The 72,089-nt window shown below is 37.4% G+C and overlaps 2 long non-coding RNA genes across 6 annotated transcripts; both read right to left on the bottom strand.

The window, feature by feature from the left end:
* Positions 1-37,419: 37,419 nt before the first annotated feature.
* On the bottom strand, positions 37,420-53,093 carry LOC131627453 (uncharacterized). 2 transcript variants are annotated; one of them, XR_009291481.1, is made up of 6 exons: positions 52,614-53,093; positions 40,750-44,251; positions 40,557-40,657; positions 40,232-40,317; positions 40,020-40,092; positions 37,420-39,831 (listed from the first exon to the last, which is right to left on the bottom strand). It is a non-coding gene; the product is annotated as an uncharacterized LOC131627453 (long non-coding RNA). The 2 variants fall into 2 exon arrangements; XR_009291478.1 differs by having other exon boundaries at positions 37,420-40,092.
* An 8,158-nt stretch (positions 53,094-61,251) lies between these two features.
* On the bottom strand, positions 61,252-67,116 carry LOC131627439 (uncharacterized). Of its 4 annotated transcripts, none has more exons than XR_009291470.1 (5): positions 65,377-67,116; positions 64,946-64,983; positions 63,217-64,862; positions 62,037-63,109; positions 61,252-61,955 (listed from the first exon to the last, which is right to left on the bottom strand). It is a non-coding gene; the product is annotated as an uncharacterized LOC131627439 (long non-coding RNA). The 4 variants fall into 4 exon arrangements; XR_009291476.1 differs by having other exon boundaries at positions 62,037-64,862; positions 65,377-66,083; positions 66,189-67,116; XR_009291473.1 differs by having other exon boundaries at positions 62,037-64,862; positions 65,377-66,270; positions 66,366-67,116.
* Between the last annotated feature and the right edge of the window lie 4,973 nt (positions 67,117-72,089).

Genomic DNA, 72,089 nt, shown 5'->3' with positions numbered 1-72,089 from the left:
TGGCTAGAGGAAAATAAATCCTCTTGCCCCTTGATAGGTACTGAGTCTCCAAATTGGAAGGCACGTGGCCAGAGGAAAATAAATCCTCTTGCCCCTAGATAGGTATTCAGTCCTTGATAAAGGCACCTGAAATTGTGCTTCCTAAATTCCTAATATCCTTGAAAGGGTTAGTTAATCATGTTATGCTTATGATGTCATGATGTCATGATGTTATGCGAATGCAGTTCATTAGACATAGTGTGAGATAGTAAGGGTAAACCCGTCCTTTAACAAAACCTGCAAGGAAACAACAGTTAGTATGTTATGTGAATGCAGCTCATTAGGCACAACATAGAATAGTGAGGGCAAACAAGTCTTTTAACAAAACCTGCAAGAAAACAAAGGTTAGTAGCAAACACAGACGAGTCACACAAGTGTCCTTAGGTTTAAAGGCTCGCGTGAAGTTCGTAGGTAAGTACCCTCCCCACTGAAGTTTAGTTGGTTCAACCTATCCTAGATAAAGATCGGGTTCTATGGTGCTCATATCCCTGATCTTTCTCGTGGGCATTGTCTCAACATAGCGCACAATCGGCCAGCCAAAAGCATCCCTTGAGTCCAATCTCAATGAGTGTAGCATCGAGTATCAACCGACTTCAGTCAGGAATCTAAAGCCAGCCATCTCGCTACTTCCTATAGGCCAAAGTCAAGTTCAACTAAGGTTCTAAGGGCGAATTAGTGCTTGTGACACCACGCGGTAGCCAAATGTCTCCTCGATCATATTCAAGGGCCATCAGGACAAACCAAAGCGTCGCACTAACGGTGGCCACCAGTTCAACCATAACGATACATGTCGTACAGCCTCCCTGGTCTCATGCCACATACCTAAGGTACACTAGATCCGGGTGTAGGATCTTTCACACAGCAGAATACCCAAAACAGCCTTTAAAGATAAAGCAAACAAGCCAAACAAATTTAAAGTGATCCTAGCTCTAAGGTAACCCCTCTTTTATTCGAAAGCATCCCCAGCAGAGTCGCCAGTTCTGTAACACGGTGAACTGACTTTATTTGAAAATGTTGCGGTTAAGCAAGAGTCGCCACCGACTTTTATTTTATCCAATTTTAGGAAAGGCTAAAAGAACAGAAAAAGACCTTTTAAAGATTTTGAGTTCGGGGGGTAAGTTATACAAAGGGAAGGTGTAAGGCACCCTTTGTATCCATGGTTATCCATGGGCTCTTAATTGCTTAGCTCACTTTGTCTGTTTGATTTGTTTGAACAGAGCAGTGTGTAAAAAGTAAAAACTTTGTCCAAGGACTTTAGCTTGTAAATAAGCGTAGCCTTGTTTTGAAAGTATTTGAAATTGAGTTGGAAAAGTATTTTTAATTTGAATTTGAAAAGAGCGAGCAATTAGTAGCAACTACCCTAAGTTTGAAAATTCGTTCTTTTAGCTTTTCGAGGCGAAAGGATCTATCCATGCCATAAAGGGCAGGAAGTCTTTCAATTGGATGTTTAAGGGTCATCGAGTAATCGTTCGCCATAAGACTGTCCCATGTCATAAAGAGGACAGGTAGTCTAAGAGAAGGATATAATAGTCATTAATCTTTTTAGGCATCATGCGAGGATACCTTAGCAATTGGGACAATCATCATGTTTTTACCGAGGCAGCTTCGAGGGGCAGAATTGATGATAATGAACTTAGGGCAACATTTTGTTTTACTTTAGGTATCCTCGGAATCGAGGGACTTTGACTATTTAGTACACTTAAAGGCAACAGGCAACAAAGGCAACCAGAGGGATTACCCTAAAGGTGTGTGGGTGCAACAATCACGTGGTTGTATTCGAATATTTTATCTTGTTAGTGATCTAACGCTTGATTAATTAATCTTGTCACTCCCTACATTACTAACCACACAATAATAATATAATAATATAATTTAAGTGCCTTCAAGGCCAAACAATACAACCAGTAAACAGTTACATAATAGTGGGGGAAGGGAATAAGAAACCAGCGGATCCCTTAATAGGGTTTGACATAAGTAATAATAAAAATAAGGTTTAGGGTTACCAACATTCGTAGCTTTGGCAACTTGACAAACCTTTGGCTTTGATTGATGAAGGTTGATGGGCAGAGGTTCGCCTTGAAGTTTTAAGAAGCATTGACCCTGACCTTTAGAGAATTGACAAAAGAATAGAAGGATAAAGTGAGTGCAGGAGAATTCATTAATATTTGAAAGTAAACAATAAAATAAAATTATTATTTAAAATAATAATATTATAGAACTTAGCTTTTTGTCGGGTGAGGCGCGTGGCTGAAAGATTTTTGATTAAATCCTGAAAAGTATTGAACAAAGGAAAGAGAATTTAGTGCATTACAGATTCATAGTTGATCGGTACAAATCCTATTTTAAACCCAAAAGGGTAGACAAAAAAATAAATGATGTTACAGAAAGGTTGATGAAATTGAAATCAAAAGTTAAATTTAAACAAAAGGATTAGAAACTTAGCTTTTGGTTGATGGAGCGTAGTCGGAAGAGTATGATTATTAACCCTGAAAAGGACATAGAAAAATATTTTTTAGCGTAGGGGAAATTCTCGCAAATATTAAATCGGGCAGAAATTAAATAAAGATCGGATTTAATTAATTTTGGAATCGACTAATCCTAATTAACTTATTTTTATGAATCCTAACTTAATTATTCTTAAGTGTAATCCTAATTTGTAAGTTAGATAACCTAGTTTAGTTAACTAAATCTAAACCTAATTTAGATTAAAAATATTAACTAAAACTCTTAATTAAATTAATTCAAATTAATTATATTAAAAAGATCAATAAAAATAATTTTATACAAATTTGTTATTATTTATGTTTTTTAGAGTAAACAAAGGACTATTTTGAGAAAAGAATCATTTTTAAAAAAAGGAATATACATAAAAAACAATTATAACAAAAGAGAAATATAGAAAACTCAGCTCTAATCAAATGTGACAGGCTGAGAGTCCATGGGATGCATCCTTATGATAAGGATCGTTGGATCTGGGGATCCCGTGATCTTATGGTTTGAGCTTGAGGGTGCAGGATAATCCTCCACCTCTGTGCCGCATGTAATCCGAAACAAGAAAATTGTGGAAAAAATGTTGATGGAACTAGGGATCGAACTGGCGCATCCCCGCTCCCAACATGGACGCGTTTTTACCATCCCTACCAACGATTTATGGTGATAATAAATGTATTCCATTAGTATACATTAGCTTAAATGACGTAAATAAAAATTCAAACCAGCAACAACGCGTGCCCTGTTCATCTCCGTCATTGATTTTCTGAAACAGAGTAAGTTTCTAGCCACGGTTTTGCTCTGTGGCTGTAGCCTTTCACCATTAAAACCTGCAATTCAATGCATATGAATACCAAACAACAACCCATATCGGTTGAGTAACGACCCTTGATCACGAAAACGTGATCAATTTGGCTTGATAGAGTCTCCATCGTATGGCCCTAAATCAAACATTCGAAACCCTAACCATGGTAGATCCGTGAAACATCAACAAAAATCAAATTAAATGTCCAGATAGTATCAAAACATCATCAAGATTAAGAATATGTAATCAAATTTCGCAAAGAACGCATGAATCAATGTAGTCGAAACCGAAAACATAAGCGCAAACCGTGAATACGTGGGACGTGATTCTGGATGTTATCCTGTATTGTAAACGGTTAGGATTGATCAGAGGGCATTGATGAACACGTTGGAATACTTCTTTCGGATTTAATTCGCCTGAAACCATGGCTGCACATTGCTTGTTGGACACGAATTTGTGAAGTTATGTTTCGGTTCTTCCGTCCCCTTGTGAGTGAAACAATGTTAGTATATATAACAAAATATTAGGTTAAATGAAAACTAAAATTATGGACCAAATCCAAGCCCAAAGATTAATTTGTTTTAATTCTAATACAAAAAGTAAATCAAAATTATTTGAGATTGACTTGTTCTATGAGAAATGCAAAATGCAAGAAAGGACAAATAAAATTAAAAGTCCTCTCTTTTTTCTTTTTGGGTTTTTAGAATACTCTATGATTTTTTGTGATTTTTAATGTAAATAAAAATAAAATTAAAACTATAGTTAGAAACAAATAAAAGAAAAAAATGTATGAAGTGAGATTCGAACTCGGCATTCTCGCTTTTGTACCTTTTGCGCCCAAATTCTTACCAATTGTGCTATATCACGTATTCGAAATAAAGTGACATTTGCAAATATATGAGGGCAAATTTTGGGGTATGACAGCTGCCCCTGTTCAATCTTCTTATATCTGAAGATGTAGACTGGTTTGTATGTCAGTCGGTACCTGAAGGTGGAAGATGATTGAACACTAGAATACCAAGAAATTTGCCCTAGCTGAAGTAGGGACTTTTGTCGGAGATGGGCTTAAAGATGCCATCCAGGCCTTGAGACTGAAGTTTTTGAGAAGTAGTTGCTTGGGTGTTGATCGTGTCATCACTGTTCGTAGTAAATGAATTAGATCTCTTGTCGTGTCAGCACCGTTCGTAGTAACTGAATTAGACTGAGGCGGATAATTGATTGTTTAAGGAACCGTCTGAGGTATCGACTTAAATCTGAAGTAGGTCGTTAAGGAACCGTCAAAGGTGTCGACTTAACTCTGAAGTAGGTTGTTAAGGAACCGTCCAAGGTGTCGACTTAACTCTGAAGTGGATTATTTAGGAACCGTCAAAGGTATCGACTTTAATCCAAAGGTAGATCATTAAGGAACCGTCAAAGGTATCGACTTAATTCTGAAAGTAGATCATTAAGGAACCGTCAAAGGTATCGACTTAAATATGAGGGTAGATTTTATAAGGAACCGTCAAAGGTATCGACTTATATCTGAAGTAAGTTGTTAAGGAACCGTCAAAGGTGTCGACTTAACTCTGAAGTGGATTATTTAGGAACCGTCAAAGGTATCGACTTTAACCCAAAGGTAGATCATTAAGGAACCGTCAAAGGTATCGACTTAATTCTGAAAGTAGATCATTAAGGAACCGTCAAAGGTATCGACTTAAATATGAGGGTAGATTTTATAAGGAACCGTCAAAGGTATCGACTTATATCTGAAGTAGGTTGTTAAGGAACCGTCAAAGGTGTCGACTTAACTCTGAAGTGGATTATTTAGGAACCGTCAAAGGTATCGACTTTAACCCAAAGGTAGATCATTAAGGAACCGTCAAAGGTATCGACTTAATTCTGAAAGTAGAGACAACAATATCCTGAAAAAGTCAAGGTTAGTTTTCTTATGTCATGATGCATGTGTTATGTAATGAATATCTCAAAATAAATGAGAGACTTTGTATGTTATGAATTTATTATGAGGTAATGCATGCGATGTATGAATATATGATGTATGGTATGTGAATATGATTTGTGTTGTTTTTGATTGAGAAAATAAATCTCTATGTCCTTGTGATTGTATTGTCTGATCTTGTCTTGAAGATTCTCAGCTGGGGATTTATGATTTCTGCTTGGAGATGATCAGTGACTTGATGTTCCCTGATTGGGGACAAAAGTATTAGTAACCCATGTTAGAGAAGAGCAAAGTGTTGGAGAACCAGCAGTGTTGAAGATGTAAACTTTGTTGGGGAGCCATGCCTTTGTCGGGGTAGGAGTGTTGGAAGACATCTTCTTAGGGATTACTCTGTGGGGATATGATCTTGCGAAATCAGCTTTGTGGGAAGACGCGGATGTCTTGAATGTTGCCCCTAGTATTATAGTACCTGTCGTTCCTGGACTTTAATTAGGGCACGCCACTGAATGTTGATCAAGATGTCAAGCTGGACTTGTATAGATTTTCCCCGGTTAGTAGGAACTTTGGAAAGATTCGTCTCGCGAGGACTTTATGAGATATGAACCATGGGCGACATGCCCCTTAGTAACCATTGGTCCAGGACAATGCCCCATATTGATTGGAAATAGCTTAAGATTTATTTGGATGCATGCCCCTGATTGTTTTTGGCATCTTTGAGAGATTCTCGGAATTTTGACTTGATTTCCCCAGATTGACCGGGAAATAGTTTGACTTCCGCTTGGGATGTATGCTTTTGACTTTTTGGCATTTGAGAGATTCTTCGAATCTTGACTTGATTGCCCCAGATTGATTGGGAGAAACGTGTCATGCCCCTTGTATATGTAGGAGACGTTGCCTATCGGGATAACTTTCTAGTCATTAGTTGTACCCTGTGCAAATTCTTTCTGTTGCTAACATTTGAAATTATGTAGTAGAATATGCTTAATAATGGATTCATGAGATGCAATGCGTACGTTTGTCTTGAGTTTTTTTTTTTGAAAAACATTAAAACAAAAAATGTAAAAGCGTGATATTTGTAAAAACATGCTATTTGTAACAATGTGATGTTTGTAAAAACAGGATATCAACTTAACATTTGTAGTAAAACCTTAAGGAGTCGGGATACCTCTTTGGTGACAGTATGCTTTCGAACTAACCATACTTCAGTTAGGACTTTCAAGGGTTGTAACGTGGCTTGGTTCATGGTTTAAGAAACAAAGGATAAAGGCTCAAAATTTGATTGTACCCACCCTTCTTCGTGATGATCTTCAATCCTAAGCTCAGTTAATTCGACTTATGCATTCCGTTTCCAGGAGACTTTTGGATTTGCACCTTTGATAATGATGATGGTTCACAAGCAAAGAGAATTTTTTGAGATGGCAGTCACTTCTTCCTTTTGGTAGTCACAACATTGTGTTGTTCAGGAATTTATTGACTCTTCTTTTTTCATTTTTTATTTTGATATCCCTAACTTTTGCCTGAACTGTCTATTTTGAGATTACAGTCAGCGGGATGCCTTGATTTTTTGCCTAAGTCATCTTTTGATTTTTGACTTAGCAGGCTTTTCTTTGTATATATGTTTTCTCATTTTTTTTTTATTTTTTGAAAGATATTGACTGCCTTGTTTAATGATTGATGAAACCTCTTTGGCCCTTGATTGACATCTCCAACACTTCTTTGATGTGTGCGGATGCACGCTTAGGGTTGAAACCTTTGTTGAAAGGTGTACTGAATGATTTCTCTTAAAATAGAATGCAAAGCCAAATTAACTGAGAACTACCCTGCCCCAGGTTAAAAATGCGGTTTTTTCGTACAAAAAGAAACTTCTACTTCTTAGGCTCAAAGGGGTTGACAAGGGATTATCATCCTTATATCTCCACTGTTTGGGAATTGAAACAATGCCTGTACATCGTCAACATAGTCCGTTCAAAAGCATACTGTATGAGGTTGCGGTATCATTTTCGTCATCCTCCCTTAAAAGGTTCACAGCTTTAGCGAGAGTTAAATATCACAAAACATATGCAAAGTAAAGACACTGCTTAAAATGAGTGATAGCGAAATAATTTATTCAAGACAAACATATGCAATGCACTGATGATGATTATTAAAACAAATAATGTCTATCATGAGTCAAATGTTTAAACAAACAGAAAAGAAACTTGCAAATGAAAGCAGATCTAATGATCCAAAAGTTCGCCCGTCTAGACGTCAGTCATTCTTGTCATGACTAGGAATAGGAGCAGTGATCACCACAGGGGTTTCAGGTGGGTTGAATTTTATTTCCCCGTTATCGATTAGATCTTGAATCTTATTCGTCAATGTTCAGCAATTGTTAGTGTCTTGTCCAGGACTGTTGAAATGGTATGCGCATCTCGCATTGGGTTGATAGCCAGTAGTTGAGGTGTTAGAATTCTTAGGAGCATACCTCAGAGTAATCGATCTAATCTTCGATAGATGTTGTAATGCTTGGGCCAACGTCACATTAATCTTGGTGAATTGACGCTTAGGTGCATCTGGCTTGAATGAGACAAAGCTCGAGAAGAATTGTCTCGTAGAAGATTAACCTGAGAAGCTTCTTAAAAGGGCAAGAGATGTCTTAAAAAAAGATTGGATAAGTGTTTTTTTTTTTTTAAGGTAAGATTACCTAAAAAGAATGAGATACGTCTTAAACAAGATTAGGCTAGAAAGGTATGATATGTCTTAAACAAGAACGACCGAGAAAGGCTCCTAGAAAGGTTATGATACGTCTTAAACAAGACTTCCTAGAAAGGCTCCTAGAAAGGATGGAACATCTTAGAAAAGATTGCCTAGAAAGGTTCCTGGAAAGGATATTACCTAGAAAGGTTCCTAGAAAGGAGGATATATGTCTCAGAAAAGACTACCTAGAAAGGTTCCTGGAAAGGATGTTACCTAGAAAGGTGGATATATGTCTTAGAAAAGACTACCTAGAAAGGTTCCTGGAAAGGATGTTACCTAGAAAGGTTCCTAGAAAGGAGGATATATGTCTTAGAAAAGACTACCTAGAAAGGTTCCTAGAAAGGATATGAAACATCTTAGAAAAGATTACCTAGAAAGGTTCCTAGAAAGGATGGGAAGTTCTTTGATTACTTCTGAATTATCTTTGAAGAAAGACCCGTAATGAAGTGTCAGAATTGTATTTGTCTTGAATGAGTATTGAGATTGAATCGTCGGTACAATTGTATTTGCATCGCACTTGTATGATAATATTCTTTCGACTTCGAAATGACCTGAAAAGGAGAGATTAGTTTTATGAATGCAAATGCAATCTTTTCAAGGATCTTTAAGGAATTTAGTTAGCAACATTAGAAAATGATTTGGTCGCATCTTCGTTTGAAGAACTCTGATTCTTGGATGTTCTTCTATGGGAATCAAGCTCACCATATCCAGTGGGTCCTAGCCTCTGATTCGGGATACTTGTACTTTTGAATTTGAAAGTATATGGCTAGAGGAAAATAAATCCTCTTGCCCCTTGATAGGTACTGAGTCTCCAAATTGGAAGGCACGTGGCCAGAGGAAAATAAATCCTCTTGCCCCTAGATAGGTATTCAGTCCTTGATAAAGGCACCTGAAATTGTGCTTCCTAAATTCCTAATATCCTTGAAAGGGTTAGTTAATCATGTTATGCTTATGATGTCATGATGTCATGATGTTATGCGAATGCAGTTCATTAGACATAGTGTGAGATAGTAAGGGTAAACCCGTCCTTTAACAAAACCTGCAAGGAAACAACAGTTAGTATGTTATGTGAATGCAGCTCATTAGGCACAACATAGAATAGTGAGGGCAAACAAGTCTTTTAACAAAACCTGCAAGAAAACAAAGGTTAGTAGCAAACACAGACGAGTCACACAAGTGTCCTTAGGTTTAAAGGCTCGCGTGAAGTTCGTAGGTAAGTACCCTCCCCACTGAAGTTTAGTTGGTTCAACCTATCCTAGATAAAGATCGGGTTCTATGGTGCTCATATCCCTGATCTTTCTCGTGGGCATTGTCTCAACATAGCGCACAATCGGCCAGCCAAAAGCATCCCTTGAGTCCAATCTCAATGAGTGTAGCATCGAGTATCAACCGACTTCAGTCAGGAATCTAAAGCCAGCCATCTCGCTACTTCCTATAGGCCAAAGTCAAGTTCAACTAAGGTTCTAAGGGCGAATTAGTGCTTGTGACACCACGCGGTAGCCAAATGTCTCCTCGATCATATTCAAGGGCCATCAGGACAAACCAAAGCGTCGCACTAACGGTGGCCACCAGTTCAACCATAACGATACATGTCGTACAGCCTCCCTGGTCTCATGCCACATACCTAAGGTACACTAGATCCGGGTGTAGGATCTTTCACACAGCAGAATACCCAAAACAGCCTTTAAAGATAAAGCAAACAAGCCAAACAAATTTAAAGTGATCCTAGCTCTAAGGTAACCCCTCTTTTATTCGAAAGCATCCCCAGCAGAGTCGCCAGTTCTGTAACACGGTGAACTGACTTTATTTGAAAATGTTGCGGTTAAGCAAGAGTCGCCACCGACTTTTATTTTATCCAATTTTAGGAAAGGCTAAAAGAACAGAAAAAGACCTTTTAAAGATTTTGAGTTCGGGGGGTAAGTTATACAAAGGGAAGGTGTAAGGCACCCTTTGTATCCATGGTTATCCATGGGCTCTTAATTGCTTAGCTCACTTTGTCTGTTTGATTTGTTTGAACAGAGCAGTGTGTAAAAAGTAAAAACTTTGTCCAAGGACTTTAGCTTGTAAATAAGCGTAGCCTTGTTTTGAAAGTATTTGAAATTGAGTTGGAAAAGTATTTTTAATTTGAATTTGAAAAGAGCGAGCAATTAGTAGCAACTACCCTAAGTTTGAAAATTCGTTCTTTTAGCTTTTCGAGGCGAAAGGATCTATCCATGCCATAAAGGGCAGGAAGTCTTTCAATTGGATGTTTAAGGGTCATCGAGTAATCGTTCGCCATAAGACTGTCCCGTGTCATAAAGAGGACAGGTAGTCTAAGAGAAGGATATAATAGTCATTAATCTTTTTAGGCATCATGCGAGGATACCTTAGCAATTGGGACAATCATCATGTTTTTACCGAGGCAGCTTCGAGGGGCAGAATTGATGATAATGAACTTAGGGCAACATTTTGTTTTACTTTAGGTATCCTCGGAATCGAGGGACTTTGACTATTTAGTACACTTAAAGGCAACAAGGCAACAGGCAACAAAGGCAACCAGAGGGATTACCCTAAAGGTGTGTGGGTGCAACAATCACGTGGTTGTATTCGAATATTTTATCTTGTTAGTGATCTAACGCTTGATTAATTAATCTTGTCACTCCCTACATTACTAACCACACAATAATAATATAATAATATAATTTAAGTGCCTTCAAGGCCAAACAATACAACCAGTAAACAGTTACATAATAGTGGGGGAAGGGAATAAGAAACCAGCGGATCCCTTAATAGGGTTTGACATAAGTAATAATAAAAATAAGGTTTAGGGTTACCAACATTCGTAGCTTTGGCAACTTGACAAACCTTTGGCTTTGATTGATGAAGGTTGATGGGCAGAGGTTCGCCTTGAAGTTTTAAGAAGCATTGACCCTGACCTTTAGAGAATTGACAAAAGAATAGAAGGATAAAGTGAGTGCAGGAGAATTCATTAATATTTGAAAGTAAACAATAAAATAAAATTATTATTTAAAATAATAATATTATAGAACTTAGCTTTTTGTCGGGTGAGGCGCGTGGCTGAAAGATTTTTGATTAAATCCTGAAAAGTATTGAACAAAGGAAAGAGAATTTAGTGCATTACAGATTCATAGTTGATCGGTACAAATCCTATTTTAAACCCAAAAGGGTAGACAAAAAAATAAATGATGTTACAGAAAGGTTGATGAAATTGAAATCAAAAGTTAAATTTAAACAAAAGGATTAGAAACTTAGCTTTTGGTTGATGGAGCGTAGTCGGAAGAGTATGATTATTAACCCTGAAAAGGACATAGAAAAATATTTTTTAGCGTAGGGGAAATTCTCGCAAATATTAAATCGGGCAGAAATTAAATAAAGATCGGATTTAATTAATTTTGGAATCGACTAATCCTAATTAACTTATTTTTATGAATCCTAACTTAATTATTCTTAAGTGTAATCCTAATTTGTAAGTTAGATAACCTAGTTTAGTTAACTAAATCTAAACCTAATTTAGATTAAAAATATTAACTAAAACTCTTAATTAAATTAATTCAAATTAATTATATTAAAAAGATCAATAAAAATAATTTTATACAAATTTGTTATTATTTATGTTTTTTAGAGTAAACAAAGGACTATTTTGAGAAAAGAATCATTTTTAAAAAAAGGAATATACATAAAAAACAATTATAACAAAAGAGAAATATAGAAAACTCAGCTCTAATCAAATGTGACAGGCTGAGAGTCCATGGGATGCATCCTTATGATAAGGATCGTTGGATCTGGGGATCCCGTGATCTTATGGTTTGAGCTTGAGGGTGCAGGATAATCCTCCACCTCTGTGCCGCATGTAATCCGAAACAAGAAAATTGTGGAAAAAATGTTGATGGAACTAGGGATCGAACTGGCGCATCCCCGCTCCCAACATGGACGCGTTTTTACCATCCCTACCAACGATTTATGGTGATAATAAATGTATTCCATTAGTATACATTAGCTTAAATGACGTAAATAAAAATTCAAACCAGCAACAACGCGTGCCCTGTTCATCTCCGTCATTGATTTTCTGAAACAGAGTAAGTTTCTAGCCACGGTTTTGCTCTGTGGCTGTAGCCTTTCACCATTAAAACCTGCAATTCAATGCATATGAATACCAAACAACAACCCATATCGGTTGAGTAACGACCCTTGATCACGAAAACGTGATCAATTTGGCTTGATAGAGTCTCCATCGTATGGCCCTAAATCAAACATTCGAAACCCTAACCATGGTAGATCCGTGAAACATCAACAAAAATCAAATTAAATGTCCAGATAGTATCAAAACATCATCAAGATTAAGAATATGTAATCAAATTTCGCAAAGAACGCATGAATCAATGTAGTCGAAACCGAAAACATAAGCGCAAACCGTGAATACGTGGGACGTGATTCTGGATGTTATCCTGTATTGTAAACGGTTAGGATTGATCAGAGGGCATTGATGAACACGTTGGAATACTTCTTTCGGATTTAATTCGCCTGAAACCATGGCTGCACATTGCTTGTTGGACACGAATTTGTGAAGTTATGTTTCGGTTCTTCCGTCCCCTTGTGAGTGAAACAATGTTAGTATATATAACAAAATATTAGGTTAAATGAAAACTAAAATTATGGACCAAATCCAAGCCCAAAGATTAATTTGTTTTAATTCTAATACAAAAAGTAAATCAAAATTATTTGAGATTGACTTGTTCTATGAGAAATGCAAAATGCAAGAAAGGACAAATAAAATTAAAAGTCCTCTCTTTTTTCTTTTTGGGTTTTTAGAATACTCTATGATTTTTTGTGATTTTTAATGTAAATAAAAATAAAATTAAAACTATAGTTAGAAACAAATAAAAGAAAAAAATGTATGAAGTGAGATTCGAACTCGGCATTCTCGCTTTTGTACCTTTTGCGCCCAAATTCTTACCAATTGTGCTATATCACGTATTCGAAATAAAGTGACATTTGCAAATATATGAGGGCAAATTTTGGGGTATGACAGCTGCCCCTGTTCAATCTTCTTATATCTGAAGATGTAGACTGGTTTGTATGTCAGTCGGTACCTGAAGGTGGAAGATGATTGAACACTAGAATACCAAGAAATTTGCCCTAGCTGAAGTAGGGACTTTTGTCGGAGATGGGCTTAAAGATGCCATCCAGGCCTTGAGACTGAAGTTTTTGAGAAGTAGTTGCTTGGGTGTTGATCGTGTCATCACTGTTCGTAGTAAATGAATTAGATCTCTTGTCGTGTCAGCACCGTTCGTAGTAACTGAATTAGACTGAGGCGGATAATTGATTGTTTAAGGAACCGTCTGAGGTATCGACTTAAATCTGAAGTAGGTCGTTAAGGAACCGTCAAAGGTGTCGACTTAACTCTGAAGTAGGTTGTTAAGGAACCGTCCAAGGTGTCGACTTAACTCTGAAGTGGATTATTTAGGAACCGTCAAAGGTATCGACTTTAATCCAAAGGTAGATCATTAAGGAACCGTCAAAGGTATCGACTTAATTCTGAAAGTAGATCATTAAGGAACCGTCAAAGGTATCGACTTAAATATGAGGGTAGATTTTATAAGGAACCGTCAAAGGTATCGACTTATATCTGAAGTAAGTTGTTAAGGAACCGTCAAAGGTGTCGACTTAACTCTGAAGTGGATTATTTAGGAACCGTCAAAGGTATCGACTTTAACCCAAAGGTAGATCATTAAGGAACCGTCAAAGGTATCGACTTAATTCTGAAAGTAGATCATTAAGGAACCGTCAAAGGTATCGACTTAAATATGAGGGTAGATTTTATAAGGAACCGTCAAAGGTATCGACTTATATCTGAAGTAGGTTGTTAAGGAACCGTCAAAGGTGTCGACTTAACTCTGAAGTGGATTATTTAGGAACCGTCAAAGGTATCGACTTTAACCCAAAGGTAGATCATTAAGGAACCGTCAAAGGTATCGACTTAATTCTGAAAGTAGAGACAACAATATCCTGAAAAAGTCAAGGTTAGTTTTCTTATGTCATGATGCATGTGTTATGTAATGAATATCTCAAAATAAATGAGAGACTTTGTATGTTATGAATTTATTATGAGGTAATGCATGCGATGTATGAATATATGATGTATGGTATGTGAATATGATTTGTGTTGTTTTTGATTGAGAAAATAAATCTCTATGTCCTTGTGATTGTATTGTCTGATCTTGTCTTGAAGATTCTCAGCTGGGGATTTATGATTTCTGCTTGGAGATGATCAGTGACTTGATGTTCCCTGATTGGGGACAAAAGTATTAGTAACCCATGTTAGAGAAGAGCAAAGTGTTGGAGAACCAGCAGTGTTGAAGATGTAAACTTTGTTGGGGAGCCATGCCTTTGTCGGGGTAGGAGTGTTGGAAGACATCTTCTTAGGGATTACTCTGTGGGGATATGATCTTGCGAAATCAGCTTTGTGGGAAGACGCGGATGTCTTGAATGTTGCCCCTAGTATTATAGTACCTGTCGTTCCTGGACTTTAATTAGGGCACGCCACTGAATGTTGATCAAGATGTCAAGCTGGACTTGTATAGATTTTCCCCGGTTAGTAGGAACTTTGGAAAGATTCGTCTCGCGAGGACTTTATGAGATATGAACCATGGGCGACATGCCCCTTAGTAACCATTGGTCCAGGACAATGCCCCATATTGATTGGAAATAGCTTAAGATTTATTTGGATGCATGCCCCTGATTGTTTTTGGCATCTTTGAGAGATTCTCGGAATTTTGACTTGATTTCCCCAGATTGACCGGGAAATAGTTTGACTTCCGCTTGGGATGTATGCTTTTGACTTTTTGGCATTTGAGAGATTCTTCGAATCTTGACTTGATTGCCCCAGATTGATTGGGAGAAACGTGTCATGCCCCTTGTATATGTAGGAGACGTTGCCTATCGGGATAACTTTCTAGTCATTAGTTGTACCCTGTGCAAATTCTTTCTGTTGCTAACATTTGAAATTATGTAGTAGAATATGCTTAATAATGGATTCATGAGATGCAATGCGTACGTTTGTCTTGAGTTTTTTTTTTTGAAAAACATTAAAACAAAAAATGTAAAAGCGTGATATTTGTAAAAACATGCTATTTGTAACAATGTGATGTTTGTAAAAACAGGATATCAACTTAACATTTGTAGTAAAACCTTAAGGAGTCGGGATACCTCTTTGGTGACAGTATGCTTTCGAACTAACCATACTTCAGTTAGGACTTTCAAGGGTTGTAACGTGGCTTGGTTCATGGTTTAAGAAACAAAGGATAAAGGCTCAAAATTTGATTGTACCCACCCTTCTTCGTGATGATCTTCAATCCTAAGCTCAGTTAATTCGACTTATGCATTCCGTTTCCAGGAGACTTTTGGATTTGCACCTTTGATAATGATGATGGTTCACAAGCAAAGAGAATTTTTTGAGATGGCAGTCACTTCTTCCTTTTGGTAGTCACAACATTGTGTTGTTCAGGAATTTATTGACTCTTCTTTTTTCATTTTTTATTTTGATATCCCTAACTTTTGCCTGAACTGTCTATTTTGAGATTACAGTCAGCGGGATGCCTTGATTTTTTGCCTAAGTCATCTTTTGATTTTTGACTTAGCAGGCTTTTCTTTGTATATATGTTTTCTCATTTTTTTTTTATTTTTTGAAAGATATTGACTGCCTTGTTTAATGATTGATGAAACCTCTTTGGCCCTTGATTGACATCTCCAACACTTCTTTGATGTGTGCGGATGCACGCTTAGGGTTGAAACCTTTGTTGAAAGGTGTACTGAATGATTTCTCTTAAAATAGAATGCAAAGCCAAATTAACTGAGAACTACCCTGCCCCAGGTTAAAAATGCGGTTTTTTCGTACAAAAAGAAACTTCTACTTCTTAGGCTCAAAGGGGTTGACAAGGGATTATCATCCTTATATCTCCACTGTTTGGGAATTGAAACAATGCCTGTACATCGTCAACATAGTCCGTTCAAAAGCATACTGTATGAGGTTGCGGTATCATTTTCGTCATCCTCCCTTAAAAGGTTCACAGCTTTAACGAGAGTTAAATATCACAAAACATATGCAAAGTAAAGACACTGCTTAAAATGAGTGATAGCGAAATAATTTATTCAAGACAAACATATGCAATGCACTGATGATGATTATTAAAACAAATAATGTCTATCATGAGTCAAATGTTTAAACAAACAGAAAAGAAACTTGCAAATGAAAGCAGATCTAATGATCCAAAAGTTCGCCCGTCTAGACGTCAGTCATTCTTGTCATGACTAGGAATAGGAGCAGTGATCACCACAGGGGTTTCAGGTGGGTTGAATTTTATTTCCCCGTTATCGATTAGATCTTGAATCTTATTCGTCAATGTTCAGCAATTGTTAGTGTCTTGTCCAGGACTGTTGAAATGGTATGCGCATCTCGCATTGGGTTGATAGCCAGTAGTTGAGGTGTTAGAATTCTTAGGAGCATACCTCAGAGTAATCGATCTAATCTTCGATAGATGTTGTAATGCTTGGGCCAACGTCACATTAATCTTGGTGAATTGACGCTTAGGTGCATCTGGCTTGAATGAGACAAAGCTCGAGAAGAATTGTCTCGTAGAAGATTAACCTGAGAAGCTTCTTAAAAGGGCAAGAGATGTCTTAAAAAAAGATTGGATAAGTGTTTTTTTTTTTTAAGGTAAGATTACCTAAAAAGAATGAGATACGTCTTAAACAAGATTAGGCTAGAAAGGTATGATATGTCTTAAACAAGAACGACCGAGAAAGGCTCCTAGAAAGGTTATGATACGTCTTAAACAAGACTTCCTAGAAAGGCTCCTAGAAAGGATGGAACATCTTAGAAAAGATTGCCTAGAAAGGTTCCTGGAAAGGATATTACCTAGAAAGGTTCCTAGAAAGGAGGATATATGTCTCAGAAAAGACTACCTAGAAAGGTTCCTGGAAAGGATGTTACCTAGAAAGGTGGATATATGTCTTAGAAAAGACTACCTAGAAAGGTTCCTGGAAAGGATGTTACCTAGAAAGGTTCCTAGAAAGGAGGATATATGTCTTAGAAAAGACTACCTAGAAAGGTTCCTAGAAAGGATATGAAACATCTTAGAAAAGATTACCTAGAAAGGTTCCTAGAAAGGATGGGAAGTTCTTTGATTACTTCTGAATTATCTTTGAAGAAAGACCCGTAATGAAGTGTCAGAATTGTATTTGTCTTGAATGAGTATTGAGATTGAATCGTCGGTACAATTGTATTTGCATCGCACTTGTATGATAATATTCTTTCGACTTCGAAATGACCTGAAAAGGAGAGATTAGTTTTATGAATGCAAATGCAATCTTTTCAAGGATCTTTAAGGAATTTAGTTAGCAACATTAGAAAATGATTTGGTCGCATCTTCGTTTGAAGAACTCTGATTCTTGGATGTTCTTCTATGGGAATCAAGCTCACCATATCCAGTGGGTCCTAGCCTCTGATTCGGGATACTTGTACTTTTGAATTTGAAAGTATATGGCTAGAGGAAAATAAATCCTCTTGCCCCTTGATAGGTACTGAGTCTCCAAATTGGAAGGCACGTGGCCAGAGGAAAATAAATCCTCTTGCCCCTAGATAGGTATTCAGTCCTTGATAAAGGCACCTGAAATTGTGCTTCCTAAATTCCTAATATCCTTGAAAGGGTTAGTTAATCATGTTATGCTTATGATGTCATGATGTCATGATGTTATGCGAATGCAGTTCATTAGACATAGTGTGAGATAGTAAGGGTAAACCCGTCCTTTAACAAAACCTGCAAGGAAACAACAGTTAGTATGTTATGTGAATGCAGCTCATTAGGCACAACATAGAATAGTGAGGGCAAACAAGTCTTTTAACAAAACCTGCAAGAAAACAAAGGTTAGTAGCAAACACAGACGAGTCACACAAGTGTCCTTAGGTTTAAAGGCTCGCGTGAAGTTCGTAGGTAAGTACCCTCCCCACTGAAGTTTAGTTGGTTCAACCTGTCCTAGATAAAGATCGGGTTCTATGGTGCTCATATCCCTGATCTTTCTCGTGGGCATTGTCTCAACATAGCGCACAATCGGCCAGCCAAAAGCATCCCTTGAGTCCAATCTCAATGAGTGTAGCATCGAGTATCAACCGACTTCAGTCAGGAATCTAAAGCCAGCCATCTCGCTACTTCCTATAGGCCAAAGTCAAGTTCAACTAAGGTTCTAAGGGCGAATTAGTGCTTGTGACACCACGCGGTAGCCAAATGTCTCCTCGATCATATTCAAGGGCCATCAGGACAAACCAAAGCGTCGCACTAACGGTGGCCACCAGTTCAACCATAACGATACATGTCGTACAGCCTCCCTGGTCTCATGCCACATACCTAAGGTACACTAGATCCGGGTGTAGGATCTTTCACACAGCAGAATACCCAAAACAGCCTTTAAAGATAAAGCAAACAAGCCAAACAAATTTAAAGTGATCCTAGCTCTAAGGTAACCCCTCTTTTATTCGAAAGCATCCCCAGCAGAGTCGCCAGTTCTGTAACACGGTGAACTGACTTTATTTGAAAATGTTGCGGTTAAGCAAGAGTCGCCACCGACTTTTATTTTATCCAATTTTAGGAAAGGCTAAAAGAACAGAAAAAGACCTTTTAAAGATTTTGAGTTCGGGGGGTAAGTTATACAAAGGGAAGGTGTAAGGCACCCTTTGTATCCATGGTTATCCATGGGCTCTTAATTGCTTAGCTCACTTTGTCTGTTTGATTTGTTTGAACAGAGCAGTGTGTAAAAAGTAAAAACTTTGTCCAAGGACTTTAGCTTGTAAATAAGCGTAGCCTTGTTTTGAAAGTATTTGAAATTGAGTTGGAAAAGTATTTTTAATTTGAATTTGAAAAGAGCGAGCAATTAGTAGCAACTACCCTAAGTTTGAAAATTCGTTCTTTTAGCTTTTCGAGGCGAAAGGATCTATCCATGCCATAAAGGGCAGGAAGTCTTTCAATTGGATGTTTAAGGGTCATCGAGTAATCGTTCGCCATAAGACTGTCCCATGTCATAAAGAGGACAGGTAGTCTAAGAGAAGGATATAATAGTCATTAATCTTTTTAGGCATCATGCGAGGATACCTTAGCAATTGGGACAATCATCATGTTTTTACCGAGGCAGCTTCGAGGGGCAGAATTGATGATAATGAACTTAGGGCAACATTTTGTTTTACTTTAGGTATCCTCGGAATCGAGGGACTTTGACTATTTAGTACACTTAAAGGCAACAAGGCAACAGGCAACAAAGGCAACCAGAGGGATTACCCTAAAGGTGTGTGGGTGCAACAATCACGTGGTTGTATTCGAATATTTTATCTTGTTAGTGATCTAACGCTTGATTAATTAATCTTGTCACTCCCTACATTACTAACCACACAATAATAATATAATAATATAATTTAAGTGCCTTCAAGGCCAAACAATACAACCAGTAAACAGTTACATAATAGTGGGGGAAGGGAATAAGAAACCAGCGGATCCCTTAATAGGGTTTGACATAAGTAATAATAAAAATAAGGTTTAGGGTTACCAACATTCGTAGCTTTGGCAACTTGACAAACCTTTGGCTTTGATTGATGAAGGTTGATGGGCAGAGGTTCGCCTTGAAGTTTTAAGAAGCATTGACCCTGACCTTTAGAGAATTGACAAAAGAATAGAAGGATAAAGTGAGTGCAGGAGAATTCATTAATATTTGAAAGTAAACAATAAAATAAAATTATTATTTAAAATAATAATATTATAGAACTTAGCTTTTTGTCGGGTGAGGCGCGTGGCTGAAAGATTTTTGATTAAATCCTGAAAAGTATTGAACAAAGGAAAGAGAATTTAGTGCATTACAGATTCATAGTTGATCGGTACAAATCCTATTTTAAACCCAAAAGGGTAGACAAAAAAATAAATGATGTTACAGAAAGGTTGATGAAATTGAAATCAAAAGTTAAATTTAAACAAAAGGATTAGAAACTTAGCTTTTGGTTGATGGAGCGTAGTCGGAAGAGTATGATTATTAACCCTGAAAAGGACATAGAAAAATATTTTTTAGCGTAGGGGAAATTCTCGCAAATATTAAATCGGGCAGAAATTAAATAAAGATCGGATTTAATTAATTTTGGAATCGACTAATCCTAATTAACTTATTTTTATGAATCCTAACTTAATTATTCTTAAGTGTAATCCTAATTTGTAAGTTAGATAACCTAGTTTAGTTAACTAAATCTAAACCTAATTTAGATTAAAAATATTAACTAAAACTCTTAATTAAATTAATTCAAATTAATTATATTAAAAAGATCAATAAAAATAATTTTATACAAATTTGTTATTATTTATGTTTTTTAGAGTAAACAAAGGACTATTTTGAGAAAAGAATCATTTTTAAAAAAAGGAATATACATAAAAAACAATTATAACAAAAGAGAAATATAGAAAACTCAGCTCTAATCAAATGTGACAGGCTGAGAGTCCATGGGATGCATCCTTATGATAAGGATCGTTGGATCTGGGGATCCCGTGATCTTATGGTTTGAGCTTGAGGGTGCAGGATAATCCTCCACCTCTGTGCCGCATGTAATCCGAAACAAGAAAATTGTGGTAAAAATGTTGATGGAACTAGGGATCGAACTGGCGCATCCCCGCTCCCAACATGGACGCGTTTTTACCATCCCTACCAACGATTTATGGTGATAATAAATGTATTCCATTAGTATACATTAGCTTAAATGACGTAAATAAAAATTCAAACCAGCAACAACGCGTGCCCTGTTCATCTCCGTCATTGATTTTCTGAAACAGAGTAAGTTTCTAGCCACGGTTTTGCTCTGTGGCTGTAGCCTTTCACCATTAAAACCTGCAATTCAATGCATATGAATACCAAACAACAACCCATATCGGTTGAGTAACGACCCTTGATCACGAAAACGTGATCAATTTGGCTTGATAGAGTCTCCATCGTATGGCCCTAAATCAAACATTCGAAACCCTAACCATGGTAGATCCGTGAAACATCAACAAAAATCAAATTAAATGTCCAGATAGTATCAAAACATCATCAAGATTAAGAATATGTAATCAAATTTCGCAAAGAACGCATGAATCAATGTAGTCGAAACCGAAAACATAAGCGCAAACCGTGAATACGTGGGACGTGATTCTGGATGTTATCCTGTATTGTAAACGGTTAGGATTGATCAGAGGGCATTGATGAACACGTTGGAATACTTCTTTCGGATTTAATTCGCCTGAAACCATGGCTGCACATTGCTTGTTGGACACGAATTTGTGAAGTTATGTTTCGGTTCTTCCGTCCCCTTGTGAGTGAAACAATGTTAGTATATATAACAAAATATTAGGTTAAATGAAAACTAAAATTATGGACCAAATCCAAGCCCAAAGATTAATTTGTTTTAATTCTAATACAAAAAGTAAATCAAAATTATTTGAGATTGACTTGTTCTATGAGAAATGCAAAATGCAAGAAAGGACAAATAAAATTAAAACTCCTCTCTTTTTTCTTTTTGGGTTTTTAGAATACTCTATGATTTTTTGTGATTTTTAATGTAAATAAAAATAAAATTAAAACTATAGTTAGAAACAAATAAAAGAAAAAAATGTATGAAGTGAGATTCGAACTCGGCATTCTCGCTTTTGTACCTTTTGCGCCCAAATTCTTACCAATTGTGCTATATCACGTATTCGAAATAAAGTGACATTTGCAAATATATGAGGGCAAATTTTGGGGTATGACAGTGTGGTTTTCCGATTCTCCCTGAAATTGAAAAGCAATGGTGGCAGAACCGTAACTCGGGCGGATGTGCAGGGTGTGACCGGAGCAGTCTCGGTTGAAGGCGTCTCACGGTGGTGGCTGCGTTGCGGATCCGGCGAAGAGGTGGTTGATGGAGAGCTTGCGGAGGGAGCGAGGCTGTTGCAATCTGAAACGGCGATGGGGAGGTCTTCTCTCTTTTACCTGTAGTCAAAATTAAAACAGCAATAAGTGTGAAAGAAATAGTAATTACAAGAATCATAAAGCTTTGAGTTTTGATTCAAAGATTTGTTGATGGCGTTGTGCGACTGAGACGCGGAGGGGTTTTCCGGTGCAGTTCCGGCGCATGGTGATGGCGAGTGGGCCGTCGGAGTTCTCGCGGCATCGATCTACGTGGCCAATCGGATGAAGGTCATGGCGTCGGGTTTTCGGTAACGGAGAACACCACACGATGATGTTCATGCTGCGGCTCGAGGATGAGCGTGATTGTGTTGTTGTCATCGCGATTCACGTGAAAGGCCACCGAGTAGGACCGTGAACAAAATCAAATCTTTTTTCTTCTTTCAATTCCAATTTTCCTTTGCTTTATTGTTTGAGCTGCAACTGTGCCAATTTATTTATTCGAAATAAATGACGTTTGTAAATATATGAGGGCAAATTTTAGGGTATGACAATCTAGAAACGCGTTTTCCCTAGAAAAGCGTTTTAATTCTTTTGACCAAGACCTTTGAAACATTCAAGGATCGTTAATTACTAAGAACACATTCCGCTATTTATAGAGGTCGCTTCTCACCTTCTTCATCCTATGAGTGCTAGTTATCTTTTTCAACATGAGAGTTGTTTGCGTATGGTTTTGTGAAGGCCTCTGATCGGCCGCCAATTTCACCTTGTTTCTATGTTCTGATCAATGAAAAAAACACTTCATCCTGTGGTAATTTAAGTTATTTTAGTCTGGTTATTGTTAGCTTTGCTTAGTTTTATGTTTAAGTTGGTTTTGTTATTTCTTCTAGTTTTTGTTGTTTTCCTTTTGCTTTTGATCTTGTTCTGGTAGTGTTTAAGTGTTGCAGGAACAGGGCATGATTCGAGTCAAGAAAAGGCGGTTTTTGGCAAGCCAGAGGTCTGACACGGCCACCCGTGTCCCATGACACGGCCGTGTCAGGTATGCTGAAGGAAGATATCACAAGTTCTTGGATGCTCTAAGTCAGGGGTCTGACACGGCCACCCGTGTCCCATGACACGGCCGTGTCAGGCATGCTGAAGGAAGAAGATGGTCAAAGCTTGGAATCAAGAAGCCAGGGGTCTGACATGGCCACCCGTGTCCCATGACACGGCCGTGTCAGACATGTGCGCAGAAAAATTCTGAATTTTAAATTATGAAAGCTGCCACTTAAGTGAGGGTATTATAGACTTTTTGCATTAGAATATGTGCTGTTAGGTATTTAGTGACTGTTTGGAAGGAAGAAAGAATGACTTTTGACGGTCGGAGAACGTGAAAATAGAGATTGAGAGAACTAGGGCTTGGAGCGAAGAAATCTTCAAGAGCATCCGCGATTGAAGATCAATTCCGATTCAACCAATTGTAATGTTTTCATCTTTAATCATTCTTATCATGATAATTGCCATGAGTAGCTAAACTCTTTACTTGTTAGGATTGATGTCCCTGGATCATGTGATGTAATGAATATTATTTACCGTAGTTTTCGGATTATCTTTATGAAATTCAGTTTATGATTAAAAGTGCTTATTGCTTCTTTATATTGGAAAATATATGTGTTGATTTACGGTTGAGGGTGCGTCGGACAAACTACCTCAACGCCTTTTTAATCATAACGCTATAATTAAGAATCACTTAGGGATAAGGGTTTAAGGTGTAGCGATCAATTCATCCGAACTATGTCTTTTAGAATCTTGAGATAAAATTATCTTGTTAAGGAATTGAAAGAGGGTTTTAATCTCAAGAAAGTTTTTCACTAAGGAATTAGGGAAAATCAATGTTCGGTGTCGATAGTGAGAATTTCTAAAAGCTAATCTGCTAATTGGTAATTATTTCATTACAGAGTGATTCATACATCAATCCTGACTTGTTTCCGCTTATTTTCATTAATCAAACTATTTTAACTCTTTTGTTGCATAAGTTGTTATTTGAATTAAACATAAAAACCAAACACCCCCGATGACTTTTTATTCAATTGCATTGTTCTGAAACGTATAATTCATACGCAGTCCGCGAGTTCGATACTTGGGGATTTATTCTATCATTACTACATCGGTAAAAATAGTACACTTGCTATTTAACCGGTCAGCCTCCTTTGTAAATTTTTGGGCAAAAAGGGGGGGAAAGGTCTAGGCTTAATCCAAATGAGTCTGAAAATTGATTCCTCAATTACAACATGCCGAAGAGAAAGTCGTATCATCTGTCCATTGGAGGAGGAATATTTGTGACTTGTGATCTGAGTTACGAACACAGTTGTCACATGTGTTCTGAGTTACAAAGAGGATGTATGGTATTCTACTTGGGAGGAAATTCTGGAAGAGCGACTAGAAGCGTTAGAAGAAATTCTGGAAGCTTCTGAATCTGATAACGAGGAAATTCTCTCCATTCATTCTGAGCATTCAGATTCGGAGGCAGAAACAATGGCAGCTCCCGTAGAAAGGCTGTTAGGTGATTACGGTGGAGCGAATGCACCAGCTGGCCGGATGACAATTGTGAATCAACCGGTGGACGTTGCTCACTTTCAGTTACATCCAGCAACAATTAGACAGCTGGAGAAGAAACCCTTTTCGGGAAGGATAAATGAAGATGCTAATAAGCATTTACAAAGGTTTCTCACCATGACAACTTCTCTAAAGATAGAAGGACACTCTGAAGAAGCAAAGAAGTTGGTTATGTTTCCGTTCACATTAGCGGATGACGCTGAAGAGTGGTTCTACTCATTGCCTGCTGGGAGTATTACCACATGGCAACAAATGGAGTCTACCTTTCTGAATGAGTATTTCCCTGCTGCTGTTTATATCCGTAAGAGATATGATATTGTTAACTTTAAACAGAAGGAAGGAGAATCACTCGGAGATGCGTATAAGAGATTCAAGAGGTTATTGGTGGCATGCCCAACTCACAACATGGATGTCACTGAACAAATGCAGAATTTTCTGAATGGTCTTAAAATGAAGACTAAGCAATTGATTGACACAACAGCTGGTGGCTCATCCAACTTTGCAACAGCCACTGGTGTTAAAAAATCATAGAAGCTATTGCGGCCAATGAACACTTGGAGTTATATGACCGTAGTGTTAGTCAACCTGAAGGATTTGTGGATATGAAACTGTCAACACAAGTTGTGAAAATAGAAGATCAGGTAGCTGCGGAAGTTGAGCGGAGATTGAAACAGATGGGTCTCGAAAAGCAAACGGTTGCACAAGTTCAACCGGCTCAAGCTAGTCAACCGGTAGGGTGTGAAATATGTGGAGGACCTCATTTTACTGTTCAGTGTGTTGCTTCAGCTCAGCAAGTGGAGGAAATAAACTTCTTGAAACAAAACAACCCCTACTCAAATACCTACAATCCGGGGTGGAAAAATCATCCGAATTTTTCATGGAAGGATCAATCAGGGAGTGCTCCTAAACAAGGGGTGCTTCCATATCAAGGTCAACAGTCGCAGCAACAGTATAGACCTCCTCAACAACATTATCAACAACCTCAGCAACAAGCCCCCAGGAAAGCAGATTGGGAAATTGCCATCGAAAAATGGCAGCTCAAAGCTCTCAGTTTCAAGAAGAAACAAGGAGTAATTTCAGGAACACGGGTTCCTCCATTAAAAATCTGGAGATTCAAATGAGTCAAATAGCACAGCAGCTAGCAAACACTCAACAACCGGGCGCTTTACCAAGTGCCACAGTTACCAATCCTAAAGATCATAATAATGTGAGCGCGATTGTTACTAGGAGCGGTAAAGGGAAAGATGTAGTTGAAAATAATGATGAGGAAGAGGAACCATTACTGGAGGTAGACTTAGAGATAAGAGAAAATGAGGTAGAAGCTGAGGAAGTGGTGGTGATGAAACCAACACCAAAAGAGAAGGTTGTTGAGCAAAAACAAAAGCCGGTGGTAAAACTTCCTTTTCCGATAAGGAACAAGAAAAAAGAGCAACATGAGAAGAACTTTGAAAAGTTTTTGGAGATGTTCAAGAAGTTGGAGATAAATATTCCATTCTTGGAGGCATTGGAACAAATGCCTACTTATGCAAAATTCATGAAGGATGTGATCGCCAAGAAAAGAACCATTGATCGTGACCCTATTATTCTAACCGAAACGTGTAGTGCTATTTTGCAGGGTATGAAGATTCCGGTGAAGAAGAAAGATCGAGGATCCGTGACTATTCCTTGTACAATCGGGGATAGGTCATTCAAGAAAGCTCTAATTGATTTGGGAGAAAGTGTGAGCCTTATGCCGTTGTCTATCTACAAGAGATTGGGGATAGGTAATGTAGAAGATACAAGAATGACACTCCAGTTTGCTGACCACTCTGTTAAAAGACCCTATGGGATAGTAGAAGATGTGCTGGTGAAGATTGATAAATTTGTGTTTCCAGTGGATTTTGTAATTCTAGAGATGCCAGAAGATGAGGAGATTCCTATTATTTTAGGAAGACCATTTCTCGAGACAGGGCAATGCTTGATAGACATTGAAGAAGGCACAATGACTCTGAAAGTTTATGATGAAGAACTAAAGATTGATGTGCGCAACACCATGAAGTACAAGGATGATATAGCAACCAGTCAACATATTGAGGTGATTGATCAAATCTGTACTAATGAGAATTCTTTGAAAATACAACAATTACCACTGGAAAGAGTTTTGAGCTCGTCTGTTTGTGATAAAGAGGAAGCTATTGATGAAAAGGAAGTGGAAGTAGTGGCGATGATGGAGGCTAGTCCCATATTCAAAAGTTCTAGACAAAACCGGTGGGAGGATCTTAGACAACCTTTGGTGGAAGGAAAGAAGGAAGAACCTAGGAAGGGGGCTGAATTAAAACAACTCCCGGAGAATTTAAAATATGTTTTCCTTGATGCTGAAAGTAGGTGTCCGGCCATCATAAACTCACACCTTGAAAGGTTGCAGGAACTTAAGCTAGTAGAAGTGTTAAAGAAACATAAAAGTGCTATGGGGTGGTCGATTGAAGATTTAAAAGGGATCAGTCCTACAATGTGCATGCACAAAATCCTCATGGAAGATGATCACAAACCAGTGGCCCAACCTCAGAGGCGTCTGAACCCAGCCATGAAAGAAGTTGTGAGAAAAGAAGTTGTGAAACTTTTAGATGCTGGGATGATTTACCCGATATCTGATAGTGCTTGGGTGAGCCCGGTTCATGTTGTGCCCAAGAAGGGAGGGACAACTGTAATAAAAAATGAGAAGAATGAGTTGATTCCTACAAGGACTGTTACAGGCTGGAGAGTATGCATTGACTACAGGAGACTGAACCTAGCAACCAGAAAAGATCACTTCCCGCTACCTTTTATTGATCGAATGTTGGAAAGGTTAGCGGGACATGATTACTATTGCTTCCTCGATGGATACTCTGGATATAATCAGATTGCAGTTGCACCAGAAGACCAAGAAAAGACTGCGTTTACATGTCCCTTTGGTGTTTTTGCCTACAGAAGGATGCCATTAGGGTTATGTAACGCTCCGGCCACTTTTCAAAGATGCATGCAAGCGATTTTTGATGATATGCTTGAAAAACACATGGAGGTCTTCATGGATGATTTTTCAGTCTTTGGTAAGTCATTTGACAATTGTTTAACTAACCTTGCTCTTGTTTTAGAAAGATGTCAACAAACCAATTTGATCTTGAATTGGGAAAAGTGCCATTTTATGGTCATAGAAGGAATAGTTCTTGGACATAAGATTTCCTACAAAGGAATCGAAGTGGACCAAGCGAAGGTTGAAGTCATCTCAAAGCTACCACCTCCAATGAACGAAAAAGGTATCAGAAGTTTCTTAGGACATGCGGGGTTCTACCGTAGGTTCATAAGAGATTTTTCTAAAATTGCGAAACCCTTAACTACTCTTTTGGTTAAGGATAAAAATTTCACTTTTGATGACCAATGTGCAATAGCTTTTGAGACAATTAAGAAGAAATTAGTCTCGGCACCCATTGTTGTAGCCCCTGATTGGTCTCTTCCTTTTGAGATCATGTGTGACGCGAGTGATATTGTTGTAGGGGCAGTATTAGGACAGCGGAGAGAGAAATTACTTCATGTTATCTATTATGCTAGTCATGTTTTAAACCCCGCACAGATTAATTATGCGACTACAGAGAAGGAGTTGCTAGCTGTAGTTTATGCCTTTGATAAATTCAGGCAATATCTGTTGGGGTCTAGAGTCATCGTTTATACTGACCATTCTGCTTTGAAGTATCTCTTTGCTAAACAGGACTCTAAGCCAAGACTTTTGAGGTGGATCTTACTCCTTCAGGAGTTTGATGTTGAAATTCGAGACAAGAAGGGGTGTGAAAACACCGTAGCTGACCACTTATCTCGAATGACACCAATAGACGAAACAGAAGAAAAGCGACCGATCAAGGATGAGTTCGCCGATGAACACATCCTAGCAGTGACTGGTGTACCTTGGTTCGCAGATTATGCAAACTATATTGTCGGTGGTATCATTCCCGACGATTTTGACTCTAATCGAAGAAAAAAAGTTTGTTCATGACTGCAGGTTCTATTTATGGGACGATCCGTTCCTGTATAAAAGAGGAGTTGATGGGTTGATCAGAAGATGTCTACCTGAAAAAGAGCAAGAAGAAGTGTTGAAGGCATGTCATGCTTCAGATTATGGGGGACATTTTAGTGGTGATCGAACAGCGGCTAAGATTTTGCAATCAGGGCTATACTGGCCAACAATATTCAAGGATGCTCAAGAGTTTGTGAGACATTGTGACAAGTGCCAAAGGACAGGCAACATATCAAAAAGAAACCAGATGCCTCAAAATTCGATGCTGGAAGTGGAGTTGTTCGATGTGTGGGGTATAGACTTCATGGGACCATTTCCACCTTCGTTTGGAAAAACTTATATTCTGGTAGCTGTGGATTATGTGTCCAAATGGGTTGAAGCTGTTGCTCTACCTTCGAACGATGCTAAGGTAGTTGTGAAATTTTTGAAAGAAAACATCTTTGCTAGATTTGGGGTACCAAGAGCTCTAATAAGTGATGAAGGAACACATTTCCTGAATCATCTCATGGAACGGTTACTCCAAAAATACAACGTGAAACATAAGATAGCCACAGCTTATCATCCTCAAACTAGTGGGCAGGTCGAAGTTTCCAACAGACAACTTAAACAGATTCTGGAAAAGACAGTGAGTGCCTCTCGGAAGGATTGGGCTATCAAGCTGGATGATGCACTGTGGGCATACAGGACCGCTTTCAAAACACCAATTGGTATGTCACCATATCAACTTGTGTATGGGAAAGCATGCCATTTGCCTTTGGAGTTAGAACATAAGGCGTTCTGGGCATCAAAGGCTCTCAATATGGATCTATCTAAAGCGGCAAGTTCTAGACTTCTTCAACTCCATGAGTTAGAAGAATTCCGCAACCATGCGTATGAAAACGCTAAGATCTACAAAGAGAAAACAAAAAGGTGGCATGATGGGAAGATCCAGCATAAGGAGTTCTGGGAAGGACAACTAGTTCTCTTATACAATTCAAGGCTAAGACTCTTCCCAGGAAAGTTGAAATCAAAGTGGTCGGGACCGTTTATGGTTCACAAAGTTTTTCCTCATGGAGCTATAGAGATAAAAAATCAAGCTAATGGGGATATTTTCAAGGTGAATGGGCACAGGCTCAAACCATACTACCAAGGTCAACCGGGCGGAAGGATTGAAGTTGTTCGTTTTGAAGGATAAGATGAACAACCGTCGAGCCATGCGACGTTAAACGAAGCGCTTCGTGGGAGGCAACCCACGGGATTTATTTTTAACAGTTTTATGTGTTTTTCTTTACTTTATTACGTAGGTAAAAACAAGGTGTTTCACGGAGCAAGAAGAGAGTTTGAAAAGTTGGATTTTGGAAGAAACAGAGTTGTGACACGGGCACCCGTGTCATGGGACACGGCCGTGTCACAAGCCCTGGGAAAGGAAGATTGAAAAATTGAAATTTGGAAAACCAGAGTTGTGACACGGGCACCCGTGTAAGGGGACACGGCCGTGTCACAAGTCCTGAAGCAAAAAAATGAATTTTCAGGAACCAGGGACCTGACACGGGCACCCGTGTCGTGTGACACGGCCGTGTCAGGCCACAGCGCAGAATTTTGCTCCAATTTTCGTTTTGCACTTGGTGGGCCCCATTTATTTTAAAATTTCACCTTTTAAACCACCCAATCACACATCATATTTTAATCTCTTTCTCCACTTTTATTCACTTTCTCTCTCACTCTTCCACCATCTTCTTCCTCTCAAACCCTAGCCTCCATTAAAACCCACATACAAAACCTCCAAGTTCACCCTCAAATCTCCATCTTTTTGCAATCCGTCTTCACGAAAGTTCATCCTCTCATCATCCCAATTCTTAATCCCTAATTTATTTTTGCTTTCACCGTTGGTTTGTGTTTTTGAATTTTCTTGTAGGTTGCAAGGATGCCTCCAAAGAAAGCTGCTCCAAGAAGAGCCAATGTTGGGACATCTAGACCCACACAAAGAGCGCGAAGAGAGGAGAACGCCCATGGAATAACTTTCGGGCTCGACACTCAAAGAGAGAAGTATCATGCTCTTCTTCGTAGGCAGATTTTGCCGACAAGGTATGTGTGCGATGAAACCACTGAAAGTTTAGGCATAAGAACTGAAATTCATCGTATGTTCCATGCTTTAGGTTTATTAAGATTAATTCAATTTGAGGCTCCTACTTTTGAACGGCTAACATATGAATTTTTGAGCACTCTTGAATTTGAAATGAAATTGAGAACGAACTGTTTAGAACCCGAGCATTACGGGACGCTAAAATTTCGTATGTTTGACATTGATCACGAATTAAGCTTGGAAGATTTCGGGCAGGCATTAAAAGTACCAAGTTCAGGGGCGGGGCGAGCACCGAACTCTTTTAACCCCGAAACATTTTGGATAGCTATAACAGGTAGAGAATCTTATTGTCCGAAAGGGGCGAAAGCAACAAGCATCCAAAACCCGTGCTTTCGCTATGCTCAGAAGGCGTTGGCATATACGCTTTTTGGTAGAGGAGATAGCCCGGGTGTAGTTTCCATTCGGGAGTTATACTTCTTATACTGTATGGCTGAACAAACTCAGCCAAACGCTGCCGCCTTCATTGCTGATCATTTGAAAAAGGTGAGTAGGGCTAAAACAGGTGCTATTTCTGTTGGTGGCATTATTACCGCTTTAGCGGACGGTTTGGGTTATGGTGCTGAGCTGAGGAATCTTCTAGAGGTAAACCCGCGTATTCTGAAAATTGATATGACTGCTTTAATTAAGCAAGGTATGATATCTGTGCAGCCCCATTCTTACTCTTTAATGATTCATGGGGCTCATATTTTAGAATTGCCTAATCCTAGTCGGGTATCTGTTTATGATCAAACTAACTGGTTGTATACTAGCACCACCCCTATGGGGGAAGGTGACATGGATTTGGAATTTTTGGATGCAGGTGATGAAGAGGGTGACCCTCAGTACCATGAGGAAGCTGAACAAACAGGTCCACCCCCTAGCGGATTTAATGAGGGCACATCTCAAATGCCACAGGACAATTGGGGATGTATGCATTCTGAAATAGAGTCTCTGAGGGCGGAACAAACCCGCCAGGGCGAGGAGTTGTTAAGGCAAGGTTTAGAGCAAACTCGCCAAGGAGAGGAGCAGACCCGACAAGGGGCTGCCATTTATAACATTCAGGAAATGATGCAACGCATGATGTTGCAATTTCCATATCCTCCACCGCCGCCTCAGTAAGCTCTGTCAGTTCCCCTCATGCTTGTGTATCCATTGAGGACAATGTCAAATCCAAGTGTGGGGGGAAGTTCTTTTATGTTATTTCTGTTTTTGTTATTTCTATGCTATTTTCTTGTTTTATGGGTGTTTTGAGTTTTTGTTAACCAGGATGAGTGTAATTTCAAAGAAAAGGATTGTGAGAATATAGGTGAAAAAGGAGGAAGACGCACCTTATATTGGCTTTCAGGGCACCTATGGAAGTTGGCATAACTGAAAAAAATGTGAGACACAACTTGATGGTGCCGAGTAAAGGAGTCTAGAGTAACCTGAATCGGACTAGAAGCTGTACAAGATGGAGACCATTTTCGAACCTGCATGCAAAGCCGAACCTGTGAGGATACATAAAGCCAAACACTTCAATTCATCATGAGAGAGCATCGGGTATGGCATCATCTCTCTAATTTTGCATTTGTTCTTCATATGGTACACACATCGATCACACACACTGAGGCATATTTTTTTTCTTTAACCCTGAGCCTTTCGCACCTAACCTTGTTGTTTATAACCCTTGTAACCATCGTAAACCATCATTCATGTTTTTCTTTGTTTTTTTTTTCATAATCCCTTTTTGTTTCCTTTATTTTTGGTGTTAACTATAAGTCCGAGTCTGATAGTAAAAGTTAAGTTTGGGGTAACTAAGTCCGGTGACAAAAGAATGAGGCAAGTAAAAAAAAAAAGAAAAAAGAAAAGAAAAGAGAACACATGAAAGAGATGTGTTGAAAAAAGAAAAAAAAAAGAAAGAAAAATAAAAAAAAATGATTTTGATACACACTTGCCGTCATGTAAAGAAGTTAAGAGTCCGGAAAGCGGAAAAATCGCTAAACACCCCAAACACGATGTAATGTGTAAAATGATATCGGACTGATTAGTTAATACCGAACCATAAACCATAGTACCCACTTTCTTTGTTTATCCTACCTACCCTAAGCCCCGTTACAACCCTTAAGTCCTCTAAACGTGTGTGTTGTTGATATTGTGGAAGTATGTTAGAATGTTTACAAAACAAAGAGTAGATATGTATGCCTTGATGAGCGAGTGAAACACTTAACCCCGAGAGAAGTTGTGAGAGTGTGATTGAGCTTGCAGGTAAAAGAATGAGTCAACATTGAAGTACAACGGAAAAGTTCGGGGAGGGGGATCGAACACTTTGACACGAAGTAATCATCATGGGGTGGAAGCATCAGTTGTGTTGTGGAGAATAAGAAAGATTCATAGGTGCCCGCTTGTTTTTCTCGTCCATCACTTGAGGACAAGTAATGAGCTAAGTTTGGGGTTGTGATCGGCCGCCAATTTCACCTTGTTTCTATGTTCTGATCAATGAAAAAAACACTTCATCCTGTGGTAATTTAAGTTATTTTAGTCTGGTTATTGTTAGCTTTGCTTAGTTTTATGTTTAAGTTGGTTTTGTTATTTCTTCTAGTTTTTGTTGTTTTCCTTTTGCTTTTGATCTTGTTCTGGTAGTGTTTAAGTGTTGCAGGAACAGGGCATGATTCGAGTCAAGAAAAGGCGGTTTTTGGCAAGCCAGAGGTCTGACACGGCCACCCGTGTCCCATGACACGGCCGTGTCAGGTATGCTGAAGGAAGATATCACAGGTTCTTGGATGCTCTAAGTCAGGGGTCTGACACGGCCACCCGTGTCCCATGACACGGCCGTGTCAGGCATGCTGAAGGAAGAAGATGGTCAAAGCTTGGAATCAAGAAGCCAGGGGTCTGACACGGCCACCCGTGTCCCATGACACGGTCGTGTCAGACATGTGCGCCGAAAAATTCTGAATTTTAAATTATGAAAGCTGCCACTTAAGTGAGGGTATTATAGACTTTTTGCATTAGAATATGTGCTGTTAGGTATTTAGTGACTGTTTGGAAGGAAGAAAGAATGACTTTTGATGGTCGGAGAACGTGAAAATAGAGATTGAGAGCACTAGGGCTTGAAGCGAAGAAATCTTCAAGAGCATCCGTGATTGAAGATCAATTCCGATTCAACCAATTGTAATGTTTTCATCTTTAATCATTGTTATCGTGATAATTGCCATGAGTAGCTAAACTCTTTACTTGTTAGGATTGATGTCCCTGGATCATGTGATGTAATGAATATTATTTACCGTAGTTTTCGGATTATCTTTATGAAATTCAGTTTATGATTAAAAGTGCTTATTGCTTCTTTATATTGGAAAATATATGTGTTGATTTACGGTTGAGGGTGCGTCGGACAAACTACCTCAACGCCTTTTTAATCATAACGCTATAATTAAGAATCACTTAGGGATAAGGGTTTAAGGTGTAGCGATCAATTCATCCGAACTATGTCTTTTAGAATCTTGAGATAAAATTATCTTGTTAAGGAATTGAAAGAGGGTTTTAATCTCAAGAAAGTTTTTCACTAAGGAATTAGGGAAAATCAATGTTCGGTGTCGATAGTGAGAATTTCTAAAAGCTAATCTGCTAATTGGTAATTATTTCATTACAGAGTGATTCATACATCAATCCTGACTTGTTTCCGCTTATTTTCATTAATCAAACTATTTTAACTCTTTTGTTGCATAAGTTGTTATTTGAATTAAACATAAAAACCAAACACCCCCGATGACTTTTTATTCAATTGCATTGTTCTGAAACGTATAATTCATACGCAGTCCGCGAGTTCGATACTTTGGGATTTATTCTATCATTACTACATCGGTAAAAATAGTACACTTGCTATTTAACCGGTCAGCCTCCTTTGTAAATTTTTGGGCAAAAAGGGGGGGAAAGGTCTAGGCTTAATCCAAATGAGTCTGAAAATTGATTCCTCAATTACAATATGCCGAAGAGAAAGTCGTATCATCTGTCCATTGGAGGAGGAATATTTGTGACTTGTGATCTGAGTTACGAACACAGTTGTCACATGTGTTCTAAGTTACAAAGAGGATGTATGGTATTCTACTTGGGAGGTTTGTAATTGTCCATGGCCCTCTTTCTCCACCAACTCAAGGGTAGACTATCTCTTTGAGACATGAAAAGGTTCTAGCATTAAGGGAGAGTATTCATCAATTAAACTCAAAACCTTCGTAGCATTAAGAACGAGGCTATAGGTGTTAAGGTCTGTGCTATAATGAAACTCATTCAGAAGGCTGAAGAAAGAGATCAATGCGAATATGGTACTCTTGATCTGAAGCTGGATTGTAGGTGAAGATGCTAAACGAGATGTCTTAACATCTTAACTGAAGACTGACTCCATTCAACCGCTGAGACCTACTGTTGCCAGTAGATGGTTTTTTTCTTAAAGCTGTAATATGTACTTTATTTGTTTTAGCAAAAAATTTGCCAAAGGAAAAGATTGTTAGTTCTCTGTTTTTAGGATAGGCTTAATTTTTGTAAAACAAATAGCAGTATCGAGAACATAATGTATAAGAAAAATAGGTACAACAAGAAGTCCCACTGAAATTCTAAGAACATGTTATGTTGAAGAATTTCAACATCTAGAATAACATGTCACATGGGATATCACGACATCATGCTTGAGCTGAAGAGATTTTGTTAAATCAGTTACGATTTAACTACTACAGAAGAGTGCAAAATATTCCTGAATATTGTGCAAATCATATACGGCGTGATTTATTTAAGAGGTCCAAAGAATCAAGAAGAATATTAAAGAATAAAGACTTTCTATAATTGGAGACAATTTAGAAAGATTTGATTGAAGACCTATTTTTTAGCAGAAGATTTTACTGATGTGTAACAACAAATATGTTGCGATTAGAAGCCCAAGTCCAATTGGGTATCGGTTATGTTTAGGCTATAAATATAACAAATTGTAACCTAGGTCGATAAGGATTGAAGATGTAGAATCCTAGGGTTTGGAAGGGTGGACCTCCTGGGTTGTGGGAAGGTCGCCATGTATGTCTCGAAGCTGTGAGGCAAGAGACATATTGTAATCCTCGAAGCCTCTAGGTAAGAGGTGTATTGTTCTTGGAGGAAGCTTTTAAGTAACTCTGAGTTCTTGTACTTAGTCAAGAGTCTTGACTAGGTATTGTCTTGTAGAGTGTGTCATTCGGTTGTTGTTCAAATAGCTATTATTGGGTTGTAGCAGTTAGGTATCCCTGGGGAGTGAGTGGAGGTTCTCTTGTCTTGGATGAGTTTCTGAGATAAAGGTTGCATTGGGTAGTGACTAGGTAAGCTGAAGGTTGTTTATCGGTAAACTGGAGGTTGTTTATCGGTAAACCGGAGGTTGTTTATATAAAATAGTACTACTGATAGTGGAATCTTCTTCCTCACTTGGTAGCCCCCATAGTAGGTGTGTTTGTCACCAAACTGGGTCAACAATCGATTGTGTTCTTTACTTTTCAGTACTGCGCAAAACTATTTATATACTGCCTGTGCTTTTCATGACAGATCTGATGACTCGACATCTCTCATGACATCTGGGTCTACTATACCAGAATTTCAGCACCCAAATCAAGCCACCAAGTATTATTTGGTACTTCAATCAAATTTGATTCGAAATTTATAGAAATATAAAACATACCTTTCTTTTCGAACCACGTCTTTCTTTTAGGATAATCCTTTGAAGTGTCCATTTTCCTTGCAGAAATAACACTTATTTTTCTTTCGAATTTCACCCTTGTACAAGCCACAAATATGACCACACATATTTTTAATTTCATTAATTATAAGTTATAATCCATCTTTGAATGATATATATATATATATATATATATATATATATATATATATATATATATATATATATATATATATATATATATATATATATATATATATATATATATATATATATATAAGCAAGGATATATTTACTCCAAGAGTAAGTTATCAACACTTACTGCACATCTTAACAATTAATTCTTCTCAATCTAATGGTTAAAATTAATGAGTATTAGTTTTCTCTCTCCATATTAAATTACTCATTAATTTTAAACATTAAATTGAGAAGAATTAATTGTAAAGATGGGGAGTAAGTGTTGATAACTTACACTTGGAGTAAATATATTCCTCACACACACACATATAGGTGAATCTAAACCATTGAATTTTAAAATAAATGGTGGAGATTATGGGTGAATCTTTTTTTTATCTCACCTACATCATTTATTTCAAAATGTAGGAGAGAGAAAAAAAGATTCACTCATAATCTCCACCATTTATTTTAAAATTCAATGATTCAAATTCATTCTCACATTCTCATATAAATATGTCATTCTCATATGATACGCCATATCTCTCTCTCTCCCTCTATATATATATATATATATATATATATATATAGGAGGGGATCATTTGACATCGGTGTCAAAGTATTAATTTTCACACCAAATCCTACCCCTTTATTCTTATCAATTCAAAGGTTAAGATATATTTCCTTAAAAAACCTATGTGTTAGTTGTAAGTGAATGTATCTTAACCTTTAGATTAATAATAATAAACGGATGGGATTTGGTGTCAAAATTAATACTATAACACCGGTGTCAAATGATCTATATATATATATATATATATATATATATATATATATATATATATATATATATATATATATATATATATATATATATATATATATATACCTTATAATAATAAATTTTATTGAATAAAAGCAGGTTATTCACTTAGCATCTTATCATAATTAAATCACATAATATGAAAATATAAAAGCAGGTCATCTCACTTCTTCACATATTTTCAACTTTCGAGTTCTTAAAGATGTCTCAACTTCTAAACATGGGTGCAAGGCACAGAGGAACTAAGGCGAACCTTCAAACATTTGTAAGTGCATACATCTATTATTCTTAACATCTAAACTTATATGATGTCCATATTAATTTACTTATATGCCATTTTTAGGATGTTTTGTGATTCTGTTGTCGTTCTCACAATTATGTCGCTTCTAACGAGATGATATTCTGTATCTGGAAGCTTGTGACATCAAATCCAAAATTCATACTTTCATTATTAGAACGATGGAGGCCTAAAACCCACACGTTACATCTTCCAATAGGGGAGTGTACAATAACTTTGGAGGATGTTTACATGTTGCTTAGTCTGCCTATTGATAGGAAGGTTGTTAATGGAAGTGTTCAACATGCAAATGAACTATGTGAGGTGGTGTTGGGCAAGGACATGATTGTGACAGACCGGAATTCAAGGGGCCGAGGTATCAATCTTAAATCCCTTAAAGAGTATTATAAGGAGCTTAAGTTAGACGAGAACTCAACTGAGGACCAAATTTTCCTTAAAACTAAGGTTTACCATATGATAATGTTTGGTAACCTCTTATTTCCAGAGTCGAGAGGTAACATTGTCCATTTTTTTTATTTAACTTTATTTGACAACATCAATAAAATTAGAAAGTATAGTTAGGGGTCCGCCGTTTTGGCCATGTTGTACCAATCACTTTGTAAGAACGCAAAAAATAGTATTTACACATTCTATGGATGCGCGTTTGTCATACCCTAATTTTGACCCCCCTGAGATGTCACACCTTCAGACATTTCATCAAACTCAAGACAAGTACTCAGAGCAGTCATTTTTTCATCTGATACTTAATCAAGGATGTTCAAGGATAAGACAGCTCAGGCAAAGGATCAATCAATAAAAGGATTAGTCTGTAATTCAATCACAGGACTCAAGAGCTTCATTCTATTTACCTATGATTTATTAGACATCAGTCATCAGGGCTCAGGTTTGCTCAGATCACCAGACTAGGGTTTTGGGCTCATCAAGGACTAAGATCAGGGACCACATTTGGGAAACCCTAAAAAGCCCCAGGGCATCACTCAAAGGATTCAATCATCTTCAAATGATCCATATGACAATATCCACTAAGCATTATACTTCAATTCAAGATCTACAGTCATCAATTTCATCTGGTCGACAATTAGGGTTTCAGACCTAATTCACCTAGATAGTTGACTTTTAATCAGGACATGAATCCAAAACTCAAAACATAGCTCAAGAACTTCTATTACCTCAATATAATCTATTCATATTATCCATTTGAGGAGAGCTTGATTCAACACAAAGGTCCAAGATTTCACTCCATCTGAAAAAGTCAACCGTACAAGGTCATCTTTGACTTTTAAGGTTTTGGGTCAAGACATGACTTTTAAGGATCAATATCATCAATATGTGATTATTGAAGTCATTTGAACAAGAAAAATCAAGAAAATCAATTAAGGATCAAAAAGTCAAAGATTGACTTTTCATACTTAGAAATTTTTCTAAGTGTTTAAAGGTCTTTTTTTCAAAACTTTGGAAGGGAATATCTCAAAGTTTCAAGTACAAACTGAAAAAAACTTCCAACATCAAATTTGTAGATTTTGATCCAATGAACAACTTTGTCACATATGATTTTTTGGCTAGAAATCAACCATTGAAGAGATATGGAGCTTCAAAGTGGCTGCCTCCATGAAGTTAGTCAAAAAACCCTAGTTTTCTTCAAACTTTAAGCCCATTTTTCACAAATTTCCCAAATGATATTGAAAAAACTCCAAACTAATGAATTGAAGTACATGTTAAGGGCTTTCCAAATTATGCTCAACCTTCTCCAAATTCATTTTGAGCTAGGAGTTATGATGATTCAAAGTTGAGCTCATGAAGAGAAATTATAGGTCATGCCCAAATTGGAATATTTGCAAACTTTGTACCAATGCCTATACCAATTGATTCATCCTCGTCCATGATACATCAGAAGAGATTTGGAGGAATCAAATGCACTATTTCATCATTTTTGGCCAAGTTGCAAGAATTCAATGCCATGTGATTAAGTAATCATTACAAAATTGGAATCTTGATGAATCACCAAAGAATCTTCTCCTAAGCCAATTAGAGTTCACTTCTCCAACAGAATTGTCCCCTAAGATCACACAAAATCGATGGCTAAGGGATTGATCAAATGGAATCAAAATTGCCATCATTGCATTTTGGATATTTTTGAAATTCCTTCATAACCAAGAAACCGAGTTAACCTCATTAAGCAAGCTTACTATCTCCAATTGCTCTGAGCCTTTTGCCTATAAATACAAGTGCATACTTCAGTATCAAACGACACCAAAACAACTTTACTACTTGCTTTCTCTCTTCTCTCTATTGCTCATATTGTTCAATAGAACTCTTGGCAAGAAGAAATTCTCAAGCCAAGAGCCTCTCTATTGAAGGTGAGTGTTCTAGTTACAAAGAAGGAGGAGGTAATTCTTCATACCTCACTTGAAGATCTTCATCTTCAAGTCTCCCACAATCCAAAGAGGTGTTATGGCATCACCTTCATCAAAAGCCTACAACAACAATTCAAAGTTGTTAGCAACAAATTCAAAGTTGTTCTTCAACAAGCAAGAACAATTCAAAAATGATGGCATCATCAACAAGTTAATGAAATCGCAGCAAGCATAAAGGGAAGGAAAGTTTAGAACTTACCATCCTCTTCAACTTGCATCTTCAACACGACAGCCGACGGTTCTTGCTCACCTGCACGAAGCACACCTGCAATGGAAACGCCAATGCTGCAAGCAGTTCAGCAATATAACAGTTCATCAGTTCATCACGATTCTGTATCATTCAACAACAACAATTCAGAAGCAGTTTCGATTCGCAAATTCAGTATAGCAACAAACAATTCGCGGATTCAAAGCATAACAGAAACACTGGTTCAGAATTAAAGCTTCAACAACCACCGATTCAAATATTCAGAACAACACAACAAGGCGATTCACATCATAATTTCAGAAGCATAAATACGTACCTCAACACAATCCGGCGAACACCTCCTCATCGTAGGTAAGTCGTCTACACTTTCACTCTCAATATTGTTGTTATGATCATAGTTCTCTGCTTAGAACAAAACTGCCAGAAAATAGAAAACAGAGAGCATCTTTTATTATTGTTGAATCATAAAAACCAAATTGAATCATGGAAAGAAAATTGGGAAAACATACCTGGGTTTCACTTCTCATCGATGTGAGATTCCATAGTCACCGTGAAATTTCCGCTGAGAGGCTGTTGTTGTTGTCGTCCACTTCGCGAGCAAAAAAAGAGAGCAGAGAGAACTCGCGAGAGAGATAAATAAATCGAGTGAAAGGTTTGATTGCTTTTTGTTGAGAGAGAGAGAGAGAGCAAGAGAAACTGAGAGAGTGAGGCAAGTTATGGGTGTTGATTATTTCTCTGTTCTTCCCATAAATTATCGTGAGAGATAGAGCAATAGAGGAACGAGAATGAGAGGGTGAGGCGCTTCTGCCTCTTTCTTTTGCTTAGGGTTTTTCCAACCCATCCGTGTGTTTAGAAGGAAGGGCGGATTCGGGTCATCCTGACCCGACCCGGTCCGGCCCAACTTTTTTTCCAGCTTTTTGTCACATATTGGGCGCTGCACCTCCATTTCGTTTTTCAACACCTCAGGCCCAATTATTAAGCTTTTTATTAACTATTTCTTCTATTTTTTTTTTTTGAGAAAAGTTTTGCATAAAAAAGACTTAGTATTTTTATTTTGTGGAGTTAATCATTTAAGTTTTATTTGATTACTGTTGCACATATTACTTGAATTTTCTTATTTTATCCGAGACTCCGAGATTATTTCTCCGTTGTCTTTTGGCTTTGTCTGTTCTGTTTGGTCTTCCATTTGATGTAGAAGTCCTTAAACAATTACTGAAAGATCATAGAATGCTGTAAGCTGTGAGCTTATCCGACGTTCTTTGCTGCTGGTGTGGATGCTTAACATCTGTTGAGATCCTAATTTATTCCAAGCATATCACTTGAGGATCAAGGTAACACCTCAAACTCAGAAATCCAATTTTCTCATTCTTCGAGATAAGCCTAAAACTCGTAAAAACTGTTTTCATAATAGTAATCATTTCAAATCATCATTCAACTGTTTCTCATAAACAGTAAATAAATCTCTGGGCCTCTAATAGAGTGTAAGACCCAACACCTTTTCTTTTCTTAGTTTGTTTTCAAAAATTGTATTTACAAAATCTTCTCATCTGTTTTCAAAACATTCTTCTGGTATTTGAAGGGCATTATTCCCGGTGAAACTCTTCAGATACCTATGTGACCTAATGACCATCTTCACTTCTTCTGTTTTCAAAAACCTTTAACTGTTTATAATAAATATTCAACTATTATCAATAAACAATCAAACTGCTGGTAAGGCTTTGTACATACATCTTCAAAGGCCTCCACTCCATCTAGGTTAGGCTTTATAGCTTTCTATTTACAAGCTTTCATTTAAATTACTGTCAAATATAAATTGTTTATATATTAGGACTACGTCTGAGTGTAAACCTTAGGACAGTTAAACAATATATATATTATAGGACTATGGCCTATGATTGAGAATGTCTTCCCAATGAAGGCTCTTTCCTAATTAGAGATCTTTAGTTCAAACCCTCAAGATGAATTATTCCCGGTGAAACATCTTGAAAAATGCCTTAGAACCCAAATTAGGATACATCCACCCAAGAGGAATTATTCCCAGTGAAACCTCTTACCCATTTGCTTAGAGCCAAAATAAGTTCAAAACCATATAGCTTTCTCTTGTGCTATAACAAGGACCCTCAATGACCCTCGATTAGCCTCCTCCTGGGCTTTGTACAAGGACCCACAAGCTTCTTAAAAGCATTCCCAGCTTACTCTTGAGCTTGTATACAAGGACCCATCAGGTTTCTTATAAACATAGGAACAGGTCTTTAGTCACCTTTTAGCCTACCCTGGTGAGTTTCTTCTATTCTTAAAACCAGACTTTAAACAAGCTAAGAATGTCTCATTCTCAGTATTGAGTTCACCTTTTGGAATGAGAGACATGGACAGTCTTTGTTACCTTTATCTTCAATCTCCAATAATTTTCCTCTTTAGCAGAGTCTAGGTTCCATAGCTGTCTATCCTTAGTCAGTGTCAGCCTTAATCTTGGGCTTTAAACAAGAAGTCTCAAATAGTTAATCATTCTGTCATTTTAACAAAAACCCCTGGAAAGGGTTAGCCTCCATTAATTCCTTCATTTTAACAAAAACCCCTGGAAAGGGTTAGCCTCCAAAACCAGTCCTCTAAAGTCATAATTCCCTTGAAAGGGTTAGCTTCCAAAATTCAGCTTTTAAAAGACAAATTCCCCAGTAGAGTACATCTTCAAACCTGGGTCTTTCGTTCATCAATTCTTGTTTAACAAAAGCATAATCCTCAACAAAAAAACCTTTAGAGTCATTACCTCATTATAGGTATTCCCCTAGAGAGTCAGCCACAACCTTGGGCTTTGTACAAGGCAGACAATAGAGTCTCCCCAGTAAGTCATTCACCTTCAAGTAGCCACAACCTTAGGCTTTGTACAAGGCAGATAAACCACATTCCTTGTTGTTGCACCCCAAAATTTGCCCACATATTTATTTCTAATAAGCTTATGCATCTCATTATCTCATGTACATATCTCCATTAGGTCATTTAACAAATCATGCATCACTAATCAATAAACTTGGCTTGGGATCAAGGATTTGAAAATTTGGGGTTTCTACTTCATTCGAGCTTGATTCATTTATCTCTTCTTTGAGCATTGGACTATGGAATTAAGGTTTGAAGTATGGGCACTATGGATTTCTTCTTTATCAAGCTACAAAGGCTATTCTTCATCCAAATTAACCAAGGTATCCGGTTAGGGTTTATCTCCCTATGTGTATCAGTGAATTACGGTTTGGATTAGGGTTTCTTGTCCATGGTATCAAAGTTTGCTAATTCAATTGAAGTTCAGGGGATTTCATGTTAAGGTGTTCCTCTAGGCTTCAAGTATCATCTCATTCGAGGATTCCTCAATGACATGGGAAATTGATTCGTTCACTTGTTTTGGTCAATATGACTTTCAATCCTCATCAAACACCTGTTACTTCAATTGCAAGGTAACTTGGATTTTAGGAATTAAAATTAAAGATTCAAGTTTTGTCATTAAAACATGGAGGTAAAGTTTCGTTAAGAGAATCAAGTTATCTCAAGATGCAAGGTGATTGGAATTCATTTATTGAGATTTGAGGTGAGTCTACATTCAAAGATAATCAAGGGCAAATTTGAAAGAGAAGATCTTTTTTATTCAAAGGAATTGGAGGGAAAGAGCAACATTCAAACTTACTTGAAGTACATTCAAAGGTCCATTATAAAATAAAAAAACAAAAAAACAACAATACATCATTGCAAGAAAAGATTACAAGAAAAAATTCATTTTTAACCTAAAGCTGACTTTGAGTCAACTGTTGACTTTCTGGTCAAACAGTTGACCAAAGTCAATGTACTACCCTTTGACTCGTGCCACCTGAATTCCAATTCCATGTCAATTGTCATCTTCATTTTTGTCTTCTACGAATTAATTGGCAGCAAGTGCACAAGCTGTGCTTTCAAGTTCCAATCCATGTCAAGATCTCCATGAAGGCCAAAGTGTACCTTCATTTGTGCCTACAGGTACCTGTACCAGGCCTGCAACCAAAGGCACCAAAGTTTGCCATGTTAGTACGCATAAGAGAAAATTAATCAAAATAAGAAGTACATAAGGCATCAGAGATCATGCTTAAGGCTTTCACATCAGTGATCCCTAACTAAACCGCCCTGCATCATTTCGATCATATCGAGCCCGTTTTCCAAAATCCTACAGCAATGATAAATAGTTCCAATCATAAGCCCATTACAAGTTCAAAAACGCATTCATTCAATTCAAACCAAGGAAAAACTACAAAAAGCCCCTCTTGTTTCAGTACAGCCCTGCAGCAAAAAGGAGATAACAAGAAAACCATTTACAAAATTTACTAACATTTTCATAACAGAGTCACCCCCTGAGTTCTTAACTCTTATCACTAATTTCACTAAATAACCAACTAACTGCCTCTAACCAACTTCCAACCACCAAAACAGAATTGGGACCAGTTCATAACTAACCCAACCATCTCATAACTACCTTCTAGATTTCATAACTAACCTAACTGAATATAACAGAAACAGAGTAGAAACTAACCTTCTCAGAACCTCTTCCCTCAAAATCTATATAAACAGAACTCTTCACTTTTTAATGCCTTCACTTCCATTCATCATATTCACTCTTCAATTCAACCATTCTTCACTTTGTTTCCATCTCCTCCACCACTCTCATTCATCTCCATTTTCATCTTCTTCTTGAATCCATCTTCATCACCTTCTTCAATCATCACCTTCATCCCTCACCTCAATTTCTTCATCTTCATCACCTTCTCAAAATCGCAGCAATCTTCATCTGTTCAATTTCCATACACAGCTTCATAACCGCAAGAACAACCTTCATACCTCACCTTCACAACACTTCAATCTCCTATCCAATCTCTAGAAAATCCTTAACAGAATCATCATCACGTAGCAACAACAACAATAGCAAATCGTTCAGAAATCAGAAACAAGAAACGTGACAAAAATTCAACGGAAGAAGAAGAGGTTCTTGGGAAAATATATGAAGGAAAAGGTTGTAGCAAGAAAACTGACCGCGAAATCTTCATCGGAGTTCTTCATCAATCGCCGGAATCGGTTTTCATCGCTCAATCCTCACAATCACGAACCTCCAGGTAATCGTCACATTCATCACCATCAATTATCCAATCAATCTTCAACCGAGAATCTTCAACGCACATCAATCATCATCACTGCGAAACTGCAACTTCAAGCCTACTCTTCGCTTCTTCAATCTGTAACAAGTTCATTCAACTTGCATCATCACTGCTAGAATTCAGAATATCGCAGATAACGGAAGAATCAAAGAGAATCAAAAACGAAAAAAGAAAAAGCATGCGAAGGAAGATTTGAATCGAAGAAGACAGGTTAAAGAACACGAAGACATACCTGTGCGAAGGCTTTTGGTTTTCTCGAAATCCCAATGTTGAAGGTATCCTTGAGTCGGAACTCCGAGGCATCGTGTCCTGAGACTTCTCCCTCATCATGTAATTTGAAGAATGAGGGATTCTAGGGTTCTTCCGCTGGTTAGATTGAAACGATATGGATCGAGGGAGAGTCGCGAGTGAAAAACGAAATCGGAGAGACTGAGAGCGAAGGAGAGAGATCGAAGGAGTCTCACTCTTGGTTCACAGCGAAGATTAATCGGAGATGTACGAAGGGAGAAATCGAGAGAGATGAGCGGACAGAGGGAGATGAGGGACGAATTCATTACGTTCTCACGGCGGTGATTTGAGATCGAGATCGGAGAAGAGGAGATTTTCGCCGCGTCTGAGTTTGAAAGGGGAAGGAAGCTGATACGTCTCAATTGGTAACCCTAATCCCCTTTTGCTATCTTTTTTATTAATTAAGGAGATTAATCGCAATTAGCTGATTTTAATTGAGATTAGTTGGGGTTAATGCAAATATTTGGATTTAGTTGATAATAATCTGAGTTTTGGATCAAATGTCATTGGGCCACACGAATCACTACTCCGCACCCCTACTGAGCCCATCACATACCATCTTCTTTGGACAAAAAATCTGAAACTGATACAAAAATCACTCTGGGCCTCCCTGTTTGGGCCCTGCACCAGTTTACTGAATTACACCACCATATTCCATTTACACCCCTTGAGCCCATTTTTTCTTTGTTAGAATTTACAATTCTTGACTTAGTTTTTTTTAGATAGTAAAAATCATAAAAATCATAACTTTCTCATTAGTTTTTTTAGATAATAATAACATTTAGAATCATAATTTTTGTTTGATTTTTAGGTAATAGAAAATGACATGGAAAACAATAAAAATATTAGTTTTAGGATTAATAGATTTTTAGTGTATTTTTAGGTATGAACTAGATTTGCTTTGTTGACAAAAAACTCATAAAAATAGTAGTTTTTTAGTTTAATTTTGCACTAATGCTTGAATTGTTTTTGTACCATTTTCATGCTATTTTTGTATAATTGTTGTGTAATTTTTGTCGCTTAGATTTTTGGCCATATTTTGGGCCTATGTTGTTAATACCACTTGTATACTTTTCCTAGAATATATTCCAATAGTATGTTAACATTAGATTTAGATTTTAAGACTTAGATTAGAATAACAATTAGGCTAGAAAATAGGTTAGTCTCCCCTTTTTTATTTCTTTTTTTTCCTTTTCAACATTAAAACACTAATAAATAGAGATGTGAATCACACCTTACTAAAAGTGGGAGAGAAATGAGTGGGAATTATTCCCTAATCTGTTTTTTAATCACTTGGTGGGAGAGAAATGAGTGGGATTTATTCCCTAATCTGTTTCTCGATCACTGCCTAATGGGAGAGAAATGAGTGGGATTCATTCCCTAATCTATTTCTCGATCATTATACATTTTCATGTGATTCAAATCGCAAATAAATCCCCTTTAAAAAATACTCAACCAAAAACATTTAAAACACTTAATAAAGGCTCGAATTAAAACAAAGTGACGAAGTGGTGCGAAACCTTGTATTGGGTTTTGTTCATCATGTAGTTACAAAAAAAACACAAACCCAAGTTCATTCTTCTGCCTTGTTAGGCACCTAAGAACAAGTTAAGTCCTTTCCAAAGTAGGCGTGTAAGTCTCTAAAGGTCGAGCATCGTGGATTGTGACCTTAACCTCTGTTCAACTAAAAAACACAAAACAAATGGAAACTATTGAGCCGAACAACGATAGCTTTGATTCCTGGTAAGGGATACGTAGGCATTGGGTCGCGGGGCCTAAGCGAGCACACTTGTAAATAATTCCTTCTTTTCCCCGTATTTCTTTTGCATTCATTCGCATTTAGGTTTTAGACATAGTATACACCCTTTAGATAGAAACAAACATAGGTGGATACCATCGAGTACGATGGGCGTGAGGGGTGCTAGCACCTTCCCCTTGCGTAAACGACTCCCGTACCCTGTTCTCTGGTCTCAAGACGGGGTTCTTATCCTTTGTTAGGTTTTCTGATATCCCTTTCCCTTATGGGATAAATATATTAGTGGCGACTCTGTTCCATTTTTAGCGGTAGCGACACTTGTGTCAAAAGATTCCTAACTTTTAGGATATTTTTCCCATAAGAGTCATCCATACTCAGTTTCCTCAATAGTCAGCCACAATCTTGGGCTTCATACAAGGCAGAAAATAATGTCTTCCCTAGTAAGAGTCAGCCACAACCTTGGGCTTCATACAAGGCAGAAAATAATATATTCCCCAATCAAGAGTCAGCCACAATTCTGGACTTTGTACAGAACACCAAATCAAATCCATCAAATAAACACTCTCCAACTAGAGTCAGCCTCAATTCTGGGCTTTGTACATAACACAAAATTTCTTAGTTTAAGTTAATTTCCAGTGGAGTCATCTCCCAGAGTCAATAAAATCAATCAAAAAGCCTCAAGCTTGGGCCTCATACAAGCCAGCTAAAATCAAATCTTTTTTACAGTAGATAGACATAGCTTATCTCTATAGAGAGATATTTCTCCTATCTCACTACATTCTGACAAACAAACATTACATTTTAATTTTAATTATTCTCCCATTTAGGATTTTGAAAGACATGCTCTGGCAAGTTAACCCAGGCATGTGTAACTTTCCCTAATTTGGTTGAGTATCATTCTTTCATTCAAGACGTAGTTGACTGGTATACTTGCACATACACAAGTAAGGTCCCCCTCTTAAATGAAATGAATTCAGCTTTTCTGTCACTCTTTCAATGTTTGTGGTGGAATAGTAGAAATACCTCTCTGTAAAGATGATTTCATGTCTCTTTACTGTAAACAGAGATTTAATTCCAGCTTCAACCTTGAGCTTCAAGCAAGGCACCAAAAATAATTAATTTCCCTAATTAGTTCTCCGAACTACAAAAAGCTCTGACTTCCATTAGGGATATGTAGGCATGAGGTTCACAAGGAAACTCAGCAAGCTAATAAAAAAGCAAAAATAGTCAGTCTGTTTGTCTTTTTAATTCAATTAATTTTCCCTCCTAATACAAAGGAGAAACTTTCCCAATCAATAAGCAACAAACACAAACACGTAGACACAGAGAAGGTTCCCGTAGAGTACAACGGATATGTAGGGTGCTTAAAACCTTCCCTATGTATAACCGACCTCCCGGACTCCAGAATTTCTAGTCTAGGTGAATCCCCACACTTAGAAAACTCCTAGGGTTTATTTGAGATCTTTTTCCCCTTCCTCTTTCGTAGGATAATTAAAAAGTCCGTGTGTTATCGTAGGAAGAACTGAAACAAAATTCCTCCCGCCACGGGCGCTTTCCTCCTTCCAAATTTCTCATGAAGGGTCTAGCGTGCCGTCCTCCCAACTGAAACAGGGAGGTAAAAGAAATGACACCACAGCATTCTTGCTACACGTATGGGGTTGGTGGAGAATTCCCACACAAGCCCCTGCAAATGACGACAACCTCACGTTCCCTTATGCAACAAGGTAAGTTCATAACTCTATTTCAATTTTCTCACTCTCTTCTAGAAAAGATTGGAAAATAACATGTTCCCTTTTTTGATTAAGGTTTTGTGGTATTGGGTTAGATTACAGGAAGAACCCGATGGGGGATATTTTTTTGTATCGACAACTTTTGGATCACCACCGTCCTCGCGATATATTACCATTAAACTTTGTATGAATCATTTATGTATTACCAACCATCTTCCAAATAATATATTGTATTCTTTTTTTCCTATGCAGTTTTATTGGAGACCATACATGGATCTCGAACATGAGTCGAACCCCGATGACCAAGAAGTTTGGACTGTGAAAACATCTATCATAAGGTTCAACGTTGTGGAGATGCACCATGCTGACAGGGTGAGACTCCAATTCGGTATGCGTCAAGAGATCCCGACTCCCCTAACTGATTTGGGCAACTGGCATATGAAAAGAGTGAATCACCAATGGGATGTCTAATATTGGAAAGCATTTGCACACAAATTTTGTTAGATGTGGAAGGAACATCGCCGCCATGTTCTCCGGTTCCCTGTTGTCTCATTCCTAATGCATCCAACTGAAGAATACATGAATTGGTATAGATCGGTCAATACTCCTGAAATGTATGTGTCCGACCTGTATTACTTGCACGACCCCTGCATACAATTATACAACCAACAACCACCCTAAAAACGCCAACAAAGTCAACAACGCCAACTAAGCCAACCAAGCTAATTAAGCCAACAAAGCCAACATAGGTCATACAAAAGTCAGTACCAACTTCATTAGACCTTCGAACACCAATACCAATACCCTTACCAGGCAAATTATCAAACTCCCTACCAACAACAACCATAAGGCTACACCCAACAATGCCACGAGGCGGGCCCCTCCACATCCCATCTTAGCCCGACTTGAGCCTAGATGGGGAATATGACCTAAGCGACCCAATGATCACACATGAATCACTTTACCGTAGCTCCCAACAACAACAATATGGATACACCACACCCCAACCAAAAATGCCTTTTACCAAAGCAAATTCAAGTGCCACATGCTATCAACCATATATGGCTACCCCAACCACCACGACAAAACTTTGAGGGCATGGGGAACCAACTATTTGACATTAGGATCAAATAGTACATGGACAACGAGCGCATAGAGGGGCTATTCCAAGGCCCACCTATCTAAACACAACAAGAACCTCAAAGGGGTAAGGATCGACAACTACCCCAACGGAATCGGGTAGCGCCTAGGTGCGGAACTGACGGTCAATACTGTGATAATAGGCATTAGAATATTTGTAATCTTTTTTTTTTGTAAATAACTTGCAATGCATATTTTATCATTAATATATATAGTTTCGTATTTCTAATTATTTATTAAATATTTAATTTTATATAAAAAACAAAATTTTAAAAAAATTTAAAAAAATTTATTTGGACATTGACACCAAATCTCAACCGTTAATAGTAGTCGATCAAACGCTAATATAAATAGCCTATTTTTTTTAAAAGAAAAAAATAGGCTATATAGATTTTTATTATTTTATTTCATTTAATGTGTGTGACAACCGGATCGAAATCATCGGATGGAAATCAATGAAGTCGACATCGATTGTTTACTTATCCCAAGAGATGGGAAAGGGAAAAAATCGAGTAAAACCTATAGGAAAAAAAACAAACAAAGGTCTTACGACCAAGAGAAAGGGTAAGGGTGTCGGTTACGCAAGGAGAATGGGTTAGCACTCCTCACGTCCGTCGTACTCGACAGGATCCGCTCTTGTTAGTCTAAATCTATGGGTGTTATCTAAAAGTCTAAAGTCTAAAGCTAAAGGGAAACGCACAAAAAAAAAGAGAAAAGAAACATGGGGAAAAGAAAGAAATATTTACAAAGATGTGCTCGTTCAGGCCCCGCGACTCAATGCATACGTATCCCTTTAAAGAATCAGAGCAGCCATAGTTCAACTTACAAATTTTGATGTGTTTTGTGTTTTTTAAATTAACGATGTTAAACGTCGCATTCCACTGTTGCTCGACCTTTGGAGACTTACACAATTGTCGTGGAAAGGAATTAACATGTTCTTAAAGGGAAAAGAAAATTGAATTGGTTGGTGTTTTTTTATGTAGATAATGGTGAATTAAATCTCAATGCAAGGATACTCACCCTTCTCTATTTTTTAAGAATCTGAAATTTATTAGATGTCTTATGTGTTTTTTTTGTTGGGTATTTTTTTAAAAAGAAATGTAGATAGTTGTGAACTGATCTCAAGCAAATGGATTAAAAGCTAATATGAGCATAAAGTCTAAAATAAAAACATGATTTTGTATTTTTAATATAAAAAAATAAAATCCAACTAGACATATTTATACAAATAGAAATCAAGACAAATATAGAAAATGGTGCAAATAAAAAGAAGAAACATCAGCCCACTAGATATTGGCCCAAGAGCGAATGAAAGCAATCCAAAAGGGGGAGGTGCATGCTGACTATAGAGGTGTAACATGCAAATTCGGTGGGCTGCAAGTGGATCACAGGCCCACAATCAAATAAAGTAGAGAAAAAATCTTAATTTATTATTTTTCTTCTCTTCTGATTATTTAATATTTTGATTCAAAAATATTATATAAAAAATTATATTATTTTGTCTGCTGCATAAACATATTAAACAAAATAGAGTAGAAAAACTATTTCTTCATCTTTTTTCCTCCTTACTATTTAATATTTTGATTCATAAATATTATACTTATATATCAATAAATAATATTATATTAGAAATTATATTATTTTGTCTGGTGCATAGACATATCAAGCAAAATCGAGAAAACAGTTATCCAGTCCAGTAATCATCAAACATAGTATAATACAAAAAGTTGTCTTGTACTGTTCTATACTATCTAGTAGTGTTCAGTGTTCGGTCCAGTATTTCATATTTTGCAAATCAAACGCACCCTCGGCCGCTCCCCTGTTTCATCTTCATCTCACGTTCTTTTTTTATCATGCTGCTCTGCTTTTTCTTTCACGATAAACCAAACCCCCAACTTATCTCAATCACCCTCTCATCTCTTCTCAAGCTCAAGCTCTGCTTCATCAATCTCTCATGCTCTCTCATCTCTCTGCTTCGCCATATTAGGTTCAACCAAAACAAAAAACCACATGAATTCATCTCTTAAGTTCACCCCTCTGTTCATCTCACGGTTCATGTTCATATTCTCCATCGCAAACCTCTCTCTGCTCTCAATCGCTATCTTCAACCAACCACCTTCCAATCTCTCTCGGCCGAAACAATAACAACAACTCTGAGCCTCTTCTAACCGAACCTCTCACTCTCTCTAATCAATTCAAATTAAACCAAATGGCCGAACAAAAATGGCAACAAGCACAGCAATACACACAACAACAAACAATACTACAGTCATATTCGAGAAGAAAAGCAAACTTACAAGCTCGGAGCTAGTCCGAGAATCTTAACACCGACCCCGAAGACCAAGAAAACCAGAGGTAACAAACGTGCTCCTTCTTCTCCGAAAATAAATCGGAACTCTGCCTTCAGGTTGATTGTGCGTCGTGTTGCTAAATTAGAGCGGTGCTTTTCTTCCTCCTTTCTGTGTATGATCTGAACTGTATTTATAGACGTGAATTGGTGAGGATTGTGTGACAAATTGGAGAGGGAAAATTGAGAGGGAGAATTGTGAGTCACGATTTCTGTGGGATGGTGAGAATGGTGAGGAAACCGTAATTGCTTGGAGCTTGAAATGTGAATCCGTGTGAAATTCATTAGGTGAAATCTGGCCCTTGATTATTTTAAATGGGTGATGGAGATTGAATGTTGTGAGTTTTGGATGAAGTTTGGAATATGGGATTGGAAAAAACTTTGGTGTCACCTGCTGAAAAAACGTGAGACCTCCTTTGCTGAAAACGTGAATGGCGGGTCCCACCTTAAGTGCTAATACGTAACTTTGTTGCTTCATGTAGGACCTCATCCAAAAAGAAAAATTTATGGCTTGAATCACTCAAATAACTCAACTCCTGGTTTGGGTCAATGAGATAAACAAATGGGCCCTTAGAAAACTTGGATCACAATGGCTTGCTGATAAGTTAGGTTTTGCTACTACCATAAACTAGGGTTTTACTCAAAGAGAAGAAGATAAAATTTAAGAAAGTAAAAACATATTTCAATTCAGCATGCTGAGAAAAGAGGCAGCAGCACCTTAAATACAAAGTCTAGCATATGGGCCTAAGATGACAAAGTCTGGCTGAGCCCATTTAGAGGAATTAAAAAAACAAAGTTCTAACATAAATTAAAATTAATTCATAATATAATCCTGCTGCCATGTGGGCTTCTTCATAATTCTTTTGGGCCTATCACTACTATCCATCCCGGGAAGAACCTTGTCCTCAAGGTTAGGGAAATTACTTGGTGGATCCGGTCCAATGCAAGGCCCACTGTAAGTTGGGTTATGAGAACTATTGGCAAGTGTATTAGGGTTGGTTTGGGGAATGAAAACGGTGGGTGAGGTAGGTGTGAGAGTGGGAGCCAGTTGTGTTGTTGGTTTTAGCACGTTGGGGTTCCACGTGTCCGTTGAAGGACCAAGTAAAATTGAACGTTGGAGATCCAACGGGAAAGGGATAGGAAGCGTGTTTGGGGAGGCAGAACAAAGAGATTTGAAATCTGTCTTGGGCAGTGTAGCATTTAGTGGGTAAGGTGGTTGACAGCTGGGTGCACATGGGATGCTGGCGTTGGAAATTGGTGAAGGTAAAACCTGTGGGGCCACGCAGGAATGGGAGAAAGATTTTGAAAAGGATCCAATGCTGATGGACGGTCCCGATTTTTGTTTGGCTTCATCCCACGGCTGAACAGAGGTGGAGGTATCTAGAAGAGTCTGACTAGGGATGTGTGGAGCAGAGTCACGTGAGTGGTACTTGAAAGACTTAGTTAAAGACTTTGAAGTATTAGGTATCTCATTCACTTCAGAAGAAATTGAAACATCATTCTTTGGGGTGATCTCTTCCTCTCCCCTCATCGATGAAGATAAATCCCCACCCTTTGAGTCCAGATCTCTTTTCCTTCCCATTTTCGTTTCGTGTATCATATCCTTACTTGAAACCACACTAGTAACCTCATCTTCGTCGTCGTCCTCTCTAATGTTAACTGGTAGGGGATTAGCGGTAGCCTTTGTGTCTTGTGCGTGGAAAGATCTCAACTGAGAGACATGAAAGACCGGGTGGATCTTCGCCGAGGGTGGAAGTTGCAGCTCGTAGGCGACGGCGCCGATCTTGCGCATAACTGGAAAAGGGCCGAAATATCTCTTGGAGAGCTTCTGAGATGTCCGTCGGTGAACAGATGTTTGTCTATATGGTTGAAGGCGCAACAGAACCAGATCTCCTGGAGCGAAGGTACACTCTTTCCGTTTTTTATTTGCTTGATCTTTCATCATCTTCTGGCTGCGGTTCAAGTTTAGCTTCAGTTTATTGAGGATACTTTGTCTCTGTTGTAGTGTGGAATCAAGTAAAGGAAGGGTTGAGAAACCTTTGACATAATCTCTGATAGCTGGTGGTGGACGACCATACAGGGCTTCGAAAGGCGTCATTTTGATCGATGAATGTAAACATGTGTTGTGCCAAAATTCAGCAAGGTGAAGGTATTTGAACCATTGTCGTGGGTTGTCGCTTGTGAAACACCGTAGGTACGTTTCTAAACATCTGTTAACAACTTCTGTTTGGCCGTCCGTCTCAGGGTGATATGCTGTACTGTATTTCAGGGTAGTGCCTTGCACTCGGAAAAGCTCCTTCCAGAAAGCGCTTACAAAAATTGGATCTCTGTCAGACACTATCGTTTTAGGTATTCCGTGAAGTCTACATACCTCCACTGAGAACCGTCGTGCTAGATCGATCGCTGAGAACTTGGAAGGTAAAGCAATGAAGTGGGCAAACTTCGTTAATCTGTCAACAACAACCCAAATGACGGTGTGACCAAAGGATGTGGGAAGGTGAGTAATAAAATCCATGGACAAATCTTCCCAAACCTGTGCTGGTATTTCCAGAGGCTGTAATAACCCTTGTTTCTTTGATGGCAGGTATTTGTTATGTTGACAAGAAGAGCAACACTGCACAAATTTCTTAACATCTCTTGAAAGACCCGGCCAAAGGAAGGTAGCAGAGATGCGGGACAAGGTTGGCTTAAAACCGGAATGACCAGCTATCGGGGTGTTGTGGTATTCTTTGAGGATTGTTTCTCTGAATTCCAGATCATCAGGTAAAAAAATGCGATCCTTAAAGTATAGTAATCCTTGTCTAAAATGGAAAAGTAGTTTCATCCTTGGGTTGTTTTGGCACTTATTGATTAGCTCTTGCCCTTGTTTGTTGTTGGCATAATACTGCTGGAGTTGCGAGAGGAAAGTCGGGACCGTGGATGAGAGTGCAAACATGAGGAATTGCTCATCTGAATGCCTCCTGCTCAGCGCATCAGCTGCACTGTTCGTTTTTCCAGGTTTGTAGAAAATTTCGAAACTGAACCCTTGAAGTTTTGCTGTCCATTTTTGTTGCTCTGGCGTTTGGATTGTTTGTACTAGCAAATTCTTGAGGCTCTTCTGGTCAGTAAAAATATGAAAGTGTCTCCCAATAAGGTACTGACGCCATTTTTTTACTGCTTCAGTTATCGCGTACATTTCGCGAACATAGACAGAGGCAGCCTGCAACCGAGGGCACATCTTCTTGCTGAAAAACGCTAAGGGGTGACCAGATTGGGAAAGAACAGCACCAACGGCTACCGCAGAAGCGTCGGTCTCTACCACAAAAGTCTTGCCAAAGTTGGGAAGAACCAGCACTGGAGTCTTAGTCATAATCTGTTTTAAATTTGTAAAAGCATTCTCTGCTTCTGTATTCCATGTAAACTTAATGGAACGTAGTAAATCGGTGAGTGGAGCGGCGAGTGTGGCGTAGTGGCGGACAAATCGTCTGTAAAAACCGGTAAGGCCCAAAAATCCCCTGAGTTGCGAGAGTGAGCGTGGCTTCGGCCAGTCCAATATTGCTTGTATTTTGTCTGGATCAGGGGTCACACCACTTAAAGAGATAACATGACCTAGGTACTCAACCTTAGGAACTGCAAAAACACACTTAGAAAGTTTTGCAACAAACTTATTTGAAGCAAGTAGGTCTAAAATCAAAGTTAAGTGAAGTAAATGATCAGAATAAGAATTGCTGTAAATTAAAATATCGTCAAAGAAAACAAGAACAAACCGTCGTAGATAAGGTCTTAAAAGGTCATTCATCGCTGATTGAAAAGTACTAGGAGCATTAGTTAAGCCAAAGGGCATCACCAAAAACTCATAGTGCCCATCAAAAGTTCTGAATGCCGTTTTGTGAGTGTCTTCGGGTACAACCCTAATTTGATGGTAGCCTGACCGAAGGTCAATCTTTGTAAACAAAGTAGCAGAACCTAACTCATCAAAAAGCTCATCTATAGTTGGGATAGGGAAGCGGTCTCGGATTGTTACGGCATTTAAAGCACGATAGTCAACACAAAACCTCCATGAGCCATCTTTTTTTCGAACTAGGAGTACTGGTGAGGAGAAGGGACTAGTGCTAGGTTTGATGATACCTTCTGATAGCATTTCGTGGATTAGGGTAGTCATGGCTTCTTTTTGTGAGTGAGGGTAGCGGTATGGTTTCACATTGATTGGGGTAGTGTTGGGATTGAGAGGGATGTGATGATCGTGTGGTCTGGTAGGTGGGAGGCCATGAGGCTGTTGGAAAACTGTTGGGTAAGATTTGATAAGAGCATCAATCTCCGGTGGGGTGGATTTGGGTTTTAGCAAGTTTGGTTGGGCTGGGCTGGTAAGACTTGGGTTGTTTGTAGGTTGATAAATTAAGAGATGCATGGAAGCAATTGAGTCTGTGTGTAGAAGATGACGTAGTTGAGTGAAAGTTGAAGGGGTTGGGGTCTGGTTAGTATCACCTTTAATGGTAAGATTTTTATCTTCATAAGTGAATGAAATCTTAGGAATAGAGAAATCAGCAACTATTGGGCCAAGGGTGCGCAACCATTCCATACCCAATACAACGTCAGCTCCCTCAATTGGGATTAAATAAAAAGGAATAATGAATAAGTGATCCTGGAGTGTGATTGGGACTTGCGAACACAAACCAGAACATTGTAGCTTAGAGCCGTTGCCCACCATGACTGAAAAATTAGGGATGGGAGTGTTTGGAATTTTGAGGTGATTTGCAATCCTTGGTTGAAGAATGTTGTGAGTGCTCCCCGTGTCAATCAGGACTGTCACGACTAGCCCATCCAGCAATCCTTTGAATTTTAATGTTTTTGGGGAAAATTGGCCACTTGCAGCTTGTGGTGACAGCTGAAAATAAGTTTCTGCAAGTGCTGACTCATTAGATGCATCCTCTATGGGTGGAGGAATGTCCAAATTATCCTCGTTGACAGCATCAGAAAATTCATCATCAATCATAAGTAACAGAAATTTTCCATTTTGGCATTTATGACCCGGAATAAACTTCTCGTCACAATTAAAACAAAGCCCTTGGGCTCTCCGTTCAGCCTGCTGTGCTGGTGTGATTCGACGTATAGGAAGACGGGAGTTGTTTGTTGTAGGTTGGTATGCAATAGGTTTTGAAACTGCTGGTGTAGGGGTTTTGGGGTTTGAAGTTTGGGGAAATGAATTGTAGGTTGGGTTTTTGAACTTGGGTTTTGAGTCTTTAATCTTGGCCTCAATGAGTTTTGCCAATCCCACAGCATGGGTGATAGAAATAGGTCGCTGCACAGCTAGTTCATTGCGTATTTCTGGAATTAAACCGGAAATAAAACAATTCAAAATTGCATCAGGTGGCAAACCAATTACACGGTTACCTAATTTCTCAAAGTTGGCTTGGTATTCAGCAACGGAACCATGTTGTTTGAGCTTGAATAACTGAGCTTGATGATTTTCATAAGTCGAGGGTCCGAAACGTAACTCCAATGCCCTTGAGAAAGCTTCCCAAGTTGAAAGTTCATTGCTTTGAAACATCCACTTATACCAACCAAGAGCATCTCCTTTCATATAAAAAGCTGCCATAGGCAAACGATTTTCAATGGGAATATTATAAAATGCAAAAAATTGTTCAGCTTGGAAAATCCATTCCAACACATCGGTACCATCGAAGTTGTTAAGTTCGATTTTAGGATGTCGAAAACCAGAATTTTGTTGTGGGGGGTTAGGGTATGGGCTGTATGGGGGTGGAATGTTGGTATAGGGGTAAGATGAATAGAGGGGTGTTGCTGTGTTGGGCTGTGGTAACGACGTGTAAAGAAGGGTTTGTGGCTGGGTTAGGAAATGTGGCGGCTGTGTATAGGTTGCTGAGAATGGGTGTGTAAATTCTGTTGTATAGGGGACAAAAGCGGAGGTGGAAGTTAATATTGTGGGGGTTGGTCGAGTGAAAGAGGGTGGTGGGGGTGGGGGGGAGAATAAAGTTGTGTGGAGGCAAGGGTGGAGGGGATTTTGGTAGAGGAAGATGTGGAATGTAGGTTAGGTGTAGATCTGGTTGTTGAAAGGGTAGTAGATCTAGGGGTTGACATAGGGATAGGTGTTGAGAGAGGGACAGATCTGGGTATTGATGTAGTGGTAGATCTAGGAGTTGATGTGGGTGTTGGTGTAGGGTTAGATCTGTTGGTGGCAGCAGCAGCACTCATTGCTGCAAATTGTTGAGTCATGAGGGCTGTTAGAGCAGCAAAGTTGTTGTTCATGGCTGTCTCTAGATTGGTATGGTTGGTGGTGATTTTGCCTAGCTGTAATGCTACAGCTTGATTATTAGCAGCCATGGAAGATTCAAGGTTCTCATGGGTGGTAATAAGATTCTCAATCCGGTGATTTGTGGCTTGGAGGGTATCCTCTATGTCTTTGGGTGTTGGATTTGTGAGTTTGGGAGGCATGGAGAGGGAAAATGAAAGCACCAATTGATAAGTTAGGTTTTGCTACTACCATAAACTAGGGTTTTACTCAAAGAGAAGAAGATAAAATTTAAGAAAGTAAAAACATATTTCAATTCAGCATGCTGAGAAAAGAGGCAGCAGCACCTTAAATACAAAGTCTAGCATATGGGCCTAAGATGACAAAGTCTGGCTGAGCCCATTTAGAGGAATTAAAAAAACAAAGTTCTAACATAAATTAAAATTAATTCATAATATAATCCTGCTGCCATGTGGGCTTCTTCATAATTCTTTTGGGCCTATCACTTGCTAATCTTGGACTTTAGAACACAATGATATGAACCCTCTAATTAATCTTTAAACCCTCTCTTTTATTATGCACCTACAAATAAAAATAAAAGAACTACAAATAATAATAAATGTTAAATGGTTAGTAACATAAAAAATAGAAATAGAAGAAAATTCTATATTAAAAGATGTTCTCAATTTTTAATGACAATTCAACTTAAAAGTTTATTTCAAAGCGAACCAAAATTAAAATTAAGTGAAATAATAACAAATAGACTATGAACTTGAATTAAAATAAAGAAGAATGAAACTTTAAACCTCAAATTAGAATGAAATCGAAACATCGACTTTTACGTCGACTGCTCCGCATCATCTCGCAAGTCTCGCTTTTTTCGATCTAGTCCTTGTTTAACACAATAAAAGAGAAACAAGATATATTTTTTGTAATTTTGATTAATGGTTAGTAAACATTAAGAATAATCGAATAAAATATAACAGTGCAAATGAAACGGAGTCTTAGGGTAAAAATCATGGTGCAACAATGTGTCCAAAGTTTAATTTGACACCAATTTTCAACCGTTAATAGTACGCGATCAAACGATCATATAAATAGCCTATTTTTTAGGAGAAAAATAGGCTATATACAGTTTTTTATTATTTTATTTTATTTAATATCATCGTTTGATCAATTCTTTAAACAGTTGAGATTTGAGATTTAATATTGGGTTAATACCTATTTTCGCCCCTGCCATATGGGCTTGGTTTGAAAAAACTCCCTGCCAAAAAAAAAAAGTTGCAAGAATGGTCTCAACAAATTTCAAAAGTTTCATTTTGGACCTTTATCAGGCCACATCATCAAAATGTCTAATGTGGCAGTGTTTTTTTAACTTTTTAATGAATTGATTTTCCACATCATATATTCACCCAATATAATAATATTAATACCCTTACTTGCTATATTCACAAAAACCCATATGTTCTTGTGCCCTAACCCATTACATGCTTCTTGAATCTTCTTCTATCTACATTTCTGCGTTTTTTCTCCTCTTCAACTTTTCTTTGCAAATTTTCTGCATCACGCTTCGTCTCTCAATTCCAGTAACATGAGTCAACCAATTTCTTCTTACTCAAGCTTATCTTCAAATGGTGGAGTAACTCCCAAATGTGGCCACAATGTCTCCATGAAGTTGTTTGTTTTAAAATCGGTTGCAAATCCTGGGAGAAAATACTGGAAGTGTAAGTTTTGGGGTAAAGGAGATGACTACAACACATTTCATTGTGATAATGAATTTTCTGGTGAAAGAGATTTTGGCCATTCAGATGTAGGTTTAGTAGAACTGATGAGCAAAATTGAGAGAGATATCGCAATCAAGATGGAAGCCATGGAGAAAAAGATTTATGGGTTAACAAAGAAGGAGAATTATGTTTTAGTTGCGTTAATTTGTCTATGGGTTCATTTCTTTCTTAGTTCATGTAAAAAATAAGTTCATGGAGAATCTGTAACTTATGTTATTGTAACATTATGTGATTGTAACTTTTGTTTTCATTTCCTTCTTATGTTCATGTGACAAATAAGATGTCTTTGTTGTAATGGTTTATGTTATATGAGCTTTGGTTGTATTGGAATATATTACTCTTAAATGAGCTTTGTTCTGATATTACTCTTATGAGTTTTGGTTTTATTGTAACTTAAGTCAATTTGTTGTGATAACTTAGGCCAAGAAAATAACTTAGATTCATACCAATGATGAAAGAAAATAACTTAAGCCAAGACAAAATAACAAGTACATAATTAACAACTTGGATTGATATAATGATGACAAAAAATAACTTAAGCCAAGATAAAATAACAAGTACATAATTAACAAGTTGAATTGATACCAAAGTGAACTTAAGTCAATATGTTCTGATAAGCAAACATAGAATAAGTTAGAGTTACAAAATGGCACATTATGTGCTTAACATAATGACAATAACACAGAAAAGTTTCAAATTGAAATTACAAAATGGCACACTATGTGCACAACTACTGAGTCATGCGGCTAGCAATTCCCTTCCACTTCTTCTTTGAGATCTTCTTTGATATACTACCACCAGTTTCATCATCAATGGTCAAAGGTGCATCGGGTGTTGATCCAGGCCCACCATTTCTTTTGGCATTCTTCACTTCTTTCAATCTTTCACTGACCCTCTTTCTTGATGGTTTCCAAGTTTTGACCTTTTTCTTAGCAGAAGGTTTTTTGACATTTGTAGCAGCAAGGTGTGTTTCATTCATAGCAGCAGGATGTGTTTCATGTGATGCAGGAGGTTGCATAGCAGCAGGTTGTGTGAGATTGTCAACTTGTGATTGTTGCTCTTCATAAAGAGCCACCATATCATTCAACAATTCATCCATCTCTGGGTCTTCAACCACATTTGGAATAGTATCAACATTTCCATCAACCACACTCCCACCTCCATCAACATTTCCATCAGCCACACTCCCACCTCCATCAACATTTCCATCAACATGTGCTTGTGTAGTAGATGTTTGAGATGCATCAGGTTTTTTAGAGACTTTGGTCCTGGGTGTCTTTCTCTGCACAATTCAGTAACAAATATAAGAACACATTTTTGTATCAACAACATAGTAAATAAAGACATTACATGAACACAATACCTTTCTAGTGCATTAGGATCTTGCTCCTTAGCTCGACACTTCCTAGAATTGTGGCCAAATTTGTCACACTTTGATCATCTATATGCTACACCTACCCTCATCATCCTTGAACCACTCTCATCCAACTCTCTAAACCTCAGTTTCTTAGGCCTTCCAGGTCCCTTCTTGTATTGTGGTGGCAACAAGTTTCCAGCATCCACAGTAGGCCACATGTCGATGTCATTTATTGGACTAACATTGTTTTCATAACATGCCTTGTAAGTTTCTCTCATGTAACAAGGGTCAACATACTTCTCATGATCTAAATTCTCATATTGCAATGCAGAAACAATATGCCTACAAGGTATGCCCACAAGATCCCAAAAGAAACAAGTGCAAGTTTTTTTCCCAAGATCAACAACAAACTGCAATCCATTATATGGGTGATGGACTTGCCACAAATCACCACTGCCCCATGTAGGTAGCCATTCTCCACTTAAATGAGTTTCCTTATCAAGCCTTTTCCTAGGATTAGGCATGACATTGTGCTTCAATTATTTCCTTAGCCATAGATTTTGCTCTCCAAGCTTTCCCTTTGCTTATGCCTACTGAATATTTATGTCTAAGTTCAGACATAATTTCAGACAATTTGACTTTCCCTTGTGACTTCCTCTTTTCAATCACTAACTTAGAGACCCACTTGGAATTGGCAGACTTGTTATTTAATACCCTTGCACATGTGTGGGTCCCCACCCAAGTCTTTATTTGGTAAGTGTGGTTGTCTCCCACTTTGCTACACAATGCCAAAAAGCCACATTTACCTTTGCACTAAACCCTAACCCTATAGCTCTCATTCTTAACAAAACTTATCTCTCTACCATTTAATACTAACCACTCCCTAATAGCATCTTTAAATTCAGAATGAGATATGAACTTCATACCTAATTTGAATTGAAAGTCTTTGTTAAGCAGCTCTGATATGAACTTCTCATACTTTGGCTTGGAAGGTTTGTCATCCATGTCACTTTAATATATATGACTGTCTTGCACAAAATTTCCCCCATGGTGAAACACTAAACTAAACACACCCATATCTACAGAAAACAAACAATAACCCGTACATGTTTTTTAGAAAGATATTCAGTTGGGACCACATTCTTGTACTTGTATAAGAATAGAAACTTTGAGAGAACAAATGTACCTTTTTGATCAGCAAAGTTGCGTTAAACACGAATGCAGCTTGAAATTGGAGCAAGGCGAAGTCGTATTTCCTTCTCATTTTTCTTACAAATGCACGTTGAGAAGGTTGAAGAGATTAAGAACCCTAAAAGTAGGGTTTGAAATGAAACTACTCCAAATGAACAAAATTATGAGTTCTTGTGGATATAGCAAGTAAGAGTATTAATGTCATTGTATTGGGTGAATATATGATGTGGAAAATCAATTCATTAAAAAGTTAAAAAAAAAAACACTACCACATCAGACTTTTTGATGATGTGGCCTGATAAAGGTCCAAAATGAAACTTTTGAAATTTGTTGAGGCCATTCTTACAACTTTATTTTGGCCGGAAGTTTTTCAAACCAAACTCATATGACAAAGATGAAAATAAGTATTAACCCTTTAATATTTTATGTTTTTTACATTAAATGATCATGTATAACAACTAGAATTAACTCATAAATACTATGTGGTATAACTACATGAAAACAACAAATTCATGCCGAACAAATCATGCCTAAAAAAAATACAAATCATTAGTTGAAAATATATGTACATTTTTTATTATAAAAATATTTCCTTACATTTTGTATTTGTTTTACAAGCTTTATACAAGTGTCTTATTTTTTATCTCAATTCTTCTGTTTTCTTTTATTATTATATTTGTTGGTATTCTAGAAAAAAATATATAGTTAACGATTAGAAAGTATGCAGTATTGTTCACTTTAAAAAAATAGGCAATCAAGATTTTAATATTATATTAGACAAGATTTATGTCGAGTGTCTTAATATAAGATGGCACAAGCATAATACAACTCCTACTTCTACTTTAAGTTTATAAAAGTAATTGATTTAAAATTCATTCATTATTAAAAATACTCGAATTTCTTGTGGATTTACCTGCGGATTTTAGCTAAAATTCCGCAGGAAATGTGTTAGTTGTGGATTTTCCTGCGCTTTTTCGTCCCCTGCTAAAACCTTTGTGGGTAATATTATTGGTAGGAAATTCCGCTGCTAAATCCGCAGGAAATATCCGTAGGTAATATATTTCTAAAATTAAAAAAAATAATCTAAAATATTATTTGCTTCCCTATCGGTATACAAATACATCGTATATATGATTACAACTTACCATAGCTCTCAAATTTTTCAGGGTAGCTCGCCAATCTAGGGATAATATCATCATTACACTAAAGTCCCAAAGAACCATCCCTAGATGAGTAAGCTACAACCTCATTGGCATTAGAAAGATTCTTAGCTTCAAATGTAAATTTTCTTGGTTCTTGGTACATTTAGTTACTGAATTGTAATCATATAAGTCGATAAAACATGAAAACCTCACGAAACACAATGATAAATGATGAACGAAAAGCGTACTTACCCTAGGATAAAGAAGAATGCAACGAGTACTTACCCTAGGATAAAGAAGAATGCAACGACTGAAATGAGCACGAAAATGATGAGCACGAAAATATCACATTAAAAACAATACCAATTTAGATGCTGACTTTTCAAGAAGTTTTAGAAGATTGAATGAACCACTACCATCACTAGCAGGCAAAGAGATATAGCCAAGAACTTGCATTGAGTAAGAATGATACAAAAGTTTACGACGAACCAGCTTCCACCTAAACAACAATGTAAGGCAAGTTTTAGGTTCATGATGTCTTATAATCAAGTAGCTATCACAAAGATGCAATAGTAATTTCACCTGATAACCAAAATCACAGGTGTTGAGATCTTTTTTCCCTATAAAATTGAAATATAAGTTAGAATGCATCATAAATCAACAACCTTCCTATGAGACTTGTATGACATGAAACATATTGCTTCCGTTCGTCCTAAGACCATGTAGTCTTTTATTGCTTCTAAAGCTCAAAACATGAAATTACTGAACAGAATTACAGCTACCAACACTGCAAATCCTAAACCTTGAATAACATTAAAACAGAATTATAGCCTATGATCGCAACATATAACATATATGAAAAGAGTTGATATTATTTAATCTTTTTGTTATAGTGATAACTAATATGCACTTATGTGATAAGCACTTAATTAAGTGTTTATCAAAATAGATTCTAAATATAACCCTGAATATTTTTTTCAATGGAATTGAGAGAAGAGAAAGAGCCAACTGACCTTGATACACCAGCCAACCCACATGTCTTCGTAGCATCCAATAGGTTAACCATCACCGATGAGAGCGAAGTAAATTGACGGATGCAGTTACATAGTCCCTTCTACTGCTCATATGCTTTTTGGCTAACTCCAAACAATGTTGATTACTATAACACCAATCTGAAAGGGTAAAGCTCTCAAACACTCCCATTGCATCAAATGAACTGAAGTCTACAACAAAAGCTTATTACGACTTAGTGTCTGCAACGTTTAGCCCATCAACCGAAATATTCGAAATAGCAGCCGCAATATCGGGGTGTAGCACTTGCATCAACATTTGTTACAAGATTAAAAATGGCAATTAGAGAAACCATATAAGTGTTGAAAAAGTTGACATGTTTATCGAATCTTTATTGGGTCCTAGGATAGTTTTCATATGTAATAAGTTGGATGCATCTAATATCTATGCATCAAGTTAAGGGGGAATGATGATTATGATTATGCCGTTATTCGTTCATCTTCATTAGCCTCTCATAGTTCCCTTGGCTTGAATGCCAATTTGATTCTGATATTATGGAATCAAGTTTCTCTTGTATGTCCGTATACTTATAAATCTCTTGTGAATATGATTAAGTGAAATCTCTAAAGATGTCTTTACTTCATCTTTGTATCACATTATGTGAACATTTGACCACTCACCATGGTATCATTCAGGAACTGCCAAACAGCTAAAAGTAACATTAAACTACAAATTAAGTAAATTCATTAATTTACAAAACCAACTCATAAATCAAACTTTTTAAATTTTTTATAGACAACTGAGTAATAACTACCTGTAAGTTGTAACTAGATGGTGAAGAAAAATAGAGAGTTCTACAATAAGTCAATCCAAACCTGCTCCTGACTTATGCATAACTGCTTATGTGATAATTAGTCATCCAATAAGTGTTTAATTGAGCTGTTTGTTCAAAAGAATTCCAAATTAGATCTAAACAATTTAGTTGAGTTACCTCAATTGTATCCACCACATATTCAGACAATATAGCAATGAACACAGTCATTCCAGCCAACCAAGCAAATCCACTCCAAAATCCAATCACAACCACTTCTGCTTCATTGTTCTCACCTTCGCCCATATTGTAGAGTAACAAAGTATATCAGTCACACTTACTGCCCATCATATGCTACCAATGATGCACTTTTTATGTTTTCGGTTAGGTACTTCTAGCAATTTACATTTGTAAAGAGTGTAGATAAATGAAATGTAGATAGCTATGTGCTCTAGCAATTGAGATAATAACAATATATTATTATCACTTGAGAAAATCGAAACTGAAGCAAAAAGAAGAAATAATCCGGTTGGGACATTTCATCGAACACCTTGCGAGCGAGGACGAAATCCGCATTTTTCTTCACTTCAACCGGTAAGGGCAAAAACAACAGATACATCACTGCTTCAGCAAGTTGAGAAAATTAAACAAAATTAACCAAAACCTTGCCGATTTAGGCACCCAAAAAATGAAGCTCAGTCAGTCAGATGTTTGCAAGGACAAGTTGTGTCAGATTTGATTTGAGCATCGTTGAAATCTGGCTGAAGAGACACCGAAGTCAAGAGAAAGTTGAAGAGTGGAATGCGATCTAAAACCTTCATTGAGTTTCATCGTTGAAATTTGAATTGAACAACGAAGTGATGGAGATTGGATGGAACAGCGAATGAGAACCATGTGTTCGAATCGGAAGTATCGTGAGAATGAAAACACTTTTTCACCTTTACTTAGATTTTACTTTTTATTTTACTTTTTCTAATGTACTGAGTTATTTTAGATTCACAAAAGCTTTAAGTAAAAAAATTACAAATTATTTAAAAATAAATCAGTTATTTATAAAAAAAAATCATAATATAAGTATTAATATTGGGATTAAAAAATTTAAAAAAAAACATTTTTATAATTATTTTCATAAACATTAATCAATAATCAATTATTCAATTATAACAATAAATATCTATTTGAATTTAACTAATGTCTTTAGAAAAAATTTTAAAAAAAATTTATGAATGTTATTGAAATGTTAAACTCTACAGTAATTTACTTTAGATAAGACATTATCTAGTCATTGAATTTTGTTCTGAACCATAGGTCCAATAAAAAAAAAGACTCGATTTTATTTTTCTTAGAATTAGAGCGTTTTTATATTTCTGTTTAATCGATTTTTTTATTTTTTAGAGTTGGAGTGTTTTGGCATTCAATAAAACAAAACTTTTAAAAAGAAAAATTATAAAATTATATATAACTTTTGTTTTAGAGAAATATCAATTTTAGGTATTGTTCTAGTGGTAGATTCTTTGGTCCAATATAAGATAAACACTAGATTCGATTCCTACTTTAAAAATTTTACCAAAGTTTTGTTTTTAATTTTTTAAATTTTATTTTTCAAAATTTTCATACCTCTTATTAAAGTACAAATTAAATATCAAAAACAACATTTTATTAAATTTTAAAAAACTACTAGTATTTTTAGAAAACATTAAAATAAATAAAAAATTAGAAAAACAAATTTTATTTTACCTGCGGAATTACCTGCGGATTCTATAGTAAACTTTAGGTTTTTCAAAATATAGCTTTCACAGCAAAATCCGCAGAAACGTTTCCTGCAAAATTACCTGCGAATTTTCTAATGCAGTTTTATTTTTTATTCGAAATATAACTTCGCCGCAAAATCCACAGGTATTCCTGCGGAATTTTCTGCAGAAATGTGTTCCATAGAAAAACTTATTTAATTTAATAAAGTCGCAGGAAAATCCGCAGGTATACCTGCGAAATAATTTTCAGGTCGACTGTGTATTTCCAATAGTGATAATACAACATGAACTTAATGTTTAAACACCTTTCCAAAAAAATCATAAGATTCATCTAGCTCAAATGATGAATGGTATATTTCATAAATAAAAATAGTTAATTTCTCGATGATAAATTTATTTTTCTGTTATTTTTAAAATTTAAATTTAGTTGAATATTTATTTTTCAAATATTTTTAAATTTTAAATTTAGTTAGATTTAAATTATATAGATATTAAAGGTGGCTTCTACTCTAACCATCGATTGAATGCTTCATCTATAGAGTGCTACACGTATATTTTTTCTCGTATAATCAAATCAAATTCAACCATATATATATATATATATATATATATATATATATATATATATATATATATATACTTTTAATCTTAAAACTATATTATTAAGAATGGTTGATAACGGCTGGTTGATCTTCCGGTTTCCTTCTTCGCCCCACTTTCTTCTACCCACCATGGATGCTGCTCTGCTTTTCCCAGAAACTAACCTTCCAGCTTCAACTTCAGATTCCAATCCCACAAAAAAGCATATTGCAATCACAAAATCCTTTGCTAATGTCGTTGCCGACAACGTTTGTGACATTCCCCTGAGCTAGTTTCCCCCAGCTTGCGTTAAAGGAGACAGGCTTGCGATAACAATTCCTGAAGAGGAATATGCTCTTGGTGTTGAAGCTTGCAAACACCACCTTCATGGCAGAATAGTATGGTCCAAAGGTACAACTCCTTTAACTGTCGCGAACTTGAAAGCTAAGCTCATGGATCTGTGGCCTTCTATAGGCAAGTGGGGAATCACCTCCTTGGGAAAAGGGTTTTTTGAATTCGCCTTCTCTACGCTTGAGGATGTTCAACGTGTGAGATCGGTGAGCGCTTGGAATCTATCCCAGGGTGTTCTCAAATTATTTTCGTGGACAAAATGCTTTACTTCGGCTTCTTTGAAGCAAACCTCAACTCAAGTCTGGATCAGAATCCATGGCCTTTCCTAGGAATACTGGAGACCAAGAATTATCTTCGCAATAGCTAGTAGTATAGGAACACCTATATGCATTGATTCGGATCAGCCTTTGATAGACCATTTGGTCACTTTGTGAGAGTGCTCGTGGATCTGGAAATGATGAAGGAACCAACATACAAAGTCCTAGTGGAAAGGATTGGCTTTGCTTTCTTTGTGGATGTAGAATATGAGAAACTGCCAGAGTTTTGCAATTACTGCACCTGTATTGATCATTCCATTGACAACTGCAAAAGAAAGGAGCTGACTAAGGAGCAGGGTAAGAATTCTAACTCAAGGACAATTATGGGCAAACACGTTTACATACCTAAGAAAACCCCAAATGTTGACAAACCTGAAGGCACACCTGAAGACAGTGATGATACAGTTTTGCTGACCAATAAGGTGAGTCAAGCTGCAGAAATATCTAATCCAAACAAGGATATCCATGAAAAGCCAATCAATGAGGGAGTAATTATGGATAACAACATCAATCTTTCTGCTCAGGAGGAAGAAGGAAAATCAAACAACGAGTATGTGGATGCTACTCAACTGGTGGAATTTGTCCCTGAGACTCAAATCGACCCTGCTATAAAGGAGCAAGTCACCAAACTCCTGAATGAATCTTGGGCAAACATGGTTGAGAGGGAACAGAATGATGACAATGGAGTAGATATTTTTCCAGACAAGGGTTTTCAATTAGTCTTCAACAAAAAGAGGAGAAATAGAAAGACTCTGACCTTAAGCCACACTAGACCAAGGTCTAGTCACAATAAACTTTCTCTATGAATTGCCTCTTTTGGAATATAAGAGGTATTGCAAATAAAGCCTCTGGGCTTGCTCTTAAGAAGATGATCCTCAATAACAAACTTGATTTTGTTTTTCTGGCCGAGCCTTGGTTAAAGTTTGAAAACTTCCCTCATTGCTGGATGGACAGGTTAGATTTTAAACCTTTTGCTATTAATAATAGAAATGATTTACTGTCTAACATTTGGTGCTTTTGTAAATCCAAACTTGAGCCCAAAATTGTTAACGTTGACGATCAACATATTGATTTCACTATTGATTCACACAACACCACCTTAGGGTATTCTGTTATTTATGCCTCCACCAGTTATATTCATAGGAGAGGCATTTAGAATTCCCTTAGATTACTCCCTAATAACATTCCCTGGACCTTTGTGGGGGACTTTAATGCTATAGTGTGTGCTTCGGAGTACAGAGGCAATCATCAGCCAGCTAAAATTCCTACGGAGGATTTCTTTAACTAGTCTGATTCCAAACAGCTTATTCACATCCCCACTCTTGATAATTCCCTCACTTGGTGCAATGGATAGAGGCTGGATAGAGCCATTTGTAACCTGGCTATGATGGACTATTGTAATGCAGTCACTTGTCACACTCTCACTAAGTCCAAATCTGATCATTACCCTATAGTTGTTTCAATTAGGCTGGAAGACATTACATATAAAAGTCAATTCAAATTCTTTAGGATTTGGTCCATGCATGATGAGTGTGAGAGACTGGTCAAGGATGTTTGGAAGGATAAAGTTGTAGGGTGCCCTATGCATATCCTGGCTACTAAGCTTAGGAATCTTAAGGCTAGGCTCAAGGAATGGAACCTGATCACTTTTGGGAATGTTCATGATGCTCTTAAGGTGGCTGATAGGAATCTGAAAGAGATTCAATCAGACATCCAGAATTTTGGTTATTCTGAGTTATTGCAGGTTAAGGAAACAAATGCTCAGCTGGAATTGGAGAAGGACTTATTCATGGAGGAAGAGCTTTGGAGAGAAAAATCTCGCATTAATTGGCACTTGCAAGGTGATAGAAACTCAAACTTTTTTCATACGTATGCCAAGATTAAAAGAAAAACTAAATTAATCTCCTCTCTTACTATTAATGATAAAATGGAAACTGACAAAGGTACTATAGAGAAGCACATAGAATAGCATTTTAGAAATCTGTTTAATTCTAACTTTGTGACTCAAGAGTCTGACTTAATTCAAAGAGTGATTCCTAACCTGGTTAATGACCAGATGAATAGCAGACTGCCTAGTTTTCCTAGTCATGAAGAGATTCATAATGTTGTGCTTAACCTGAACATTACCTCTGCCCCTGGTCCTGATGGCTTTGGTGCTGTCTTCTATGTTAGATATTGGGATATAAAGACTGATGTTATTAATGTTGTCCAACAGTTCTTCAGGCAAGGGTGGATTCTTCCAAACTTTAATGCTAACAACCTCATTTTGCTTCCTAAGACTAAAAAGGCCAATAGCATTGGTCAGTTTAGACCTATAGCTATTGCTAATTTTAAATACAAAATTATTACTAAAATTCTTGCTGACAGGTTGTCCTCCATTCTCCCTAACTTAATCTCTCATGAACAAAAAGGCTTCATAGCTGGGAGAAACATAAAGGATGGGATATGTCTTGCATCTGAAGCTATTAAAATCCTTGGCAATAAAAGCTTTATTGGGAATGATCCCTTAAAATTGACATCACTAAAGCTTTTTACTCTTTAAATTGGAGCTTCTTATTAAAAACCCTTACTGCTTTTGGTTTCAACTCTACCTTTTGCTCTTGGATACACACTCTTCTTAAGTCTGCTAGCTTATCTATAGGCCTTAATGGGAATCAGGTTGGGTATTTCAACTGTTCCAATGGAGTGAGGCAAGGGAGGCCCTTCTCTCCTCTCCTGTTCTGCTTGGCTAAAGATGTTCTCAGTAGAGGCATCAGTGAGTTTGTGAAATTGAATCAAATCAATCTTATTCAAGCAAACAAACACTGCAGGGTCCCTTCCCATACATTCTTTGCTGATGATATTTTGAATTTTTGTAGGGATGATGTGAAATCACTAACTGTCATCTCCAGCCTGCTGAAAGATTA

This window comes from Vicia villosa, linkage group LG1 (genome assembly GCF_029867415.1).
Source record: "Vicia villosa cultivar HV-30 ecotype Madison, WI linkage group LG1, Vvil1.0, whole genome shotgun sequence".
Taxonomy (NCBI): domain Eukaryota; kingdom Viridiplantae; phylum Streptophyta; class Magnoliopsida; order Fabales; family Fabaceae; genus Vicia; species Vicia villosa.
This window is presented reverse-complemented; position numbering and strand designations above follow the sequence as displayed.